This window comes from Monodelphis domestica, chromosome 5, assembly GCF_027887165.1.
Source record: "Monodelphis domestica isolate mMonDom1 chromosome 5, mMonDom1.pri, whole genome shotgun sequence".
Taxonomy (NCBI): Eukaryota; Metazoa; Chordata; class Mammalia; order Didelphimorphia; family Didelphidae; genus Monodelphis; species Monodelphis domestica.
Window position 1 is genome coordinate 113,223,038 of NC_077231.1, and position 58,618 is coordinate 113,281,655.

General features: G+C 40.3%; 2 protein-coding genes across 2 annotated transcripts; one reads left to right on the top strand and one right to left on the bottom strand.

The window, feature by feature from the left end:
• The first annotated feature begins 1,367 nt into the window (after window positions 1–1,367).
• On the top strand, window positions 1,368–30,919 carry ITFG2 (integrin alpha FG-GAP repeat containing 2). The gene is made up of 12 exons (XM_001372914.4): window positions 1,368–2,949; window positions 23,844–23,939; window positions 24,594–24,635; window positions 24,781–24,952; window positions 25,456–25,595; window positions 25,937–26,070; window positions 26,461–26,558; window positions 26,760–26,813; window positions 26,907–26,998; window positions 27,589–27,706; window positions 28,644–28,817; window positions 28,909–30,919. The coding sequence occupies exons 1-12, from the start codon at window positions 2,668–2,670 to the stop codon at window positions 29,010–29,012; spliced, it is 1,506 nt and encodes a 501-aa protein (XP_001372951.4). The 5' UTR covers window positions 1,368–2,667; the 3' UTR covers window positions 29,013–30,919.
• On the bottom strand, window positions 27,833–44,868 carry NRIP2 (nuclear receptor interacting protein 2). The gene is made up of 6 exons (XM_001372898.4): window positions 44,014–44,868; window positions 40,746–40,898; window positions 33,327–33,409; window positions 33,043–33,161; window positions 32,748–32,800; window positions 27,833–32,383 (listed from the first exon to the last, which is right to left on the bottom strand). The coding sequence occupies exons 1-6, from the start codon at window positions 44,353–44,355 to the stop codon at window positions 32,291–32,293; spliced, it is 843 nt and encodes a 280-aa protein (XP_001372935.1). The 5' UTR covers window positions 44,356–44,868; the 3' UTR covers window positions 27,833–32,290.
• Window positions 44,869–58,618: the final 13,750 nt, after the last annotated feature.

Below are 58,618 nucleotides of genomic sequence, written 5' to 3' on the forward strand. Positions count from 1 at the left end.
CAACATTATGATTTAGTTTTTCCATTATTTTATCTAGTCCTTGAACTTTAGTCAAGGATTTCACATTTCAGAATGCCAAGAGTTAATATTTATAGGCAGTATAAAAATGGTTTGATTCAGAGCAGTCTCTACTCCAGAGGAATTATTAAGCACTTAATGAACTATGCTAGGTATTCCAAGTTGAGAGGCAAAGTAAAAAAGAAGAAATTGTAATTGCTCAAATGGAAAAACAAGAGCTCTCTGTCAAATAATAGGACTAGGAGATCCTCCTGCATATCATCTTGTCCACCTATCAGCCTTCAGAGAGAACATAACCTATCTCAGAAGTATGTCTAACATATTCTTCAAAATCCTCACAAGAGGCTCTCCATCAAACAGTCATTAGTCTGATAATTAAGTTTTCAATGTTTGGACAATTTATAAACTAGTTTTTGCTAGACTAAGGACCTCTTACCAGAATAATATTTTTGAGTGTATAAAATACATACAAAGAAATATAAAGGAAACCAATTATATTGAAATACATTAAAATTTTTTTTTAAGTTCAGAAACATCAGGTTAAGAACTCCTGCTTTATAGTATCAGTATCTCAAAAACAGATTCAAATTATTTGGGGCCTAAAAGCCCCAACCGTACTAAGGTACTTGATTTTAATATTTGTTGAGCAATTTAGGCTGAATCTTAGGGAAAACAACTGTGAGAACTGGAATCAAAGAAAGCATCTTCCTCATCTATGCAGCAGAAACAAAGTAGAGACAGAAATGTTACAGAAAAGGTCTTAGTCCTTCCCAATGCTAGTGTTTCCTCTGGGATTACCTCCAATGTATACTGTGTATGTCTCATGGCTGTTATTGCTCTTATTAGAATATATGCTCCTTGAAGGTAGGAACCAAGTCTTTGGCTTTTCTTTGAATCCTCATTGCTTAGCAAAGTGCCTAACAATCCATAGCAGTTATTATGTCCCTATGATATGCCACACACTGTATTAGGCAGTGGAGATATAAAAAAAGTTAAAGGCAGTCTAAGCTCTCAAGGAATGATTTATTTAAAACGTGACATTTATTCCAAAAACTGAAATGAGTTAGCCGCATAGCACTGAGGGGAAAACCAAACAAAAACATTCTTCACTATACAAGAATGTAAAATGAAGTTACAGATTAATAAAAAGAGTCCTTAATATACAAACTTACATAATGACATATTCTTGATGCAGCCCTTGGTAGGAAATGCTTAATCAGAACATAAAATGACAAGTTTATTCTATTCTTGCAGTTTTTTATGTAGCCTCATTTGTTTCCGATTAGATTGAATTTAAACACAAGAAGAGTAGCTCAATTTATCAATGAGTATTTTATTTAAAAATTTTTTTTATTTTTAAAATATTTTTTCCATGGTACTTATTTCATCTTTCCTTCCCCTCCCCACTCCCAGATCTAAAAATCATTTCCACTGGGTTATACAAATGTTTTCAAATGCCTATTTCCATATTCATTTTTGCAATAGAGCAAAATTTTAAAACCAAAACCCCCAATCATATATACATATAAACGTGTTAAGTCATTTGTTTTTCTTCTGTGTTTCTACTCCCCCAGTTTTTTCTCTCTGTGTGGATAGCATTCTTTCTCATAAATTGCTTGGGATTGTCTTGTATTAGCAAAGTCCATTACATTGTATTGTTCCACAGTGTTTCACTTTCTGTGTATAATGTTCTCCTGGGTCTGCTCATTTTACTCTGCATAAGTTCCTGTAGGTTCTTCCAATTCATATAGAAATCCTCCAGTTCATCATTCCTTACAGCACAATAGTATTCCATCACCATCATATGCCACAATTTTTTCAGCCATTCCCCAATCTGGGGACGCACCCTCATTTTCCAATTTTTTGCCACCACAAAGAGTTAATGAGCAATTTAAACACCCTGGACCAGCATTAAATAATGTGTGACCTCTTCTCCTCTTAATGCAGCTCTTGGTTGGAGGGGGCAGTAAGTGTAAAACATTTGAGCGGTAAAGTTAAAAATGATTTTGAGGTGAGGAAAAGGAGGAGTGGTATTAAAAGAGCAACAGGCAAGCTCAAACAGTTTGAATCCTTTCAACATGAAAAAATCTAGCTCACATTTGTCAAAGGGAAGGATTCTGAGAACTTTCTACCATCCCTAACTACCCCATCCCCACCCCAGATTACCAAAGGAAATGTCACAGAGGATTTCCACATAGAAATGTGAAACTGAAGTCTAATGGGAGAGACAACATGCAAACAACGTTGTAGAGACAAGGTATATCCAGGACGAGGAGAGGGAGGGTACTTTGGAGAGCTGGGAGAGGAAAAGAGAAGGGGGAGAAATTAAAGACTTCCAAAAGTCAGTTTTGGACAGTTTTTGCGTTTAAGGTATCTATAGGACTTCCAGTTCCGAGGAATGATAAATGTTAAATTAATGCTGGTGGATGATGCACATTAAAAACTTTGAAAACCTTTAAGCGCTATACAAATGTCAATATTGGTTGTTGTTATGGACAAAGAAACCGGCCCAAAGCGGCGAAGTGATTTATTCAGAGTTCCGCCGGCAATGAACCGGGAGAGCTTGGGATCAGACCAGAGTCGTGACTCCCAGCCCACAAGACAGATAGACCTGCCCCTGCAGCAGCCATAGAGCTGGGAGGGACCCGAATGCCTAGAGCTCTCTATTCTCTATGGTTAAAAAGGTGGCGAACGGAGACCAAGGAGATGACGCCACCCGTCCTATGCTCCACCCCCGCCCCGCCCCCCCGGACGACTTCCGCTCGACTGGAAGGTGGAAGGAGAGTAGGAGAACAGAGAGGAGGGCACCTCGCGCTCTTGGCTGCAGAGAGCGTGATGCGATCGGTCAGCTACGTGCAGCGAGTAACCTTGGAGTTTAGCGGAAGCCTTTTCCCACACGCGATTTGCCTCGGCGACGTCGACAACGATGGGGTACATTGCAGCGCATGCGCGCACTGAAGGAAGTGGACGGACGGATGACGTGTGCAGCGAGGAGGCGGGAGGGGGAAGGGAAGTATGGGGCTTGGGAAGCGAAGTATGGAGCTTGGGAGGCATGCTAGGGAGGTTGTGCGCATGCACCGTCTACTCACGTTGTATCGCGGGCCGGAAGTGACTGAATTGTGATACCTAGTCACTCATCCCCCACCTCTCGACCCCTCGGGTTCTTTGTGAGGGACTTTAGTTTCTGCCTTCAGTAGGTTCTTAATAGTGTTCGTTGGAAGTTCTCTCGATGAGATAGAAGCTTCTTTATCTTGTATTTCTATATCTTTTTATCTTATATCTGCTCCCACGCAGGAGAGTAGTAAAATCATAGGTAATAATATAACTAATACGTTAATACGGAATATGTAGTTTTACGTAGTATATAATACGTAAATATAAAACGTTATATATCGCGTATGTATATTGTATAAATCCGTAAGTATATAATTATGATACGTAAACATAAAATGCAAGATATTACGTAAATTTTTAATAAACAAATAGTAATAAGCAGTAGTGCATACTAAGTGTGCTGAATGCACAAGACTGAAGGAGGAGGTGGCATTTAATTTGACTTTAAAAGATAGACAATACCTAGACCCAGAAGGGGATGAAGGCCTGATACTGGAAGACCGGAGTTCAAATTAAGTTAAAGTTACTTCCAAACTTTATGACCCAGGGCAAGTCACTTCACTTCTCCTGTTTCCTCATTTGCAAAATAAGGCTAATGATAGTATCCACCTGACTAGGTTGTTGAAGGATTTCAATTCAATAAACTTTTATTAACTGCCTATTATGTATCCCCAGGTCCTGGGCTAAGTGGTAAGAGGAAACCCTCAAGGAACTTAGTCTTATGAGAGAATATTTATGAAGTTTGCAAACTTTAAAGTTATTTTATGTGTATGTTGTATGCATATATATATACATATATACATACATATATATATATAACCTATGAAGCTATGAATAATGAGAGCTAGTATATATATACTATATATATACATAGGTTTGGGGAGACATGTTATAGTGGAAAAGTCCTAGGTTCAAATTCTAAGTCAGCTTATCTGTATGACTATAGGCAAGTCACTTCCTTCTGACCTCCAGTTTTTTGTTTCTAAAATGAGGGAATTGGACCCTAAAGACCCATCTGATCCTTTCATTTTATAGATGAAGTGAAATTACTTTCCCAGAGTAACTCATCTAGTAAATAGAAGAATCAGGATACAAACCTAGCTTCTCAGACTCCAAATCTATCACTCTGTGTTTCTATTTCACTATGCTATAGTGAATTATCCCTCTTCCTTTCCTTCAGTCTATTGGCTCCCCTGGCTTACTTCAAGACTCAGATGAATTCTTTCCAGTTCCCACTCCCACTTTACTAGTGCCTTACCTTTGAGATTGCATCTACTTTACATTAAATTAAATTAATATATGTATTTTTAATTTTTAAAATTTTAATTATTTTAATTTTATTTCATCAATTTAGAAAGTTATTCCTTAGTTACAAGAATCCTATCTTTCACTTCCTCCCCACACCCCACCTTTCCCGTAGCCCACAAATGCAATTCCATTGCGTATGTATTTTTTAATATATAATGGTTTGCATGTTGTTTTCCCCCATTAGAAAATGAGCTTCTTTTGGGAGGAACCATGTTGTTTTTTTCTTTGTAGTCCTCACTTTAGAACACGCCCTGGCATATAGTGAGCGCTGAATAGATATTTGTTGACTGAGCAAAGAGGTATGAGCAGTTTATTTGGGGGAGAATCACCCAATTTGAGCTGGATCATTGAATGTGCTGCTAGGTGTTCCCATTCAGAAAGCCAAGATTCAGTCTTATACCCTCTAGCAGATTGCCCTCAAAAACCACAAAACATAGGAGAAGGGGAGAGCTTTGAAAATTGGGGGCAAATCCTATAAGGACTTCTTTAGTGTTGCCAGTTTGTTTTCCTTTTGAGGTTATTTATTTATTTTTAAACCCTTACCTTCCATCTTGGAATCAATACTATGTATTAGTTCCAAGGCAGAAGAGTGGCAAGGGCTAGGCAATGGGGGACAAGTGACTTGCCCAGGGTTACACAGCTGGGAAGTGACTGAGGTTAGATTTGAAACCAGGACCATCCATCTCTAGGCCTGGCTCTCAATCCACTGAGCTACCCAGCTGCTCCCTCCATTTGAGGTTATTTAAAGTGCCATAGATTTTTAAAAAATAATTCTTAATAAACCACAGCTTATGAGTTTTGTACTTTTTTGTACTTTTATATTGATAAATTATACTTAGTTTATATGTTTTATAATATAATTTATGGTAAATTATATTAATATTAGAGAAACTTATTGGTGATTATGTTGGCCACCTTTGTATTTGGGGCAAATAATGAAGGCATTCTTCTGAAGGAATCAGAGAAGACTTTGAAACCATTTTCATCTCTTGTCATCTCTAGCACAAGAGACCAATGGAAAGGTGCTTCTGAGATCCACTGTGAATTTGGCCATGACACAGTAGGGAAGACCTGTAGACACTGAACCTCCCCATTTGGGAGCCTGTTCACCACTTGAGGGTGCCAGACACACAACTCATGGAATTAGAACACAAAACATACCTTTTCCCTTGTATCCCTTTATCCACTGTTCTTCCCTTCCCCCATGATGATCTTGGCAAAGAGGATTAGCCTTTGAAAGCTATACTGTAGGTAGGTTTTATTTTTTATTTTGAACTAAACAAACTCCAAATAAAATGAGCATTCTCATATATATGTTGCGTAGCAATAAATGATTGCAAATAAAACTGTGGATTTACTCTAGAGCTTGTTTTTCTTTAAAAGTTAATAATAAATTCAATATGTAACTTTAAAACTTGTCCTACTTGTATATGATTCTCCCTGGCCTTTCTTGTGTTCCAATTTGAGGAGGGAAGCCTAAGTATATGTCTCTCTGTGACCTTCCCTCCTCCCCACAGTTGAAAAGAAAAATCCTTGTAAGCAAACAAAACCAATTCCCACATTGTTCATGTCCAAAAATGTTATCTCATTCTGCTTTGTTCTTATATCTCTCAAAGGTGTATATCTTTTTTTTTTAAAACCCTTACCTTCCATCTTGGAATCAATACTATGTATTGGTTCCAAGGCAGAAGAGTGGTAAGGACTAGGCAATGGGGGTCAAGTGACTTGCCCAGGGTCACACAGTAGGAAGTGTCTGAGGCCAGATTTGAACCTAGGACTTCCCATCTCTAGGCCTGCCTCTCAATCCACTGAGATACCCAGCTGCCCCCTAAAGGTGGTATATCTTAAAATTGTTGTAATTGTATGAATTCTTCTGGTTCTGCTCACTTTGCATCAGTTCCTTAAAATCTTTTCCCCAAATTTCTCTAAAACTTTGTTTCTTGCAGCACAGTAATAATATTTTATCATTTTCATATGTTATAATTTGTTCTTACAGTTCCCAGTTTATGGATACCTCTTTGGTTTCTCATTCGTTGCTATCACAGAACATCTTTAATCATCTAGATCTTTTTCCTTTTTGTTTGATCACTTTAGCATATAGACCTAGTAGTGGTATCACTATGTCTAAGGGTATATACACAGTTTAATAACTTTTTGTACATAGTTGGAAAATGTTTTTCAGAAGAGCTCGAGCAAATCACAACTTGAATATCCACATGTCTGTTTTTCCGTCGCTCTGCCAACATTTCTAATTTTCCTTTTTTGTCATCTTTACCAGTCTGATAGATGTGATATAGAACTTTTAAGTTGCTTTAATTTGCATTTCTATGAATTACTAGTTATTTGCAAAAATTTTTATGCAGTTTTTAGATAACTGATGATTCTCTTATCTGTTTTATCCAGTTAATCCAGCACAAACTTCCAGACTCACAAGACATTTCAAACTGGATATCCCACAATCATTTTACACTTAACATGACCAAAACTGAACTAATTTTATTTCTTCTTGAGCCCTCCCCCTTTCTGTCTTTCCTCTTACTATGGAGGGCACCAGCATCCTTTCCATTTCCTGGGTTCACAACCTACGTTTACTTTCCACTCATTCCTCCTCCACATGTCCAAGCTGTGGCCAAGTCCTGTCCATTTGAACTTTTGTAACATCTCTGATATATGTATGGTTCCCCCACCACCACCTCCAATTTCTCCTCTCTTTGTACTGCATCCACACACACTTGCACTATTGCAACAACTTGCCGGTCCATTTCTGCTTTGAGTTTCTACCCATTCTCAGTCTGTCTTCCATCCAGCTGTCAGTTTTTTTCCTAAAGCACAGATCCAACTATGTCATTTCATATTTAGTAAACTCCAATGGCTTTTTATCATCCCTAGGATCAAATAGAACATCTTCTCTTTGGCGTTCAAAGCCAAATCTTCTCACCATAAAGTTCTCTGTAATCCAGTGACACTGGCTTCTTCTCAAACAAGATAACCTTGTCCTAATTTAGAGTTTTTACTCGTCGTCCCCCATGTCTGGAATATGCTCAATTTTCATCTTTGCCTCTCTACCTTCCCCACTTCCTTCAAGTCTCAGATAAAAATCACTTCTCCAAGAAGCCTTTCCCATCCCCTCTTAATGCTAGTTCTTTCCCTTTATCTTCACCTCATCCTCTCTCTCTCTATTTTTTGTTCTCCGTATATATGTATATATTTATATGTCCATTTTGTTCTGCATATATATTTACATGTATATTATTTTGTTCTACATATGTATATTTTTTAGGTTATCTATACACATTTTACCTGTGAACTCCTTGAGAATAAAAATTATTTGGCTTTGGGGGGTATTTTTTGTTTGGTTTTGTTTTTATCCCCAGGGTATAGCATAATGCCTCACACTAGTAGCACTTAATAAATTCAGATTGCTTTGACTTTCAGGTTGTTTTTTTTTATACTTCTCAAATTTCTAATAGTATCTCTTCCTTTTTCTATCCCAGAGATACATTTGATGTGAATTTTTATGTTTAATTCATGTATCCATTGGGAGCATATTGCATTATATGGTGTAATGTGTTGTTCTGAAATTAATTTCTGGTTGACTGCTTTCTAGTTTTCCCAACAGTTTTTCTTAAGACTATGAAGTATTGAATCCAGTAGCTGCGGTTTTTAGTTTAAAGCACTAGTATACTAATTTTATTTGCTTCTGTCTATAGTGTACCTCATCTGTTCCACTGACTTCTCTATTTTAACCAGTACTTAAATCCTTTTGTTGATTACTGCTTGAGATCTGGTACAGCTAATCCTCCTTTATTCCTGCTTTTTTCATTATTCTCCTTAAGATTCTTTACCTTTTGTCCTGCCAGATAAATTTTGCTATTACTTTTTTCTACTTTAATAAGATAATCCATTAGTGATTTGGTCAGAATGGCATTGAATAGGTAATATTGTCATTTTTATTATATTGGCTCAACAAGCAATGGATATTTCTCCAGTTATTTAGCTCTGTATTTCTGTAAAGTATATTTTGTAATCTCCCAAATATTTCATACATTCTGTAATTATTTGGAATAAAATATCTCCTTCCATTTATTCCTGGGGTTTTGTTGGAAGTATAGAGAAATGTTAATGATAAGTGTGAGTTTATTTATAGATTTGCTGAATGTCTTTATATATCTATATGTTTTCTAAAGTTATTTAATTTAATTTTCAGTTGATTCTGTAGGGTTCTCGAAGTTAATCATTATATCATCTATTTCCTCTTTTTCTATGCTTATTGCTCCAATTTTTTTTCTTTTCTCATTACTGTGTAGCATTTCTTGTACTATATCAAATAATATTGGTAATACACATTTATTCCTATCCTTTTCAGTATTATGTAATAGAAACAGGTGTTGAATTTTGTCAAAAGGTTTTTCCACACTTATTGATAAATGATTTTTATTGTTTTTGTTATTCATATATTGGTGAGTTTCTTAATATTGAACCATCTCTGCATTCTAAGTATAAATCCACCCAGTAATAGTGTACAATCTTTTTGATGTATTGTTGCAGTATTTTTGTTAATATTTTTATTTAAAATTTGTGAGTCAGTATTCATTAGGGTCTGTAGTAAGGGTCTACCATGATTTCATAGATTTAAGGGCATCTGTGAATTTAATTTGGAAACTATTAAATATTTATTTTTACTAACCTCTAACTGAAATTTAGGATTGTTTGCAATTATGTATGTAGACAACAAATGTTATTTTGAGAAGGGGTCCATAGGCTTCATCAGAGGGCCAAAAAAGAACCATGACAAAAAAAGTTGTTTCCTTATGATTGTTTTCTTTCTCTGTTTTGTTTCTCCTTGGCTTAAGTATCAAGACCATATTTCTGTCATAGAAGGAATTTGATAGGATTGCCTCTGTTCCTATCATTGCAATAAAAATATATAATATTAGAATTAATTGCTTTTTGAAAATATGATAAAATTCACTTGTAAATCCATCTGATCCTGGGGTCTTTTTCTTTGACATGTAATATATTCTTGCTCAGTTTCTTTTCATTTCTTTCCTTTTTGAAATTAGGCTATTTAAGATCTCTATTTTCTTGTTCTTTTAATCTACGAATTTTATATTTTTTGTATATACTCATCCATTTAAACTAACTTGTTAGTTTTATTAAAATAGAGTTCAGTAGAACACTTTCTTATAATTAAAAAATTCTTTATTTGTTGTGAACTTGTTTTCATTTTTGATGCTGGAAACTTGTTTTTCCTCTTTATTCTTTTTAATGTTTGTTAATTTTTCCTGACTAGAATATAAATACTTCATTCTTGTATAGGCCCTTTCAGTTGCACAAATGTATTTACCTTTTAATATTTCTCTGACTCATATCTTTGTATTTCAAAGTTATTACTCATCTCTGGTCTTTTTTTTATCCACAAATTCTTGAAAGTCCTTCTATTTCATTAAAATCCATTTTTCCCTCTATAGAATTAAAATCAATTTTGCTGGATGTTATTCTTATTCATTGTATGCCTATATTTTTTACTTTTTGGAATATTGTATTTCAAATTTTCTTCTCCTTTTTAGAGATAACTGCCAGATCTCATGTAATCTTGCCTCTATCTCCTTAGTTTGAACTCTTTCTTTCTGTATGCTTCAAAATTTTTTCTTTGACCTCTTGAAAGCTTGAGTTACAACTATGTGTTACTGGGATTTTTGTTTAGGATTTTCTTTCAGTTGGTAACCTTAGGATTAATTTTAAAAATATTTTTTTACCAATTCCATAAAAAATAGTTTTTAACATGTTTTCCAAAATTATAAGATCCCAATTGTCTCTTTTCCTTCCATTCTCCCTCCCTGAGATGATAAGCAATTTGATCTGGGTTTTATATGTTTGATCATGTAAAAGATATTTTCATATCGATCATGTTGTGAGAGAATACTTATAAAACCAAAACCCCAAATAGAATGAAAAATAGCATACTTTGATCCGCATTCTGTGAATCTTAAAATTTCTCAGACTTGTGAATCTTAAAAATTCTCAGACTTTATTTCAGAAGATTTTATTAAGCTAAACCCATTTTAAACAATGAAGGTACTTGATCAGGAATATGAGAACTCTAACATTACTCCACCCATACTTAAGCATACTTTAGGGGAAGATAAAGTTGTAAAACTCCTTACTGAACAATGGAAAGATACCCAGCCCATACTTAAAGTAAAGCTAAAACCCTTAAGCTGGGTCTATTTTTTGGTCTAATACAAAAAGGTGCTAAGTACCTATGAAGGTCAAATTAATCACTAAAAGGTCAAGCAAGTTTAGCAAGAGGTGTGAGGTTTTAGTCTACCCAGAGAAGGTGATATAACAAGATGTGAATTAAGTAGGGTCAGTCCTTTGGAAGACGTCTACTGTGATTGGTAGATGTGAAAATTTAGGGGAGGTGACAAGAGAAAATTTTCTTTAAAAGGAAGGAGTTAAGGGAGTTAGAGGTAGTTCAGCTTCCTGAGCTAAACTGGAGGGTCTCTCTGAACACTAAAGTTTTGCTTGGAAAGATCTTGTGGTGAGTGATTAAAGACTGACTTAGTTTTCTCTCCTAAAGAGGAAGGCCTAGGCCCTAACCTTCCTATTATTTCCTCTTTCTCTGTCTCTCCCTTTCTTTAATTCCTTCATTTGTATTAATTAAAATCTCCATAAAATCCAGCTGAATTGGGTATTTTCATATTTGGGAATTTTTCCCATGGTGACCACTTATTTTTTTATTTAAACCCACATTTTCGCAGTCTCAATTCAGACTCTTTCTCTAGAGATGAATAGCATTTTTCATCATAAGTGTTTCAGACTTGTCTTTGATCATTGTATCTCTGAGCATAGTTAAGTCTTTCACAGCTGGTCATTGTACAATATTGCCGTTGCTGTATATAATGGTTTCCTAGTTCTTCTCACTTTACTGTGCATTAATTTATGTAGACTTTTCCAGGTTTTTCTGAGGTCATCCTGCCCACTATTTCTTAAAGCAAAATAGTATTCCATCATAATCAGTTTTTTTCAGTCATTTCCCATTGATTCTAATCACCTTAGTTTTTAATTCTTTGCCACTAGAAAAAGAGCTGTTTTAAGTATTTTAGTACAAATGAGACCTTTTCCTTTCCTTTTCTTTTCTTTCTTTTTTTTTTTGGTGGGGAGGGTGAGGAGATAATGGTTTTACTGAATCAAAGGGTATGCACAATTCTAGATGACCAGAGGATTCTGACCATTTTACTAGGGCTGGACATTCATAATTTATTGAAATATATGTAGGCCTTTTTTTTTGTTTTTGCTTAGAGATATAGGTTTCCTTGACCTGTTTCTCAAGTCAGTTCTTTTCTTTTTTTTTTTAATTTTATAGTATTTTATTTGATCATTTCCATGCATTTTTCATTAAAGACAAAGATCATTTTCTTTTCCTCCCTCCCACCCCCCCCCCCCCCCCCGTGGCCGACGCGTGATTCCACTGGTATCATCTGTGTTCTTGACTTGAACCCATTGCCATGTTGTTAGTATTTGCATCAGAGTGTTCGCTCCGAGTCTTTCCTCTGTCATGTCCCCTCAGCCATTGTAGTCAGGCAGTTGCTTTTCCTTGGTGTTTCTATTCCCTCAGTTTGTCCTCTGCTTTTGGATAGTGTTTTTTTCTCCTTGATCCCTGCAGATTGTGCAGGGACATTACACCACCACTAATGGAGAAGTCCATTATATTCGATTATACCACAGTGTGTTTGTCTCTGTGTACAATGTTCTCCTGGTTCTGCTCCTCTCGCTCTGCATCACTTCCTGGAGGTTGTTCCAGTTCACATGGAAATCCTCCACTTTATTATTCCTTTGAGCACAATAGTATTCCATCACCAACATATACCACAATTTGTTCAGCCATTCCCCAATTGATGGGCATCCCCTCATCAAGTCAGTTCTTTTCAATATAAGGTACCATATATTTTCATTTTTTAAATAACTCTTTAAAATATTTTTATTTTCAGGTACAAATTCTCTCCCTCCTCCCATCTATACCATATGTTTTCTTATATTTTTAATGAATTATGGCTTTTTTTCAGTAGAATCATTAACTTATGTTTGGCACATTCTGATTTTCAGAATCTGTTACTGAGATAAAGTTTTGCATCTATTATATTAAGCTGTTAATTCTTCTTCCAAGTCTTTACTACTCTCATTTCAGCATAGATGGATAGCTAGTCATGAAATCAGAAAGATCTGAGTTAAAATCTATCCATAGACACTTAATATCTTTGTCTTTAACAAGTTACTCTCTGCCTTATTTTCCTCAACTATAAAATGTGCATAATAATAACACCTACCTTTCAGGGTTGTTGTGAGATCACATGAAATAATATTTATAAAGCACTTAGCAAGTGCTATACAAATCCTAGCTCTCATTATCATTATTATTTACTTTTTCAATTCTTCTAGAATTTTTGTTTAATTGATAATGTGATTTTTAAAAAAATTAATTTCTTTAGTCAATTTAGAACATTATTCCTTGTCACAGTTATAAGAATCATATTATTTCCCTCCCTCCCTTCCCTCCCCCCATCCTTCCTGTAGCTGACGCGGTTTCACTGGGTATTACATGTGTCCTTGATCAAAACCCATTTCCATGTTGTTGATGTTTGCATTAGGATTTTCATTTAGAGTCTACATCCCTAAACATATCTCATCGACCTATGTAATCAAGCAGTTGTTTTTCTTCTATGTTTCTACTCCTACAGTTTTTCCTCTGAATGTGGATAGTGTTCCTTCTCGTAGAACCCTCCAAGTTGTTCAGGATCACTGCATTGCCACTAATGAAGTCCATTACATTCAATTGTACCACAGTGTATTGGTCTCTGTGTACAATGTTCTCCTGGTTCTGCTCCTTTCATTCTGCATCAGTTCCTGGAGGTTGTTCCAGTCTCCATGGAATTCCTCCAGTTTATTATTCCTTTGAGCACAATAATATTCCATCACCAACATATACCACAATTTGTTCAGTCATTCCCCAATTGAAGGGCATCCCCTCATTTTCCATATTTTTTTGCTACCACAAAATGCGCAGCTATGAATATTCTTGTACAAGTCAATTTTTCCTTATCATCTCTTTGGGGTACAAACCCAGCAGTGCTATGGCTGGATCAAAGGGCAGACAGTCTTTTAGTGCCCTTTGGGCATAGTTCCAAATTGCCCTCCAGAATGGCTGGATCAATTCACAACTCTAGCAGCAATGCATTAATGTCCTGACTTTGCCACATCCCCTCCAGCATTCATTATTTTTCATTGCTGTAGTGTTAGCCAATCTGCTAGGTGCAAGGTGATACCTCAGAGTTGTTTTGATTTGCATCTCTCTGATTATAAGAGATTTAGAATACTTTTCCATATGCTTATTAATAGTTTTGATTTCATTAACTGAAAATTACCTTTTCATGTCCCTTGCCCATATATCAATTGGAGAATGGGTTGGTTTTTTATACAATTGATTTAGCTCTTTATAAATTTGAGTAATTAAACCTTTGTCAGAGGTTTTTGTTATGAAGATTGTTTCCCAGTTTGTTGCTTCCCTTCTAATTTTGGTTGCATTGGGTTTGTTTATACAAAACCTTTTTAATTTGATGTAATCAAAATTATTTATTTTACATTTTGTGATTTTTTTTTCTAGATCTTACTTGGTTTTAAAGTCTTTCCTTTCCCAAAGATCTGACATGTATACTATTCTGTGTTCACCTAATTTACTTATAGTTTCCTTCTTTATATTCAAGTCATTCACCCATTCTGAGTTTATCTTGGTGTAGGGTGTGAGATGTTGATCCAAACCTAATCTCTCCCATACTTAGTCTTCCAGTTTTCCCAGCAGTTTTAATCAAATAGTGGGTTTTGGTCCCAAAAGCTGAGATCTTTGGACTTATCATAGACTGTCCTGCTGAGGTCACTTGCCCCAAGTCTATTCCACTGATCCTCCTTTCTGTCTCTTAGCCAGTACCAAATTGTTTTGATGACCACTGCTTTATAGTATAGTTTGAGATCTGGGACTGCAAGGCCTCCTTCCTTCACAATTTTTTCATGATTTCTTTGGATATCCTTGATCTTTTGTTCTTCCAAATGAACTTTGTTGTGGTTTTTTCTAATTCAGTAAAAAAGTTTTTTGGTAGTTCAATGGGTATAGCACTAAATAAGTAAATTAATTTGGGTAGGATTGTCATTTTTATTATGTTAGCTCATCCTACCCATGAGCAATCAATATCTTCCAATTGTTTAGATCTAGTTTTAATTGTGTGGAGAGTGTTTTGTAGGTGTGTTCATATAGTTCCTGTGTTTGTCTTGGCAGATAGGTTCCTAAGTATTTTATATTATCTAGGGTGATTTTAAATGGAATTTCTCTTTCTAGTTCTTGCTGCTGAGATGTGTTGGAAATGTATAGAAATGTTGATGACTTACGTGGGTTTATTTTGTATCCTGCAACTTTGCTAAAGTTGTTGATTATTTCAACTAGCTTTTTGGTTGATTCTCTGGGGTTCTTTAAGTAGACCATCATATCATCTGCAAAGAGTGATAGCTTGGTCTCCTCATTGACAATTTTAGTACCTTCAATTTCTTTTTCTTCTCTAATTGCTACTGTTAGTGTTTCTAGTGCAATGTTAAATAGTAGAGGGGTAATGCGCATCCTTGTTTCACTCCTGATCTTATTGGGAAGGCTTCTAGTTTATTCCCATTGCAGATGATGTTTGCTGAGGATTTTATATACATACTGTTTATTATTTTTAGGAAAGGCCCTTCTATTCCTGTGCTTTCTAGTGTTTTCAATAGGAATGAGTGTTGTATTTTGTCAAAGGCTTTTTCTGCATTTATTGAGATAATCATGTGATTTTTTTTGGTTTGATTGTTAATGTGGTCAATTATGTGGATGGTTTTCCTAATATTGAACCATCCTTGCATTCCTGGCATGAATCCTACCTGGTCATAGTGAATAACCCTCATGATCACTCGCTGGAGTCTTTTTGCTAGTATCCTATTTAAGATTTTTGCATCTATATTCATTAAGGAGATTGGTCTGTAGTTTTCTTTCTATGTTTTTGGCCTACCTGGCTTTGGGATCAGTACCATATTTGTGTCATAAAAGGAATTTGGTAGAATTCCTTCCTTCCTTATTCTGTCATATAATTTGTATAATATTGGGATTAAATGTTCTTTGAATGTTTGATAGAATTCATTTGTGAATCCATCAATACCTGGGGATTTTTTCTTAGGGAGTTTTTAGATGGCTTGTTCAATTTCTTTTTCTGATATGGGGTTGTTTAGGTAGTCTATTTCTTCCTCTGTTAATCTAGGCAATTTATATTTTTGTAAATATTCATCCATATCACCTAGATTATTTATATTTATTGCCATATAATTGGGCATAATAATTTTAATGATTGCCTTAATTTCCTCTTCATTAGAAGTGAGGTCTCCCTTTTCATCTTGGATACTGTCAATTTGGTTTTCTTCTTTCCTTTTTTTAATTAGATTGACCAGTACTTTGTCTATTTTATTTGTTTTTTTCAAAGTACCAGCTTCTATTCTTATTTATTAAATCAATAGTTCTTTGACTTTCAATTTTATTAATTTCTTTGATTTTCTAATTTAGTCTTCATCTGAGGATTTTTAATTTGTTCACTTTCTAGTTTTTTTAATTTGCATGCCCAATTCATTGACCTATGCCCTCTCTAATTTGTTAATATATGAACTCAAGGATATAAATTTCCCCCTGAGAACTGCTTTGGCTGCATCCCAAAGATTTTGAAAGGATGTCTCATCATTGTCATTTTCTTCAATGAAATTATTAATTGTTTCTATGATTTGTTTTTTAACTAACCAATTTTGGAGAATCGTATTCTTTAATTTCCAATTAATTTTTGATTTGCCTTTTCATGTACCCTTACTAAATTATTATTTTCATTGCATTGTGATCTGAGAAGATTGCATTTATTATTCCTGCTCTTTTGCTCTTTTTTGCAATGTTTTTATGCCCTAGTACATGGTCAGTCTTTGTGAATGTACCATGTGCTGCTGAAAATAAGGTGTATTCCTTTTTTTCCCTATTTATTTTTCTCCATATGTCTATTAACTCTAATTTTTCTAAGATTTCATTCACTTCTCATACCTCTTTCTTATTTATTTTTTGGTTTGATTCATCTAGTTCTGATAGAGGAAGATTCAGATCTCCCACTAGTATATTTTTTCTATCTATTTCATCCTTGAGCTCCACTAATTTCTCCTTTAAAAATTTGGATGCTAGGCCATTTGGTGCATACATGTTGAGTATTGCTATTTCCTCATTGTCTATACTGCCTTTTATCAGGATGTAGTTACCTTCTCTGTCTCTTTTAACTAGATCTATTTTTACTTTGGCTCTGTCAGATATCATGATTGGGACTCCTGCCTTCTTTTTATCAGTTTATGCCCAATAGATTTGGCTCTATCCTCTTACTTTTACCCTATGCATGTCTACCTTACTCATGTGTGTTTCTTTTAGACAGCTTATGGTAGGGTTTTGGTTTCTAATCCACTCTGCTATTTGGTTGCATTTTATGGGTGAGTTCATTCCATTCACATTCAGAGTTATGATAACCAGCTGTGTATTTCCCAGCATTTTTATTTCCACTCCTAGCCTTTTCTTCTTTCACTATTTCCTTCTATACCAATGTTTTGTTTTAAATCAGTCCCCTTAATTCCCACCTTTATTTTACTTCCCTTTCTACCCACCTCCCTTCTCATTATTCCCCTTTTATTTTATTTACAGTCTTTTTAAATTACACCCCCCCTTCCTTGTACTGCTTCCCTCACCACCAGTCCATTTGTTACCCTTCTACTTCCCTATAGGGCGCAAATCAGTTCTCTTCCCCAATGTATTTGATTGTTCTTCCCTCTTTGAGTAAATTTCAATGCATGTGAGAATTGAGTATTTCCGATCTCCAACCTCTTTACCCTTCCAGTGTTTTGATGTTCACCCCCCCACCATGTGCTTCTTTGTGACATATAAATTTACCCCACATTGTTTCTTTTCCCATTTATTTTAGTATTAGCCTCTTTTTTTAGCTCTAGTTGTATGTGTATATATATATGATACACACATGCACACACACACACCCTTATGTATTTATGCTTACATATATCTATATACATATTTATGTCTTGGCATTTTATCCTATACAGTTTGTCACTGTTCCTTCTATGTGTAATTCTTCTAGATGCCCAGGTGATAATAACAATTTTGAAGAGTTGTCAATGACCTTTTTTCTTATAGGGATACATATCATTTTAACTTATTGGGTCTCTTAACAAAAAAGTTTTTTGTTTTTTGTTTCTTTTGTTTTTGTTTTTCTTTTTTCCCTCTTTCTTAATTACCTTTTGATGATTCTCTTGAGTTGTGTGCTTGGGCATCAGATTTTCTGTTCAGGTCTGGTCTTTCTTTACAAACACTTGGAATTCTTCTATTTTGTTGAATGACCATACTTTCCTCTGTAAGAATATGGTCAGTTTTGCTGGGTGGTTGATTCTTGGTTGTCGACCTAGTTCCCTTGCTTTCCGGAATATCATATTCTGGTCCTTCAGCATAGATGCAGCTAGATCCTGTGTTATCCTCACTGTGGTTTCATGATATCTGAATGACTTCTTCTTAGCAGCTTGTAATATTTTTTTCCTTGGTCTGATAGTCCTTGAATTTGGCTATAACATTCCTGGGTGTTGTCAGTTGGGGATTAAGTACAGGAGGTGATCTGTGGGTTCTTTCAATCTCCACTTTTCTCTCTTGTTCTAGAATATCAGGGCAGTTTTCTTGGATAATTTCCTGTAGTATGATGTCCAGGCTTTTTCTTTTGTCATGGTCTTCTGGTAGACCAATGATTCTTAAGTTTTCTCTCCTGGAACGATTTTCTAAATCTTCTATTTTGTGAATGAGGTGTTTCATATTTTCCTCAATATTTTCATTCTTTTGATTTTGTTTTATCGTGTCCTGCTGCCTTGTGAAGTCGCCTGCTTCTAGTTGTATTCTGGTTTTCAAAGACTGGCTTTTTGGTCATTCTTCTCCTTCTGGTCTGATTTTCTTTGGAGGTCATCTTTCATCTTCTCTGCCTCATCTTTCATTTTCTTTGCCTCATCTTTCATTTCCTTTGCCTCATTTTCAAGCTGATTAATTTTGGCTTTCAAGACACTGTTTTGTATTTCCAGATGGCTTATTTTGCTTTTTAAGTTCTTTTTCCAGTTGTCTTCAGCCTCTCTTAATTGTGTTTTGAATTGTATTTTGAGTTCTTCCAAAGCCTGTATCCAATTCACTGGTATTTCTATTTTTTTGCTTGCTGTTCCCTCATCCTTCCCAGTTCCATTTGCTCTTTGTTCATTGCCTGTATAGCAGCTGTCGATTGTAATTTCTTTTTCTGTTGTTTGCTCATTTTTACCCCTTCTTTACTCTCTGCAGTTGCCTGTACTTTTGCTCCTCTCAATTTTTTTGTTGGATCTATGGTTTTGGGCTTTTCTGTCAGCCTTCACCATTGGAGCTTAGTCAGCAAATCTCTCAGTGCAATCTATGGGGGAGGGGTGTTGGAGCTTGAGCTTCCCTGCCCTCTGAAGGCTTTGATGGGATTAAGTCCAGCTGGGTTGAGCTGGATGTGCCCTTAGGCCAAAACCTCGATAAGGGGGGCTGCAATATGGAGTGTCTCCGCTGTTGCAGCTAGGCTGCCGGCTTTACGCTTCTTCTCCAGCTGCTTCCCCACCGCCTGTGTTCGATGCTCTGAGCCTGGCACAGCTTTGCCTGCATGGTACTCCCTCCAGACCAGCATCCTTGCCTGCCCAGAAGTTCCAGCTAATGCTGGAGGCTTAGCACTCTAGGTGGTGGAGGGGTCCTGGGACCTTCCTTCTTCCTTCCCTTTAAATCCGAATGTTCTTGAATTCAGGCTTTTGGGGGGCGTGCCTTTTAAGTTTAGTCCAGCAGGAGGGTTCCTTGGCTCTTCCTTGTTGTTAGGCTTGATTTTCCGTCCCCTAGGAGCATTTAGTTTGTAATCAGTAAGGAAGGGCTTTCACAGGTCTGAATTTTCGCTGCTTCTAGGCTGCTGTCTTGACTCTGCCTCCGATGATGTGATTTAAAAAACTCTTGTTCATAATTTCTTCTAAGAATTCTATTTGACCTTATGGTCAAAACCTTATGGTTTTCTTTGACACTGTAGATGTTGTAGAATTATTCCCTTTTTCTTACTTGATGTCTTTGTTATCCCCCAATGCATATTTTTATTTGTTTATTGTTCTCTCATTCTTGCAGCCTTATTTCCCAAGTCATAGCTTTGTGTTAGGGCTGGGCTCTGCACAATTTAGGAGAGAATCTCAGATCTTTTTGATTCTAGATTTAAGAACTCTGCTGTCCTGCAACTGCTTTTTTCCAGCTATTGAGTATTTTTTTTCCCCCAGAAACTTGGGCCAGAGAGCTGTAAACTTTCAGCATTCCCTAAATGGTTAGATTAGAATGAAGACTGATTTTAGCCCTCCTAGACTGAGCTTTGCCAGTTCCCAACCCTATTTTGGGTCTGGGTGAAACAGATGCAGATTTGCCCATGGTCAGGTCTTCAGTAAACAGGTGCTAGCCAAAAACCCAGTCAGTTAGTTAGAAGTCTGTACAGGCTCAGAGCTGCAGAAGTTATTTAGCCATTGGCCCCAGCCTGGCTCTGTGCTCTGAATTCAAGATGCTGCCTTGAGGTCAGAGTGACAGAACTGCTGGCAGATACACAGCTTCTGGCTGGAGTAGTACTTCCCATACACAGTTTCAGGCTCTCTTTGGGAGCAGTAATCTCATTTTGGGGATCAGAGTAGGACAGTTACTTCTTGCTTCTGTTCCTGTTCTACCCGGTGTGAGCTGTAGACGCTGTTGTCCATGGTGGATGCACATCTGCTTCTTGTCCCAGCAAGCAGCACCCTCTCCACCCCAGGCTCCACTCTTCAAGCATCTGGGGCAGCCTTCCTTGTTCATCTCCTCCTAACCTTCTACAGTCTTTCTTTAGTAACCTGAGTTGGAAAATTAACCCACTGTGGTTTTTCCCTGGATTTCCTGATGACTAATAGGTCTGGTTGCTCTTTAATCTTTGTTTTGGAGTAGTTGTGCCCTCCTTCCTTCTATTGATCATCCTTGCTGTTCCCTACACATTTGCTTCTGTTCTCTATTCCCCTGATTTGATGTGAATTCTGGTGCTGATCTCTCCAAAGCTCAGTATCTAGAACTGAGATTGAAAACACATTCCTTTTTTAGATTGGGGTAATTGGAAAGAATTGAGGATAAAGCTAGGTGATAAATGAGGGGGAGGGACATTAAGGAATGACCTCATTGAATTCTAGAATTGAGAAAGTCATAGATTCTTTCCCCATTCCTGACATCCAGCCATCCAACATATACTTTAGGGAAAGTAAAGAAGGCTCTGGGAGATTCATGTAGTTCTACTTCTTTAATGAACATTATATTCAGATAGGTGTGTAGCAGTTCTTTTTTTTTTTTTTGCATGCATGCATGCATGCATGACACACTTTAAAAATATTTTTCCCAATTATATGTAGATACAGTTATAATAATTGTTTTTTGACATTTTATGAACCACATTCTCTCCTCACCACTTCTCCTTCCCCAAGATGCCAAGTAATTAGATATAATTTATACATGTGCTATCATGCAATGCATATTTCTATGTTTCTCAATATTGTGAAAAAAGACACATATCACTTATACTAGAGAAACATTCATAGAAGAAATAAAGTAAAGAGCAACATGCTTCAATCTGCATTCAGACTTCATCATTTCCTTCTATGGCAGTGGATAGCCTTTCTTTGCATAAGTGCATAGCCCTCAGAATTGCCCTGGATCCTTGCATTATGGATCATACTAGTATTTATTCACAGTTGGTCATCATATTTTGTTGCAGTTATTGTGCACAATACTCTCCTGGTTCTTCTCATTTTATTTTGCATCACTTTGTAGAAGTCCAGGTTTTGGGGGGATTATCCTGTTCATCCTTTCTTATGGTACTATTTCATTATAGTCATGTACCATAATTTGTGTGATTTCCCCAATTGATGGGTATCCCTTCAGTTTCCAATTCTTTGCCACCACAAAAAGAGCTGCTATAAATATTTTTGTATAGCTAGGTCCTTTTCCTCTATATATCTTTAATTTCTTTGGGGTACAGACCTAGTAGGTCAAAGAGTACGCATAATTTGATGGCCCTTTGGGCATGGTTCCAAATTGCTTTCCAGAATGTTTGTGTAAGTTTATATTAGCTCTCGTGGAAACAGCAAGGAATCTGTTCCAACTGAAATATACAATACATGAGGGGAAAGTAGTCTGTGATCAGTCTAGAAAGCTAGAGTGGAGTCAGATTACTAAGAACATTTAAAGACACACCAGATCCTTTCTCTGAAATATATTCCCAGGTCACCTCTGCCTCTTAGAACTCTTAGGTTCCTTCAAATACACCAAGTATCCTAATTTTCCTATATCCCCTCCAACATTTATAATTTTCTTTTTTTTTTTTTTGTTATATTAGGTAGTCTGATAGGTGTGGGGTGGTACTTCAGAGTTGTCTTAATTTGCATTTCTCTAATTAATAGTGATTTGGAGCATTTTTCACATGACTAATAAGATAGTTTTAATTTCTTCATCTGAGAATTACCTTGTTTGTATACTTTTAACCATTTATCAATTGGGAAATGACTTGTAGTTTTTATCAATTTGATTTTGTTCTCTATATATTTGAGAAATGAAGTTCTTGTCAGAGATAACTTGCTATAAAACTCCCCCCTCCCAGTTTTTTTGTTTTCCCTTTAATATTGGTTGCATTATCTTTGTTGGTAGTACTTTAAAAATAATGATTGTGATCATTCAGGTAGTCAGCATGGATTAAAATACTATTATGTGCCAGACACTGTGCTAAGAGATAGGATACAAAAAGAAGCAAAAGACAGTTCCTGACCTAAGGACCTCACAGTCTAATGCAGGAGGCAACTTGTAAACAAATATATATACAAAGTAAGCTATAAGATAAATAGAAAGTAATTAACAAAGGGAAAGCACTAAAATCAATAGAAGTTTGGAAAGGTTTCCTGTAGAAGATAGAAGTTTAGTCAAGTACTTAAAGACAGAAAAGTCAGCAAGCAGAATTAAGGATATAGAGCATTCCAGGCACAAGGAAACTGCCAGGGAAAATGCCTGGAGCAGAGAGATGGAGTGTCTTTATTTATGATATAGCTAGAAGGTCAGTATCACTGAAGTGAAGATATAATTGGGAGAATAAGGTATAAGAAGACCAGAAAGGTAGAGACTAGTGTGAATTTCAAAACTACTCAACCCTGTTCAAACCATTCTTTAGAGGATGGGATTTGGCTATTTCCTGATCAGTAACAATGGAGATACTTGGAATGACAGAATCAGGTCTTGGAAACTACAATCTCCACCCTACTCAGGGTAACAGGATTTAGGAAGGGCTGCAGCAAAGCTCAAGATTTAATTATTTGAGAATATGACCTTCAACAGACATGTGCAAAGGGGACAGACCTCTGGGCGGTCCTGGGTTAAGCTAGAGCCACCATTGGCAAAGGGGAGACACAGGAAGTGAGGTAGAGGACAGCTGAGGAGTCTGGGGACTTCCTGTGTGGAGGAAAGGAGGTTGTGGGAGCCTGGGTGCTTGGAGTGGAGGCCCTGAGACTGTTTCTCCATTTGGTCACGTGAGTGATAGGGACTGATCTCTTTTCTTTGCCTCGGCGATCCAAGGCCTTGGGCCTTTGGCCCAGCTTAAGCAGAGGGGGTATTTAAGCCCTATTCCCTTCTCTCCCCTTTCTCTTCCCCCCCCCCTCTCTCTCTCTCTCTCTTTCTCTCTCTCTCTCTCTCTCTCTCTCTCTCTCTCTCTCTCTCTCTCTCTCTCTCTCTCATACCGTTCTTCCTCCTGTTAGTAATTAAAAACTCCATAAAAGGTTGACTGCTGACTTGAGTTTTCATTTAGGAATTACATAGCTGAATTCCTTGGCGACCTTAAATTAATATAAGTCTTTTAATGTGATTTCCATGTCACACTAGGTCATAAAGGACTTCGAATGCCAAACAGAACATTTTGTATTTGAACCTGAAGGCAATAGGGAGCCCTAGAATACATTGAGTCGGGGCAAGGGGACATGGTTGAATTTGCACTTTTGAAAAATCACTTTGATAAATGAATGGAGGATGGATTAGAGTGGGCAGATCTACCAATAAGCTATAATAATAATTAAAAAGTGATGCTTAATAACTGCATTTGGTAAGAGTCCTGGGATTTCCTTGGGACAGAGTACAGAAGGTAAAACATTTGTGGTGATAATTGTTCTCTGTCCTCAGTGACATTTCTCCTCTCTCTTTGAAGCTGAATGAGCTGGTGGTAGGAGACACTGGTGGGAAGCTGTCAGTCTACAAGAATGATGACACCCGGCCATGGATCACCTGTTCCTGCCAAGGAATGGTCAGTATTTTCCTTTAAAAGGGGTATACTGTCACCTTTATCTTTGACTTTTATAAAAGTTCTTATGGAAACAGCGAGAAAGCTCTTCTAAGTGGAACATGAGGGAGTATAGTGTGTGATCAGTCTAGAAAGTCAGCATGGAGCCAGATAGCTAAGGGCATTTAAAGACACACCACTCTTTTGTCTGAAATATATTCCCAGGTTGCCTCTGCCTCTTAGTATTCTTGACCTCCTTTGAAGCACAGCTCAGGTCTTCCCACACCCATGTATGGACTGACTCTGCCTCTTGAAATTCCTTTGTGCATCTTTGCCTCCATAGCTGTTGTACTGGGCCCCCATTAGAATGTAAGCTCTTTTAGGGCAAGGACCGTTTCCTTTTTGTCAGACTGCTACTGAGCTTGGGGCCCTTCATGTAGGTAACATTCGATGTAGGGAGTGCTTAGTGACTTTGAATTGAGGAAAATGAGCTCTTGCAGCCTGTAGCACAATAGCAGACACAATCTGCAAACACAGAATACACCCATGGACAAGTTCTAAGTGAATGATAAATATGAAGGCTTTTCTTCCTCCCTGATACATCCCAAGAGGATCAGGAAAATGGATTCTTCTTTAGCACCTTATGGCTTTCTGGACATGCTCTCCTTTATCTTGCAGCTTACCTGTGTTGGGGTAGGAGACATATGTAACAAGGGAAAGGTAAGCCTTTGGATTTACCTCTGACAACTGAAGAAATGTGGTTCTCATTGTCCCACCCCACTGAAAACCCTGGCCCTCCTTACATCATGACACCCCTAGCCCCCTCTCACCTCCCTGCTCTTCTCCTTATCCTTGTTTCTCTCAGAACCTGGTTGTGTCGGTAAGTGCCGAGGGCTGGTTTCACCTGTTTGACCTGATGCCAGCCAAGGCTCCAGAGGCCTCTGGGCACCATGATGCACCGGCAGGCGAGGACCATCGACCAGTCTTCAAGCAGCATATCCCTGCCAACACCAAAGTCATGCTGATCAGCGATATTGGTGGGCTTGGGTGGCTTTTCAAGCACCCAGTAGACAGATCAGGAGTCGGGTCCCGTGGTAGAAGCAGGAGGGCAGGATGATCAGGGGGAAGCGAGCCCAGGCCTTTTTCCTCAGACCAGATCTCTAGCACTGTGAAGACGGTGCAAGTCCCAGATGGGCCATAGTAGGCAGCTAGCCAGAACTCATACCCGATGCAGGGAGTAGGGTAGAGAAGAGGCACGAGGGGGGGATGTAGGCTGGGAAAGAAGAAAAAAGGCGCCATAATGAAGTTGGATGACTAGGGTGCTTTGGGTTACAGGAGAAGAAGCACTAGACCAGATTGTTTGAGATTGGCATTATCAGGGGTTGGGGTAGAGTCAGTAGATAAGCTGGTGAGAGGTGTGAAGCTAGAAGTGCCATGCGATGGTTGTGAGGTGTATGGAATGGGAATGAGGCTGCTGGGGAAGGCGAGGACCCTCGGGTGTGATCCGAGCTCCAGAGCAGCCTTCTTCTCACATCCACAGACGGGGACGGCCGTTGTGAACTCGTGGTGGGCTACACGGACCGCGTGGTGAGGGCCTTCCGATGGGAGGATGCTGGGGACGCTGGGGAGCATGTGACTGGACAACTGGTTGCCCTTAAGAAATGGCTTCTGGAGGGACAGGTGAGCAGGTGGCAAGGAGCCCAGGAGGCAAGGCAGAGAGGCAAAGGGCAGTGTAGATAGGACTTAAGGAATCGAGAAGCTAAAGGATGAAATGAAGGAGGGTTCTTGATAGGGAACATCAGAAAGGCCATTTAGGGATCGAGGACTTGGAATAATTGTGATAAATTACTATCAGAGACACTTGGGAAAAGGCAGCCTAGAGAGGACAATCTATGTGGTTACTTTGGAAATGCTAGGATGCTTTCTAGGCTCTCTGCCCTTCGACATGCAGAAAACCATTTCTTTCCTTCCCAAACCTTTTGCCTCCTCCGTCCTCCCTTGAGCCACCTCTCCTCTCATAGGTAGACAATCTGTCGGTGACTCTGGGGCCACAGGGAAACCCTGAACTGATGGTATCCCAGCCGGGCTGTGCTTACGCCATTCTGCTGTGTACCTGGAATAAGGGACCCCTGCCTGTCCCTGAGGAGAGTAAGAGGTGTGATGCGGGGAGCAGGAGTCCACCGAGGAAGGGAGGTGGGCCTGGGGACACACAGGGGTGAGAAGTGGTCCCCAGGGCAGGGTCTCTCGGGGAAGGGCTCAGCACAAGCTGAGCAGTGTCCTCAAAGACTCCTCCTCTGGGCCCCAGCTCTGAACCTTTTGCGGGACAGAATTTATTCAGGGAGTCGGGGAACTTTGGTTTCCATTTCTGCGGGAGAGAAACCAAGATGCCCCATTTCCCTCATCCCCAATTACTCCTTTGACCAATAAGTCAGGAAGGGGATGACTAGATAGAATGTCCTATAATCTCATAACCTTAAATCTAGTTTTTTTCCACTCCACCAGGCCACCTCTCCACTAAGCTATCTATCTACCCCTCCACCCACAGAGAGACCACTGCTCTCCGGGATGTCATCCTGCACCAGACATCTGGCCGGATCCACAATAAAAATGTCTCTACCCACCTCATTGGCAACATCAGACATGGTAAGGAAGGAAGAGAGGAAGGGAGGGAGGGAACTGCTCTTGGGATAGGAGAGAGAAGAAAATCCTTTCCTCTGGACTTTTGGCTGTGCTGCCTCTACTGTCTCTACTTCCCCTTCCAGGTCTCAGCCATCCACTGTTAGCTTTGTGGCTGCTCTCATCTTCCTTATGTTCCTCAGTGATTCCTTGCTTTATTGTTCCCAGGTCGAAGCAATGACAGTAGTGGCTCGAGTCTCTTTGCCCTCTGCACCCTTGATGGTGAGTGCCCACACTGCCTTTCTCTGTGGTGGAGCAGGAGGAGAAAGTGTGTATCCATTGGCCTCAGAGGGTATTTTCCCCTCTTCTCTGCAGGAACTCTAAAGCTTATGGAGGGAGCAGATAAACTGCTATGGTCAGTACAGGTGGACCACCAACTTTTTGCCCTAGAAAAACTGGATGTTACAGTGAGTAGAAGAATGGGTAGGGAAATAACATTTTTTTCCTTTCCCATGGGCCAGTAGGAAATGGAATTTTTTCATATTATAGCCTAATTTCTACCATCTTCACCAAAGCCAAATTTACATAGAAAGGAAATAGCATCATATACTTAGAGTTAAGCCATGGTATTTGGGAAGTGAACTTAAAACTCCCCTGCCATCCCAGCAGTCTATATTTTTCTGAAATTTGTGTCACTTTGATATTTTTTAGAATTAATAATGATGCTATAGATGATGAGGCAAACATGTGACAGTAAGGACCTACTGAGTGTACCTATATTTAGTGTAGGCCTGGCTCCAGGATATACTGGATTCCCCCCCCCCCCCCATCTATTACTTTTCTCTAGTTAGAAATATTTCCCCTTAAGTTTAGAGGACTGTGGGGTGTGGGGAGCCTTGATTGCCCTCTGGGTATTTTTGTTTTCTATCTCTTGCAATGTTTATTTTTTTTTTAAATGTCCAAGACCCACTTCATTTTTTCTAGTTCTCATTGAGCTTCTTCTTTATAACAGCTCCTTCCCATTCTCATATTCTTATCATTCCCTGATTGCTTTTAGGGGAATGGAAGTGAGGAGGTAGTGGCGTGTGCCTGGGATGGACAGACATACATCATTGATCACAACCGAACTGTGGCTCGATTCCAGGTTGATGAGAATGTCCGTGCCTTTTGTGCAGGTAACCTTCACTACCTTTCCTTTCATCGTCTAACATTCCATAAGTTTCCCTTCTTGCCTCCAGACAGGGAAGCAAGCTATTATTTATAAAATGTAATTAAGATATAATAGAAAACTGGATTTATGGTATTGTGTCACAGATAGTTTTATTCAAGAATGGTCTTCATTTTCCATTTCCATTGAAGGATTAGAATTAGAAGCTACAGTCTGAAGATTAGACAGCAAACATCCAGAAAAGCTTCATTACAGAGAAGGTCGTAAGACATAGAATGATTGACCGAGAAGGATCTTAGAAATCTTCCCTGGATAGCTTTAATCATGGGATAGAATCTTATCTCTCTGGGATGGTTTAAGATACTGTCCTGTCTAGAACTAGGGGTTAGAAATGAATTGAGTCATCTGAATGATAAATTGTTCTACTTATTTCTAAGTTAAACATATTGGGAATCAACAGGCCAGTTAAAGACTAATTAGTGAACTGAAGCAGCAACTTAAAATAATATATCCTCAGCACATATTCAAGACCTACAAGACTATCATTCCAGGAAGGAGCTAATGCCATAGAAGAACCTGGTGATTTAAGTGCAGACTGGGAGTTTCTGATTATATCTTCCAAGTCTGATCCCTTAGTCTACTCAAGTGCTATCATTTAAGTGAGAAAAGTCTTCAAAAAGCATTTTTTTTTCAGCTGATCTGTTTGTTGCTGTCCAATCCAGGCAGGGAGATATTTGCAAATTGGGTTCAAATGCTTCATAATAATGTTTTTAGTAGTAGCTTAGGAGTAACAGAAAGAAAATAGAGAGCCAACTGCCTCTCTTTGCTCAGTATCTGAGAGAGGATGTAAAACTGTCCATTTGAATCCCAAGATCTTGTTCCCTACCTTCTCATTTGTGGGCAGGAAGCATTAAACTTTTTTTTCCTTTACCCTCTACCCTCAGGCCTATATGCCTGCAAAGGAGGTCAGAACAGCCCCTGCTTAGTATATGTGACCTTCAACCAGAAGATTTACATATACTGGGATGTACTGCTTGAGCGAATGGAGTCCACCAATCTGGTGAAGGTGCTGGAGGCTGAGCCCGAGTACCGGGGCCTGCTACAGGAGCTGGGTGTGGGTGAGTCCTTAAGCAAGCAAAGATGGGAAGTCTGGCTCTCTGGGTGCCCCAGTGTCAACCGGCTTCCTGTTGGTCCTTCTTTTGCCCCCAGATCCTGATGACCTCCCTGCAGTCCAAGCACTGATCCATCAGACACTTTACTATCCGGATGAATCCCACCCAGATAATCCTTCAAGCAACCCAGAGCCTTCCTAACCAGAGATGCCTTCCCAGGGTATGAGGGACTTCCTTCTCCAACATGGAGATGATCAGAATAGAGTGATGCAGAGACTTGGCACCACCATGACAGCAGTTCAACTGTGGCCTTCCCTGGCTTCCTCACCATCAATTCATTGACTGGAAATCCTATCCTGAATGATACTTTTTATGTAGTGACTCTTGGCACAGTATCATTAATGATAATTAGCGGAAATGCATCTTCTTTCTTCTAACACTTTTGCAAAGAGTGAGATGTATCTTATTTATGTTCATCTTTAGAGCATCTCTGATACTTTTCTTCCCACATAACCAAGACAGAGACTTGGAGCAGAGAGGGAAAGAGACAGCATATTTGTGGCAGAAAGTTTAGCTGAAAATAGAAAAAATAATTTGACCTGACTCCTTACCAGAGCCATGTTCATAGGATCATAGAAGTGGAAGGGACCTCAGCGACCATCTAGTTCTGTCCTCTCATTCTACAGATGAGAGAACTGACACCCAGGGAGTTGTAAATGATTTGCCCTCGGTCACATGTATTGTTAAGGTTTTTGTCAAGGTTATAGACTTTGCCACTCTTCCTTTCTCCTCCTTCCAAATTCTGTGAGGGGCCATTCACCTGGAAAATCACCACTTAAAACCTGAAGGTGGCTTTTAGAAATTGAGCAGCACCTCATCGTAGGAGTCTATTAGAGTAACTTCTTAGGCCTGATTGGGCCTGTCTGCTTTCTTCATTTTCCTTTTGGATTATACTGTTCCCATTAATCAGCCCTAATTATACTATATATATCAACCAGATGGAATCAAAGTTCCATTCTCTCTCCAGTTCCCTGAGGAGAGAGAAATAATAATAATAACAACATGTGGCATTTATGTAGTACTTTAAGGTTTGCACAGTGTTTCATGAGCATTGCCTTAATTATTGGGCTTCTTCTAGCAAAGATAGGGCTAATGGTAAGAGGCAGCCAGAAAAGACTGCATTAGAGAAACAGGGTTTATTCCAATGAAGAGACTTTTGGACTAGGACCTGACAAAGAGCAGCAAGAAGCAGACAGAGGAAAAGGAACAGGGAGAGACTATGGAAGTAGAAGGCACTGGAAAATTAGATTGAAGGGAATATTCGAGACTTGAGACCAAGAATAAGACAAGATTGTCATTTAATGAGCTCTTGTCTGTTGTTTTGGAGGGTTTGGAAAGGGAGTTCTAATCCACCTCAATCGTGGCAAGAGAATGGGGGGGCAGGGGAATGATCCCAAGAACCAAGGAGATCCAGTTCCTACCTAACCTAGCCTGTAAGCTGGTGTCGCATCTTTCCCTACCCTATGAGTCATGTTTTAGGAGAAGAAAAACAACCATCCAGAAAGGCACTCTGGGGCCTGACTTTTTTTCAGCAGAGAAAGTGAAAGCAAGGGAGATTCTTTTCCCAGCCAGGGAAACATATTAGGATTCTGGGCAGGTGAACTCTAGGTTTAAGGAGGTCAAAATGGAGGATAGAAGGGATAGAGTCCTGCCACAATTAGATGGAACCCCAAGGTTAAAGCTAGGGACTTCCACTCCCATCTCTTGTGCTTAAGGAGAGAAATATTCCCCAGAGTAAGACCGGGCAGTCAGTCACTGAACTGTTCAAACCCTTTGCTCCAGTGTCCCCACTATTAAGCATAGACCCTAAGGAAGTTAATGACAGAAAGAAAGCTCTCATATTAACATACAAAATAATCACATTAGCATTCTGTGGTGGCAAAAAAAAACACCAGCAAAAAAATTGGAAATAAAATGGTTGCCAATCAATTGGAATTGAAAAGACTGAATAAGTTGTAGAATTTGAATATAATTGAATATTGTTTGTACTATGTGAAACAGCCAATGTGAAACATTTGAATAAAGAAGATTTGTGCGAACTGACAAAACACAGAACCAAAAGAACCACATACACAGTGACTATAACAATGCAAGAGAAGTCACAGAAAAATGCTGCCAAATAGATTAGTTATAGTAATGAGTTTTGGTGATAAAGAAACATTCTTCCCAAATTTCCATAGAGGGGTAAAATATAGGGCATAGGGTCAAAGCTATTAGATGGCCAATTTATTGGGTGGATTTTACCTAAAGGCTTTCTTTGTTAAAAGGGGAAGTCCATGGTGGGCATTTAGGGGAGAGAGTATATTAAGAAATGGCTATAGTGTAAAGAACAAGTCATTAATAAAAAACCAATAACAATTATGTCTAACCCCAAAACTCTTACTGGGCACAAAAACAGTTGAGGGGTGAAAAGGTAAAACTACAAGTGAGTTTATACTTCAGGAAAATCTAGGGGTTCACATAAGGTCAATGACAGGCATGAGAGAGGGCAGGGGGGGGTTGGCACACTAGAAAAAACAATTATTAAAGAGCTGATATACAAGGAGTTGGAAGGGTAAGTATCAGAGGGATTGGAGACCCCCAGAGTGTCAGAGCAGGCCCAGGTGAAGAAACTAAGAGGTATATATAGCAGTTGGGTCATAGACATTAGGCACAAGAAGACTGTGGTGGCAGATACTGAGGCATTATGAATTGGTGATGGGGACCTAGCAGTCTTTACACAAGTCAATTCAGTCACTACTTCAAATATCAAGCCCTGTGCCCCATGTTGCCTTACTATTCTTTCCAGGACATCCTTGTCCTAAGGCTCTCTCCTTTGTAAAAAGATAGAGAAAGCCATTTGAGGATTAAAGGTAGATATAGGAAAAAAGACTGATTCTGTGAACTGTCTTCTGGAAAAGGGAGGGCATTTCTCCAATTATTATTGATTAGCTATGGCTATTGAAAGCTTGAATTACTTCCTTGGAGAATTTCCAGTTCATAGCTTTGAGAATGGTTTTTGATCTTATTTTTATGTTTGAATGAGATCTTTAGGTAGGTTGTAATCAGACTTTTATTAGAGAAACTTGCCAAAAAGGTTTTTTTCTCTGTTCATTTTTTCCCCTTTTAATTTTATTTGTATAAAAACTTTTCAGCTTTTATAATCAGGACTGTCCATTTTATCTTCTGTAATTCTCTCTAGCCTTTGTATGGTCATGAATTCTTTCCCAATCCATAGTTGCTAAAGGTTTTATTTCCTTGCTCCTCCAATCTATTTAGGGTGCGACCCTTCTCATATAAGTTGGTGAAAGAACAAAGAAGAATACACAAGGACAGATGGGACATGTGAACAAGGGTCTGGGTGGTAGGCAGCACTCCCACTGCCCATGACTCTTCCCAAAGGCATTGCATTTTCTCCCAGGGATAGACTGTGGTTGTTGTCACTGGCCAGGCTCCTGATGGAATGGCAGGAATGGTAGTTCTGGGCATGGGGATTTCAGCCGTAGGACACCATGCTCCAGGTCAATACAGCACTATTAGGAAAGAGAAAGGGGTGGAAGTTGAGGCAGCACATGGAGAAGTTACAGGAAACAAGATAACTACACCCCCCCACAGCTTCTTTCCAATCTCTGTTTTAAAAGTATCATCTGTCTCTGTCTTCTTACTCTGAATTCTGATCAAGAAGGGATCCAGGCTCCCCTATCTATTTTACTCAGGAGAAAGCAGGACAGGAAACACTATCATATCTGAGGAAAGTAAAGCTTAACTTTGAAACTAGAAATTCTGATTCCTAATTGGGACTTTTCTCACCAGCACCTCCCGTATCCCTATTTCTTCTCCCAGGGCATAAACTCAAGCACCAGGAGCTATGGAACAGATGGTCCTCTTGTGTCTTACCTTAAGAGATATCAGTGTCTGTAGTCCCAGGCAAAATTCAGGACTCTCATCATCTGTAGGAATGGAAGGGGCATAGAAAATGCTGGCAGGAACCTCATGAGTATCAATTCTTAACTCATTACCCAGGTCTAGAAATGTCATGAAAGAATGGGGCAGTGGGAGTGCAGAGTGCCCTGCTTGTTCTGCTAGGAAGTGGGAAGCATAATTCCTGGAGTGATATTGGGGAGGGGGGGGCACAGAAAGAGAATGGCAGAAGAGGGGAAAAGGCAGAGAAGCCGATAACATCAAAACTTACCAACCACCTGAGCTGAGCACGCCACAATCTCTTGCCCTAACTGTAGCTCCAGCTGCTCCACATGGGTCAGGGGACCAGGAGTCTTTCCACCTGGGGCTTTTAGGGTCCCCTCCCCTAGCCTGTGGTATAGAAGCAATGGTTATGGCTAACCCCATTATCACTCATCCAGCCCTCCCTCCCTCCAAACATTTGGTCTGCTGTCTACTTCCTGGTGTCCTAAAGTAGCTGAGACTATGGTGTACCTGCTAGGTACCCCCCATACCATCAAGGAATCCCATTCTTACCCAAGGCGACTGAGGCATTTAGCAGAGATTTGGTTGTGTTGGGTTCCTGTATCCACTGCCACTCTTAATACTTGGTCCCGGCACTGGGAAAGAAGAATCCAAATGGACTGAATGAGTTGGAATCAGCCCCAGGTACTTCCCTTTGCCTTCATCCCCTGTCAAATCAGTGCCCTTTTTAGAAGAGGATGGAGGAATTTAATTTAATTATCAATTAAAGGGGGGGGGACTAAAATGGGAAAGCCAGGACTGGTACATATAAAGGGGTGGGATGGGGACAAGGGACAGAATTAAATGCCATCTCATCACAAATTTAGAAATTTCTGAGACAAAAAAAATGGGAAGAAGGATCTTTAGGAAAATGGAGAAAGGATCTTCATTTGGGAAGAAGAATGAAGTGCTGGGAAAGATTTCATATTGGGAAGTTCTAAGGTCAGGGAGATACATTTGCAGATATGAAAGAGTTCAATCTCTTACATATATGGGTATCACACACATACATAGTTCCTCATTTGCCACAGATACTTCCTGATTTACCCACCATCAGTCACTTCTCTCTGCCAGCCCCACTTAGCAACCTCTCCTCCTTTGACAATTTTCCATCCACATTTATAACTCATTATCAATCTTGGTGGCTGTTACTTCCAGGCCATCATCATTGCTCATCTTCCTTTCCTCTCCAATTCCTGGACATATATGGTATTGATGTTCCATTAAATACCCAAACAATAAATACCAAAACTTCCTTCCTGAATCTCCTCAATTCCCCTGACTACTCCTCTACTTTATCTAGCTCTACACAGGATGCCATCACCCACAACAACACTAACTGGGCCCTCGGTGTAGAAGGGCAATCCTTTGACTCCTCCCCAGTGGATTTCCTATCCTACTCTCCAGAGAAGCTGTTCCAAACCTTCTCTCCTTAAGCCTCCTACACTACCCTTTCCCCGACCCTCACAAACCTTGCCTGACTGGTGCTTTATTGAGAAAATGGCCATTGATCTTCTACATCTCACAGCCCTTTAATACCATCCCTACATTCTCCTTTACTTCAGCCTCTGATGAAGAGGTGGCTCTTCTCAACAAGACCATCTCACTAAGTGACTCAATGGATAAGTCACTAGACCTGGAATCAGAAACACCAGTTAAACTTCACCCCCCCATTGTTATCACTGATTGGGTGATTGCCATGGTGGATGGCATTTCCTTTCCTTTCCTTTCCTTTTTTTTAAACCCTTACCTTCTGTCTTAGAATCAATACTATATACTATGTATTGGTTCTAAGACAGAAGGGGAGTAAAGGCTAGGCAAGTGACTTGTTGAGTGCATTTTCTAAATCCACATCCTTCTTGACCTCTGTAGCATTTCATACCATTGAACACCCTTTCCTCCTAAAAACTATCTCCTTTATGGGTTTTAGTGATGGGGCTCTGATTTGATTCTCCCACCTTTCTGAGCATTCTTTATCAGTCTTCCTTCCTGGTTCATCATACACATCTTGTCTTTTAGACAAGGTTTTGTCCTCTGTTCCTCTTCTCTTGCTACATTCTTTCTTGGTGACATCCTCTCATACGGTTTTATAACTGTTATAGTTACAAAATTTTCTTCCAATGACATGTAAAAATGATGTTTAACAATCTTTTCTTTTTAATTTTGAGTTCCAAATTCTGTCTCCTTTCATTCCCCCCTCCAATCTGATATAGATTATACATGTACAGTCATGCAAAACATTTCCCCATGAGGCATGTTGTGAAAGAAAACATGGCCCCAAAGAGTACACATCCATCTACATTCAGACTCCATTAGTTCTTCCTCTAGAGGTGAATCGCACTCTTTATCACAAAGCCTTCCAAGTTGTCTTATATTGCTGAAAATAGCCAAGTCATTCACAGTTGCATACAATGCTGCTGCTGTTCCTGTGTACAGTCTGCTTACTCCCCTTTGCATCACTTCATTTAAGTGCTTCCAAGTTTTTCTCAGAGCAACCCGCTCACCACTTCCTGGGCCACGAGTGCCAGTTCCACATCGCTAACGAGACATTTCCAACCAGACGTCCTATGGATATCTCAAAGTCAATCTGTCCAGCACGGAACTTCTCTTTCCCCCACAGCCTCACTTTTTCCAAATGTCTCCATTTCTGTTGGGAACACAAGCGTCCTTCCAGTCACCCAAGTTTGTCACCTTAGTGTCCGCTTCCACCTCCTCACTCTCACTCCACGTCACCAATCGCCCCCCCCTTCCTCCCTTTTCGTCTCCTATCCATCCACAAGCCGTCCCCCATCATGTCCTCTCTCACATGGACTACTGCAATAACTTAGCTGGTCGGCCTGCCTTACTTCTCTCTTCAGCCCAATCCATGCCGGAGTCAACACAGCTTTTCCTAATGAGCAGCTCTAATGAACCATATTCTCCTCTCCTCTACAAACTTGAGTGGCTCCCTATTATTTGTAGGATTCAATGTAAGCTCCCCTGTTTAACATCAAAAGCCCTTCCCCGTCCTTAATGCTGACATGTTGCTGAAGTCTTTTCATTTAGAAAGAACAGACCTTAAATGGCAGGCAACTGTGAGGCTGGATTGTCTTCTGGTAAGGACATTAACTCTAGTGTCTGACTTGCAAAGGCCATGGGTAATAGATCATGAGTAATAGATCATGAGTAATAGATCATGCCACGTGCATTTCAGGACTTAAGTGTAGACAGCAGCAAAAGAAACTGGAGGAGAAATCCAAGTCAACTTGTGAAAACCTTGTTTGACAGCTCTTCATTTCAAAGCAGGGCAGGTTTGGAGGAATGGGCATGCAGAGCTGAATCCAACAGCTGCCAACAGAGAGCGTTCAAACACTGGTGATTCTGCCAGGAGGTACAGGGTGTCCTTAAAGGTACCCTTCCACGTAGAGGAAACACCACCTGAGTTGTCCTGCCATTGGGTAGAGACATTTCATTTATTATTTTTTTTAATTTATTTTTAAACCCTTAGACTCAATACTGGGTATTGGCTCCAAGGCAGAAGAGTGGTCAGGGCTAGGCAATGGGGGGTCAAGTGACTTGCCCAGGGTCACACAGCTGGGAAGTGTCTGAGGCCAGATTTGAACCTAGGACCTCCCATCTCTGGGTCTGCTTCTCCATCCATTGAGCCACTCAGCTGCCCCCTGAGTAGAGACATTTAGAGCCAGCCTTGTAGAAGGCTCTGCATGTAGTGTAGCTAATGATGTTGACATGATGTCTGAACATCTCAAAGCCATTCTCCTGTGGTGCTCTGAGTGACTGTTTGAAGCCCAGGTTCAATGTGTGCTCCATCCAGATAATACTGCCCAGCCTCTCTGGCCTCCAGGCAGGTACAGGAGAGTATATAGTACAGGAAGAGCTCCGCCTCTTAGCAAAGGGGTTCTTAACCTGTCTTAGGTCATGCCCTCCCTTCCCTCCAGCCCCCCAACCTTTGGCAGTCTGGCAAAGCCGATGAATGCCTCAGAATAGTGTTCTTACGTGAATAAAAAGACATAGAATTACTAATGAAACTGGTTGTGTTGAAACACAATTATCAAAAAGCTACGGAAAAAAATAGTTGTGGACCACCTGCAATCTCTCCACAGATTCCAGCTTAGGAACTCATGCCAGCAAATTAGCGCTGCTTTTTTTTAAGCCCTGGAAGGGGTTAAATTTAGGGTTCATGCCAGTTGTTTCTCTTGCATGAATCCTCAAAGAGTGCCCATTAAACTTCACGCCCAAGCTTGCTAATTGATAACCTGTTAGTGCAGCCTTTTCCTGACCCAATTCACTCTCAATCTTTATCAAGAGAGCCAGAGCTTTCTGTGTGGGGAGCCTTTGGAGTAATTCCGGCTGGGATGCTGGCTCCACCGCCCCAGTATGGCGCTTCCTTTTCCTCTAGTTGTATGAACCCTAGTTATCATTTACCCCACTCCTCCGCAACCCACTCTGGCACCTACAACCATCAGCTCCTGACCAGCAGCAGGCTGGCAGCTTTAGCTCCTGCCAGGACGCCATCCTGAAAGAGCATCTACTGGGCTTGGCACCCACCTGGGCAAATTCCCATCATCACCTCCTGGGCCACTGAAGATGTGCAAGTGCTTTCCCCTGGTATCTGCTTTGAACCGGGATGCTTTTATGCATGCCTCTCTGGGTCAAATGGTAAACCGCCAGAGGGCAGGGACTGTTTTACAGCTACCTTTTTTAATTTGAGCCTACCACATTTCCCAAAACAAGATTAATAAATAGCGACAGGAACTTTGAATTATTTTTCAGTAAAAAAAAAAGTCAATATTTACATAGTGCTTTGGTCTATGCACACACACACATATATCATCTCATTTGATTGGCACCATAACTCTGGTAAGTAGATGCTATTATTAATCCCATTTGATAGAAGTTGTGACTTGTCCACGATTGCACAGCTAATAAGTGAAACAAGATTCAAACTCAGATATTTCTGACTCCAGCTGTCCATCCTCTCTACCACCACTAGTAGTGAAGACTTTGTAATATTTATCTATCAAAGAAATCTTGCTAATATCTAGTTCTGAATTCCTTTGATCAAAAATCTCTAGGGACAAAGGGCGATAAAGGACTGCCTGCCCTTTGATCCAGCCATAGCACTGCTGGGTCTGTGCCCCAAAGAGATAATGGACAAAAAGACTTGTACAAGAATATTCATAGCTGCACTCTTTGTGGTGGCCAAAAATTGGAAAACGAGGGGATGCCCTTCAATTGGGGAATGGCTGAACATATTGTGGTATATGTTGGTGATGGAATACTATTGTGCTCAAAGGAATAAGAAAGTGGAGGAGTTCCATGGAGACTGGAACAACCTCCAGGAAGTGATGCAGAGCGAGAGGAGCAGAACCAGGAAAACATTGTACACAGAGACTGATACACTGTGGTATAATCGAACGTAATGGACTTCTCCATTAGTGTCAATGCAACGTCCCTGAACAATCTGCAGAGACCAAGGAGAAAAAACCACTATCCACAAGCAGAGGACAAACTGGGAGTAAAAACACCGAGGAAAAGCAACTGCTTGACTTCAGCGGTTGAGGGGATATGACTGAGGAGAGACTAAATGAACACTCTAATGCAAATACCAACAACATGGAAATGGGTTCGAATCAAGAACACTTGTGATATCCAGTGTAATCGCGCATCAGCTGATCTTTGTCTCCAATGAAAAATGCTTGGAAATGACCAAATAAAATAATGTTAAAAAAAATCTCTAGTGACTCTCCAGTGTTTACAGGATAAAATATCATTCTTTGCTCTCGCACTCAAAATAGGCCACAACCTGGTTTCAGACTATCTTTCCAGGCTGACTTCACAATATTCTCCTTCATGGATTATATATTCTATATATTTTGTTTATAGGTGTATGAGCCATTCCTTCATTTCATCTCCTATGGCTGTGATGGACGCCTGTTAAGATCCTTCCCTTCCTTCCCAGGTACCACCTCTTCCATGAAGCCTTCCCTGGTCTCTTCAGTTAGAAGAGAGCTGTCCTCCAATTTTTCAAGCCTCTCTTTATTCGTCCCAGTTTACAAAATTTGTACATGTTTACTCTCCTGTTGAATTGTAAGCTCCTTGAAGGCAAAAACTATCTCTCGGTGACGTCATGAGCTCATATGGGGTGAATTCTTGTTCTGCTAATGACTTCCAGACCTGACCCTCATCTCTCTCCTGAGCTCCAGTCCCACATCATCTTTTTCACCTCCGTATGCTCAGAGACTAGGATAGTGCCTTCTACATATCTATTAAGCTCCAACTGTCCACACATCCAATCAACACAACTGATAAAATTGGAAAATAAATGATCCAACACATTACAGCATGTGAATCCTAATAGAATATTATTGTGCTGGAAGAAATGATGAAAACTACTGTTTCAGAAAAAAAACAAAAAAACTGGGAAGTTTATATAAACTGATCCAGAATGCAGTGAGTAGAACCAGGAAAACTATTTAGCAACAACATTCTAAAGACAAACAGCTCTGAAAGACTTAAGAATTGCAGAGGGCTGCTGCCAAAGACTACCTCTCGTCAGGGGAACAATGAACTCAAAGGGCAGAACCAAACCCATTTTTGCAGGGATATTATGGTGGGAATTTGTTTCTGATGATGCATTTGTTACAATTTTTCTTTTTCTCAAAGAAGGGAGATGGGAAGGAGAGCTATTTAAAAAATGTCAAAGGATAAGTCTAAGTATCCCATCCATATCTCTACACTCATACATATTTTTTGTATAGATATATATAACCCTGCCTTCCAAAATGAGGACACACACAGTCCTGTATCCACATGGGTACACACACATGAAAACAATTCACAAATGAAAACCAGACTATTCGTGCAATAACATTATATGTGTATATAATATTCACTTATACATGCATAGGTGGACTGTCGCAAGGGAATGCAGAAGTTGCAAGAATGATTGACAGGTCTTAAGACAGAATCTTTCATGAGCTGGTTGGGTCAGAGTTCCAAGGAGCAGTTTCCAACTGACTCAGTCTGGAGCTGAAAGGGAAGAAGGAAGGTGTGTAGCCGAGACTCCCTGAACAAACCACCTATCAAGCAACTCGCCTTTGAGGATCAATTGGCTGAGGGAGAGAGGAAAATCTCCAGTCTTCCTGGTGGACCGATTGACTGGGGAAAAGACCTCTACTTTGCTGGGACCATCTGAGGACACCACAACTGGGATTCCTGATACCTGACCAACCACTGACTCTGTGTGTGAGATTCTGGGTTTACTGTGGGATTTATTCTTAATAGTCTTTAGTTAAGATAGTTAGACCATGTAAGCTTAGATAATCAAATATGGTGGGTAAAAAGTCAGAGGCTACCCTTCCCTTTATTTCTTCCCCAACATCTTCCCCTTCTCTGTTAATAAACTCAAGTTATTTAAATGTGATTTTCCCTTGTGTATAAATCCTTTCCCCTTTCCTAAAATCCCCCTAACAGTATATATACATATGTGTTCCCCAATTCAGTTGTTTTCAGTCATGTCTGACTCTTTGTGACCCCATTTTGGATTTACTTGGCAAGGGTACTGGAAGGGTTTGCCATTTCCTTCTCCAGTTCATTTTACAAATGAGGAAACTGAGGCACACTGTGTTAAGTGACTTGCCCAGGGTCACATAGTTAAGGCCAGATTTGATCCCAGGCTTTCCTGATGCCAGGCCCAACACTCCATCCATAGGGCCACTTAGCTGTCTCTATGGGTTTGATTAGGGCAAAAGGGGAAGCATCAGGAATGGTGGTGTCAGGAGAGGCAGAGGCAGAGAAGAAAGAAAAGCCTTCCATCTCCTGAGTCTAGGCTAAGAGAAAAATCTGAGGAGTTTCTAAACCTCCTGGAGGTCCAGAAGAAAAGAGGGGTGAGCCACTTCTAGTTTCCATGATGATAGTCAAGGTACCCCTCACCTTGCAGTGAACAAGAAGAGCTGGGGTCTCCTTTCTGTTGGTCTTCTTCCCACTATCTGCTTCCTGCACTGGGCCCCACGCCAAGGGGGACTTCCCCAGCAACTGGTTCAGGTTCCCCTCCATCAAGCGATGCTGGATCACGCTGTGTGGCTGCTGGCTCCGCCATGAGGCAATTGGACAAAAGTTAATGCAGGGTCTGGGACTTCCCATACCCAACCGTACCCCATTCCCAAGGCTAGATGTGAAAAGGGATGATGAGGAGAGAATAAGGAATGGAGATCGCCAGATAGGAAAGGGATGGAGCTTCCTGGGATGCACAATAAACTAAAACCTGGCCATTGAGGCCAGTGAATCCAAGGACCAAAACGCACTCCCTCTTCAGGCCTTACTGAGACAAAACCAAGTAAAGCGGGACTGGGAGAGAATGCAGTGAAAAAGGGGTGAAGAAGAATCTTCTGTCATCTCAATGGCCCAACTGGCTAACGAGATAAGAAGGTTTTTAGTTGAGGGATCATCTCTGGAGGCTTTGTAGGGTTTCTGCAAGAAGGAGGTTCCCCTAAACTAGAAAGATTCTCCTTCCCCCCATCTCCCCTTCGCCTTCCCTTTGAGTTCTTAAAGCTATTGGGGAACAATATGAAAGCAGAAGAGACTGGTGGGTCCCTTCTCCCACCTCTCGCTCTTCCTCTCCTTCACCTGCTCTCCTTGCCCAGCTCTTCGAGAGACTATCTTTCCCAAGGTTTCATGAGGCCCCTGAGGCTGCTCCCTGACAGCCCAACTAGCTCTGGGAAAAGGGCAAAGAGCTTTTGGGGGCTGGCAGCAGAGTTGTTTCTTTCTAGCTCCCAGACTTTCTCCTCCCACCTTTCCCACAGAGGCTGGGGCCCTTTTCCCATGGCTGACTACAGTTCAGGTCATCCCAGGCTATCTAGAGAGGAGAGGCTGTCTTTTTCTTCTTCCCAACTTTCTCTGCAAAAGAATGTCCTGAGGCTAAGAGAACTTCTGGGAGTGAGGGGCTGCTCCAGGCCCAGAGCTTCATCAGCTGGCCAGTTCCCCTTTGGTTGTAATTACTTACTGTCTGAAAGCTGTTAGCAGGATGGCTGGATTCTATGATTTACAGGAATTTGCCTATCCTAGTGGCCAGTCTACAAGGGTAGAAGAAGATCCCTGCTTTTATGAAGTCTCAGAACCAGACTGAACCCCCCCAACAAAATAAGCCTTCCCCAGGCTAAGAGAACAGGATCATTTCTGATAGGATAAATGGGCATCCTACCCCTTCTCTGGGGGAAAAACGAGTCAGTCTAAGCAGCTTCATCCCTTCCTTCTGGCTCCAACTTAAACCACCCAACAACCAGCAATTTCTGTTTCTATAAAGAATGGCCGTACTGGTTTGAAATCTGAATCCTCTCACCTTTTTTTGAGGCGACTTTTGGTGGCTAAAAGAGATTGGGGGGGGGGGTGGAGGGAGAAAGTCCACGACAGGAGTGGTTCACAATCAGGGTTTGGGACTTGGCAGCAGTTCTGGGCTAAGGTTCTTGGCTTACATCCCAGAAGCAGGAAGCCGGAGCCTTTTGCTGGCAAAGACGGGGTTAGAGTTTGAAGGGCCATGAGAAACATTTATTTTCTTAGACTCCTTTAGGAGGAAACTGCCATGAGATGACCCTCATCCACCAGAACCTTTTAGGCAAGGCTTCTTAACATGGAATCTGGCAACAGAGGCTTTTTTTTTCTTCTTCACATTTTACTAAATGTATATTTCAATACATTTGGCTTCCTTTGTAATGGTATGAATTTCATTTTTGCCTTCAACCACACTGTTGAGAAGGGGTCAGTTGGATCACCAGGCTGATACAGAACACACAGGATCCCTGCTCTTAATTGTTCTGACAGTTTTTCCAGGTATTTGGTGACATCTCCAGGGCAATTGCATAGAGATATAGATAGGAGCAGAGGGAGCAGTGTGCCTTTTTTCTTTTCTGCTTTCCCATCGAGGGGGCTGGCCCTCCCATACATGTGATTCCATCATCCTCATCCTTGCCCTCTTCTTGTGCTGTCTCTCTCTCTGCCTCTCTCCCTGTCTCTCTCTCTCTTCCTTTCTCTTTCTCTTTCTCTCCTTTCTCTCTCTCTCTCTCTCTCTCTCTCTCTCTCTCTCTCTCTCTCTCTCTCTCTCTCTCTCTCTCTCCCACCTTAGAATTGATAATGTGTATTAATTCCAAGGCAGAAGAGTGGTGAGGGCTAGGCCATTGGGGTTAAGTGACTTGCCCGGGGTCACACAGGTAGGAAGTACCTGAGGCCAAATTTGAACCCAGGACCTCTTGTGTCTCTAGGCCTGGCTCTCCATCCACTGAGTCATTCAGCTGCCCCCTCTAGCTCTTTTGGTATGATTTTTCCTTCTAATCCCCATGACATAGTCATGGTTCAGTCATGGTTCATGACTAGACATAGTCATAAGTCAGGGTTCAGTCCTTCGATCCTTAGCATCCTGTCCACATAGACTTCTCACAGCTTCCAAAGCTAACTTCTTCCTGGTTTATAAAAAGAGCAGAGAAACCCCTTCCCCACCCCCTTTCAGCTGCCTCCCCACTAAAATCTGCAGCTTCCAAGATGTCTCTTCTGGGAGATGAATGTAAGCAGAGAATAATACCTCTGAGCCTGGGAAGAAACGATGAGGACTAACCAAGAAAGGAAAAGCCAGGAAGCCAATTAGTTCAGCAAATGACAGAAACCCAAACTCTGATATCCAGGAGGGAGGGGATGAAAAAGGCGGCTTGCTGCCTAGCCAGACAGGTCATTAGGGAACTCAGGAGAGAGCAGAAATGGCCTCCCTGAACTGGCCAGTCCCCCACCTTCTCCTTGGTATTCCTCCCTCCCCTCTGCTGATCCCAAGCTTCCAGGCATCCCCAGGGGCATTCCATCTTAGAAGGCATCTCCCCCTCCTTCAAGGCTCTACACCTCCTAGTGCCCCTCCACTTGACTGGGTTCTCCTTTCTCTAGCCTGAAATTATTAGGGTCAAAGGCGAGATGCCGGATAATGAATCAGACCCTACCCTGCTCCCTAATACAGGGCACATCCCGATGGACTCCTGATAAATAGGCAAAGCGCATGCCCCAAAGTCGGCGGGATTGCCCCATCCCTACTTTAAGTAAGGGGAGAATCCCAGAGAGCAGGTCCGGCGGTCCCCTCTCCTTTGGAGATGCTCCCTGGCCTCTTCCTGGACCCGAGAAGCAAAGGACCCATGGCGCAGGGGCACGGTAGGGGCATGGGATGTCTCACCAGATCCTTGGAGGTGCCAAGCCTCTTGAGACTATCCAGGGGGAGGAGGTCAGCCGAGTCTTTGTGGACGAACTGGGTAGCCTGTTTGAGCCGCCGCTCCTGGCTCAGCTTGGCTCTGTCCCGGAGCTCAGTTTCCTGCTCCCTCCGGTTTATGTTGCCGTCACTCCTTCCAGCCTTCTGTCTAGTGGCGCTCATGGCTCGGGGAGGGGGTGGCTCCGGCTGCGAAGCCAGGGGACGGAGGGGATGCGTGGAGGTTTCTCGGGGGCTCTCCACTGCCTCCAGTTCCCCTCCAGCTCTGGGATTCTCCTGCCTCTTCACGCACAATCTCTGTCTCTCACCCATCCATCCCCCGCCCCTACTGCAGGCTCCTCTCTAGGTCCCTCTCCCGGACTGCAGCGCTTCTTTCTCTGGCCAGAGGGGGTCCGCGGGGACAGGAACAGAGGAAAGAAATGAGCAAAGAAATAAATAAATAAAGTGCAGGAGCAGCCGCGGTCGACAGCGGTGGCTTCCAGTGATTGCAGTAGAGGGAGGGAGGCTCCAACTGGAAAAACCCAGCCTCAGAGAGAGGGAGGGCTGGGGCGCCCCGCAGCCGGCGGCGGCAGCAGCGGCAGCAGCAGTCCGTCCAGAGCCTCTGTTTCCTGGGCACCGGCCAGGTGGGCTGGCTTGGAAGAGAGGTGGGAGGAGGGGCCGGAGGGCCAGGGGGGACTCCAAAAACCTGTTGGGATGCTCTTGCCCGGCTATTCGCAAGTGACCTCCCCTGTCGGGGCTGGGTACCAGTGCGTGCGTGTCTCCAGCGCGGCCCTTTGCAGGGACCGGGTGAGGGGAACTTGAGCTCTTCCCGAGATGCTTTTTAGTAACTCTAGGAAGGAAAGAGTTAGGGGAGGGTCTTCCTGTTCCCCACCCCCACTCCTCATTCCACCCCTAGGGATGTGTCTGAAGAAGACAGATGACGCCTCCATTCTTTCCTTTTTTCATCTAAGCAGATGTCAACTCCATTCACCAAGTCTATATTAGGTAGCCCCTGGCTCCTAAGGTGCTGTGCTATGCCTTGGGGGAGACAAAGAGAGATGGGAGGGGGCGGTCTCTGCCTTCAAAGATCCAGGCACTGTGCTAAGTGCTTTATAACTATTATCTCATTTGATCCTGATAACAACCCTGGGAGGTAAGTCCTTTTTTAACCTCCATTTGACAGTTGAGAAAACTGAGGCAAAGGTTAGGCGACTTGCCCAGGGTCACACAGCTAGCAAATGTCTGAGACCAGATTTGAATTTAGATATCTGAACTGGAGGGCAAAGTGGGGTGGGAAGAGCGTTTACACACATTGGGGACAACTTTTGCTAAGACATAGAAGATAAAATATTTTGCAAAGTTGGCTAGTTGGAAACATAGTGTGAATAATGTGAAATCATTCTAGAAAGAAAGATGGAGTAACATTGTTAAGAGCTTTCAGTGACAGAAGAGTTTGCATTTTATCCTAGAGATAACAGAAACCCTTTAGCTCTTCTAAATCAGGGAGGGGAGTGGCATAGTTAAGGTTGAGGATATTAATTTGACAGCTCTGTACAGGCACTGGAGACTATTTCAGTTATTGCAGTAGTCTAAGCAATAGGTGAGGAAGACTTGAATTAAGTATACTGGTTGTAGTGTTAGCAGCTAGGGGGCACAGTTTAGAGAGCACTGGAAGACTCGTTTTCCTGAGTTCAAATCCATCCTCAGACACTTATGAGCTGTGTGGTCCTGGGCAAATCACTTCACCCTATTTGTCTCAGTTTTATCATCTGTAAAATGCACTGGAGAAGGAAATGGCAAACCACTCCAGTATTTCTGCCTAGAAAACTCCAGATGGGGTCAAGATGTTTTAGACACAACCAAAACGACTGGAAAACAACAAATGTTGGTGAAGAGGATAAACCTAAGGGACATTATGGGGAGAGAAACTACAGGACTTGACAACTGATTTGTTTGACTGGATGAGGGAAATTAAGGAGCTGAAGATGGCTCTAAATCTGAATGACTAAAAGGATATTGGTACCCTTGAAAGAAAATGGGAAGCCAGAGATAAAATGAGTTGTTTTAGAAGAGTTGAATTTTCAGTGTCTCCAGTATTTTTGCAGATGAATTTCTAGGCATCCACAACTTTTACTTGTGAGGTTGATTTCTTGAACCCAACTGTGAAATGTTTATTCTGGGATATGGTGGAGCCAATTGTCAAAATTTCCCTGTGAATTGGAATTGGGTAAATCAAATAAATGAGGATTTGATTTATTATTTCCTTGATTTTCTAGATTTGAGGATGGAAAAATGTCAATTCAGATTATACTTTAAAATGTCCCCTACTTACAATTATTATCATTGGAAATCTAGTTGTTAAACATTTACGAGCACACCCCTGCATTTATCCTTTCTTCATCCTATTTAGTTTTGTCCAGTCTCCTAATGTGTCATTGTCTTTTGGAATCATGACTCAATTATCCATTGTTTTAGCTTTTTTTCCTAATTCTATGTCATTTGACGTTTCCCACAACATTAAAAAGATGTCAGACAGTACAGGGAAAGGCACAGGTCACACATCACTGAAAATCTCCTTCCAAGTTGACCTTGAACCAGTAATGACTTCTTTCTGGGTCAGGCTTTTGACTCATTTCCAAATCCTTCTGATTGTTCTATCAACTAACCCACCTCTCAATCTTTTCCACAAGAATGGCATGAGAGATTTTATCAGATGTTTTACTAAAGTGGAAGTAAACTATGTAGCATTAGTGACTATGAAAAGCAGCAGAAATCAGTCAGTCCAAGATGGCCCATTCTTACTCTTTGTAACTACCACTTCCTTTTTCTAAATGCTGACTATCCCTATAACAATACCTCCTAGAATTTGCCAGGAATTAAAATGATCTTCATTAGCCTATAGTTTGTGAACTCCATTGACTTCTTTCTGTGAAAAAGTAGGATAACATTTGCCCTTCTCCAATCTTTTTACTTTGATCCTATGATCCTGATCTTCAAAACTTCTTCTTTTTTGTATAAAAATGACCAAATAAAATAATGTTTTTTAAAAAAAAAACCTCTTCTTTTTTTTAACCTTTACCTTCTGTCTTAGTATCAATTCTTTTTTTTTTTAATATTATTTAGTCAATTTAGAACATTTTTCCTTGGTTACAAGAATCATATTCTTTACCCTCCTCCCCCTATCCCTTCCCATAGCGGATCACAATTCCACTGGGTATTACTTGTGTCCTTGATCAGAACCTATTTCCATGTTGTTGATGTTTGCACTTAGTATCAATTCTAAGACAGAAGAGTGAGAATGACTAGGTAAATGGTGTTAAGTGATTTGAGCAGGGTCACATAGCTAGGCAGTGATTTGAATCCAGGACCTCCTGTTTTTGAAGCCTGGCATTCTATCCACTGTCCTACCTAGCTACCCCTCTTCATGACCTTTTAAAAGTCAATGATGTGATATGATAATACATGTATAGCCCAGATCAGATTGCCCACATCTCTGAGTTGGGGGAGGGAAGGAAAGGAGGGAGATGGTTTGGATCTTATAATTTTGAAAAACTTATTTTGAAAATTATTATTATATGTATTTGGGGAAATAACATATCTTTGAATTAAACAAAAAAAAAGTCAATGATGGGGGAGGAGGCAGCTAGGTAGTATGGTAGATAGAGTGCCAGGTTTGGAATTGTGAGGACTTGGGCTTAAATCTGGCCTCAGACACTTCCTAGCTGTGTGACTTTACTTTTGGGTTTAAAGTTTTTTATTTATTTTTAAAATATTTTTCCATGTTTTCGTGATTTAGTTTTCCCCTCCCCTCTTTCCTCCCCCCTCCCAGAGCTGATAAGCAATTCTTCTGGGCTGTACAAATGTTATCAGTTGATACCTATTTCCATATTATTCATTTTTACCATAGAACCAAAATCCCAAATCATATATCCATATAAACAAGGGATAAATGATAAGTCATGTGTTTTTCTTCTGTGTTTCTACTCCCACATTAAGCCTTAATGTAGACACCTGGAAAACGTTCCTCTTCATCTAAGAGGAAAGTAGATTTTTCTTTAAATCCTTACCTTCTCTCTTACAATCAATACCAAGTATTGGTTCCAAGGCAGAAGATCAGTAAGGGATAGGCAATGGGGGTCAAGTGACTTGTCCAGGGTCTCATAACTGGGAAGCGTCTAAGGACATATTTGAACTCAGGACCTCCCATCTCCAGGAAAGTAACTTTTTGAACCCAAAAACAACAACAACATGGCCCTAGACCTGAAATGTTATTATTGAACATTGAATACATTGAATATTGAACATATTATTGGGGATAGAAAGATATAATTTTAATCTGGTCCTCTTTCATAGGAGAATACCTCATAGCCCCTTTCATCGGCTCCCCTCAAAACAGGAATCAAAAAATGACCAAATAAAATGATGTTTAAAAGGGGGGAAAAAACAGGAATCAAAGCCTCCCTTAGGAGAGGTTAAGTACTATCCTAGAAATATCAATGCTTCTCCCAAAACTGCTAGTTTATGTGTTTAGAGAGCTCATGTAGATATACACAACTTATGTGAGCAGAACACACCTTTATGCTTTCTCAAAGCGCTATATGTTAGAGTTTAGCATTTCACATACAATTCTCTTCTATTGTTCTTCCTCTAGAAGTGGTGTAGGATGAAGCGGAGGAGGGCTGGTCACCCTTTTCCTGGCCCTCCCCTGCAGGAGTAGCACTACCTCTTTAAAAAATAATTTTTTTGTCTTTCTGAATTACATAAATAATATATTTCTATACATGAAGAATAAAAATGGAACCATTACATACAGATTATGCTTTTTAAAGTATAGAATAAATTAAATATTTTTCAAAACTATTCCCTCATCTAACTACCTATCATTGAACATATTAGTGTTTTTTCCTGTACATTTTTTGTTTTTGTTTTTTTTCGGGGGGACTAGGTCTCATATTGCTTGGGTTGGAAGTGAGTGGTTGGCTGCAGGGAAGTCTGTCCTGCATCTTCCCTTCTTTTTTTATACTCTTTGTCTTGGTGATCTCATCAGCTCTCATGGATTTAATTACCAACCATCCCCATGCTGATGATTCTCAAATATATTTATCCTGCCCTCAGTTCTCTGCTGACCTCATCAGGGCAATATCATCCTTTCAGACCTTCAGCCTCACCCCCTAGCTGTTATCCCTTGACTCCTCTCTATCTCTCACCCTCATATAATCAATCTACTGTCAAGACCTATCTATTTCATCTTTGCTGCCTCTCCTGAGTATGCCTCCTTCTTTCCTCTGATATTGCCACTGCACTGGTACAGGCACTCATCACCTCAAGTCTGGACTATTGCATTGGCTTGCTAAAAGGTCTTTCTTCCTCCACTTTTTTCCCACTCTTATCTATTCCCCATTTAGTCACCAAAGTGATTTCCCTAAAGTGTAGGTCCAAACATGTCATGCTTTATTTAGTAAACTACAGTAGCTCCCTATTGCCTCCGAGATTAAATACAAAAGGATCTGTTTGACATTTGAAGCCTTTCATAACCTACCCTTCTACCATTACAGTCATCCTTCACCTTTCTCCCTGTCAGGTACCCTTCAATCCAGCAAGGTTCCTTACTGTTCCACAATCAGGACATTTGAACACTCAATTTCAGGCATTTTTCTTCCTCCACTTTTTTCCCACTCTTATCTATTCCCCATTTAGTCACCAAAGTGATTTCCCTAAAGTGTAGGTCCAAACATGTCATGCTTTATTTAGTAAACTACAGTAGCTCCCTATTGCCTCCGAGATTAAATACAAAAGGATCTGTTTGACATTTGAAGCCTTTCATAACCTACCCTTCTACCATTACAGTCATCCTTCACCTTTCTCCCTGTCAGGTACCCTTCAATCCAGCAAGGTTCCTTACTGTTCCACAATCAGGACATTTGAACACTCAATTTCAGGCATTTTTTCTAGCTGTTCCCGATGCCTAGAATGCTCTCCTTTCTCATCACTACTCCATGTCTTCTTTGGTTTCCTTCCAATCCCAACTAAAATCCCATCATCGACAGAAGCCATCCAGGACCCTCTTAATCCTACTGGCTTTCCTCTCTTAATGATTTCCTGTTTACACTGTGTATAGCTTGTTTGTACATATTTGTTAGTTTATCTGCCCCACTAGACTGTGAGCTCCTTGAGGACAGGGATATCTTTTGCCTATTTTTGTATCATTTGTTTCATTCTGTATATCTAGTCCATCATCTCTACATAAGGAGACAAGAAACAAACCATCAGTCTTCTGTAGCCTTCATTGGTTATTACACTGATAATTTCTAAAGTTGTTTGAATGTTTTACTTAATAACTATTTAGTCTGTGCAATTATTCTCTTGATTTTTCTGAGTTCATATTATTCTTTCCAAATTTCTGTGAATCCATCCCTCTGGGCATCTCTTATTGTGCAATAACCCTCCATTACATTAATTTATTGTTTAATAATTTTTCATTTTTTTTTACCAATTACATGGAACAATTAATTTCCACACAAATGTTCCCAAGTCACTTGATTAAACTTATTTCCCTTCCTCTCTTTCCTTCCCCCTTCCAGTGTTGGCAGGCGATTCAATTGGAGTTATATATTCCATTCCATTTATATTATACAAATTCCCTAATTTCTAGGCACCCCCTTAGTTTCCAGAGATGTGTTGTCACAAAAAGTATACTGCTGTCAAGATTTTAGACCCATCGGCCCTTGTGGGGATGTTAGGAGTGTTTCTGACTCGGTCTTATAACCTGTTAGTTCAGGCTGAACATTGGAATAAAAATAGGCACTCTCAAACGTCATTCAACAATTAACAGAAGGTTAAATTAACCATAGAATAGAAAAGATGATTAATATGGACATTTCAGCATTTAGACTGAGTAGACACAGCCTATCTCATCGCTAGGTAAAAACTAGTCTGGTCAAGCAGGGCAGGCTGAGGGGTCTGACCTAGCCTTGGTCCATCCCTGACTCCCAGAGGTGGGCAAAATCAGGAGAATAATTACACCCTATATTACTACCTTGGCGTCTATGTACTATGTACCTTTCTGCGCCGCTGATCAATTTTTAGTATTGCTTTTCTACTGAATAGATGTAATGATAGCTGCTTTGTTGTATATACTGACAACTAACTGATCCTTCCTTCAACATGTTTTTTCATTATTTCCCTTGAGAATCTTAACCACTTATTTTTTCAGATGAATTTTATTGCTGTTTTCTAGTTCACAGCCCTTGGCACTCTTCCCCTTCTCTCTTTCTAGACCTAAACTTCTAAGAAAATCCTGCCCAGCCCCCTAAATGCATAGTATTTCCTCATCTTCTCTTGGACTAAGTAGAGGGAAGAGGAGGGGAAAAGGGGAGACTAATGCTCCCAAGAAGTTTCACAACATTTGCTTTTGAAATTTCAGCACCAACCCCACATCCAAGAAACATGTTTGAATCTATATAATTATTATTGAATTATTAATTATTATTGCTCTAATCTATATCGTTTGCTATTGTTGTTCAGTTGTTTCAGTCATGTCTGATTCTTTGTGACCTCAATGGGGTTTTCTTGGCAGATACTGAAGTGGTTTGCTATTTCCTTCCCCAGCTCATCTTATAGACGAAGAAACTGAGGCAAACAGCGTTAAATGACTTGCCCAGAATTATGCAGCTGGTAAATGGTCAAAGCTAGATTTGAACTTGGGGAGATAAGTCCTCCTTACGCTAGACAAAGTACTCTATCCACTGCACCATGTCACTGCTCCATTTTTGACTCTGGTTCACACAAAAATTGAGAAAAAGATAAACATTTTATTGTGATAGGGACAAGTAAGACAAGTAATCCAGCTTTAATAAATTAATGAACTATCATAGAATGATTTTTATATATTAAACCCTAGGTCTAGTCTAGATCTGGAATATAAGCAAGCACTGGGAGTCTGGGAATGCTAACCAACTCATGCTTACCTCCTAGGTAAGGAGGTAGCTAGTGGGTAAAAAATGAAGTCTGGATACAGAAGAAAGAGAGAAAGAAAGAAGAAAGAAAGAAAGAAAGAAAGAAAGAAAGAAAGAAAGAAAGAAAGAAAGAAAGAAAGAAAGAAAGAAAGAAAGAAAGAAAGAAAGAAAGAAAGAAAGAAAGAAAGAAAGAAAGAGAGAAAGAGAGAAAGAGAGAAAGAAAGAGAGAGAGAGAGAAAGAAAGAGAGAGAGAAAGAAAGAAAGAAAGAAAGAGAGAAAGAAAGAAAGAAAGAGAGAGAGAGAAAGAAGGAAAGAGAGAAAGAGAGAAAGAAAGAAAGAAAGAGAGAGAGAAAGAAAGAGAGAAAGAAGGAGAGAAAGAAAGAGAGAAGGAAAGAGAAAGAGAGAAAGAAAGAGAGAAAGAGAGAAAGAAAGAAAGAAAGAAAGAAAGAAAGAAAGAAAGAGAGAGAGAGAAAGAAAGAAAGAAAGAAAGAAAGAAAGAAAGAAAGAAAGAAAGAAAGAAAGAAAGAAAGAAAGAAAGAAAGAAAGAAAGAAAGAAAGAAAGAAAGAAAGAAAGAAAGAAAGAAAGAAAGAAAGAAAGAAAGAAAGAAAGAAAGAAAGAAAGAAAGAAAGAAAGAAAATCTTTGCAAAATCAACTATTTTCACTTGTGAATAGCCTGGTCTGGTGATTTGGTATAGGAGTACCACCTGGTGGTAGAGATAATGATTGCATGCTGAGTGGCTATTCCAGGCCACATCTATGGAGGTATGGATACACTGCCCACCCACTAATCTCTACCCATCTTGTGCCCAGGTAAGGGACAAGCATTTTCATAGAATACAAAACTACCTTACCTAGAACCATTTGTCTTTCTTCTATAGCACTCATTTCTTATCCCATTTTTTTTCTCTACCACTCTAGTCTTTGAAAACATTTTTTTAATCTCTTTTTTTTATATGCTTGCTTTTACTCTTCTAGGCATTCTGGTTGGAGTTATATCCAAGTGGAATATATAACTCTGAGGCTTTGCTTATATTTTTGAGTCATTTTCTTTTTTTGGATTTGTCTTAAACCAGTGATAGCAAACCTTGGAGTGCTGGACCCTGCCCCAACCCCAAACTCCAGACTGAGTGCTGTGCCCACCTCCACAGAGACTATGTGCTATGCCCCTCTCCCACCCCCCACATACTGGGTATGCCCTGTTATCCCCTTACCCCATACAGGGGAGAGAGAAAGCACTACCATTTTGGGCTGTTGGGTAGAGTAGTGGGTAAAGTGAGGAATGTCCTCAACAAGTACAGAGAGAGGGAGGTATGTGGACTGAGCACTCTGCTCCCCTCCAGCTCTGCCACCTATGAGCCGCTCACCTCTCAACCTCTGTGAGCTCCCATTGGGCTGCTGGGCCAAAGGGTGAGGGATGTGAAAAATTGTCATCAGGCACAGTGGAGAGGGGGAGGGGAGCAGCTCTGCTTGAATCCCTCTGCCTTTCTAGTAACAAACTGAGGGTGAGGGGTGGGGAAGGACAGGGACTAAGTACCCACAGAGAGTGCTATTTGTGTCATCTTTGGCACCCTTGCCATAAGTTTGCCATCACTGTCTTAAACTTTTCTGTCACCATAGTAGCTCTTTTTGGTCAAGTTTTTTTTTCTTTTTTTTTTTAATTTGTTCATTCTTCTAGGCAACTTTTTGACCTTACATTAGAACTAATCTCTGCACATTTTTCAGGGGAACATCTCTCTTGAGCTTCTTTAATCTTACATCCTTCTGCTGCTTTCACAACTTTGGAGAGGTGCAGGCTTTCAGTAGGCTCAAAGTCAAATGATTTCCCATCCAACTGTCCTCCTGGATTTCATAATCTCCAGGAACTCATCATTCTGTGAGATGAATTCAACTTTAAAACTCACATCTCCTCCATACCTCCTGCTCTTGGGACCCATCCATCTCTCTGATTGGAGAAGATAAAGTCTGGACTTTAAAAGAAGGCATTCAGGAAATTCACCCTCATCATTTCCTATCTTGCTGACCTCCTAGATTTCCTAATCTCCAGAAACTCATCAATTTTTTAGATGAAATCAACTCTGAAACTTATACTTCCTCAGATCATTTTCTACCCCAGCTACCAGGGCTTCTTCATCTTCTTCCTGTCCCCCATCATCCCCTCTTCATCCTATGTTTTTCAGTTTTTTTATTTGCTGTTTCCTCTCATTAGATTATGAGTTCTTTGAGGGAAGGAATTGTCTTATATCTTTCTTTTTAACCCCAGCACTTAGCACAGTGCCTGGCACATAGCAGTCACTTAATAAATGTTTACTGATTGTCTATTGATTCCAGGAAAATTCTGATTACTGTCCTCCTACTCTGAGCTCTAAAAATTCCTAACTCAGGATTGGTTCTGTAGGTTTGTTCCTGGTTGGGAGTTTCAGTAGACTAATGTTGGTCTCAGCCACTAGTAGCTCCCTGGAAGGCTTTACAGGTTCAAAGGGATTGATCTTCCACTTCCCCTTTGGTCTGTGATGCCTGCCCTGGTTATCTGTAATATAGGGCTTAAAGGGGAATAAGGATGATGGAGAGAGAAAGGGAATTGGGGTTGAGAGGGAGAAGATTGTTCTTCCTTTCTCTTCCTTTTGGGGGGAGATAGCCAAGTCCTGTCTCCTTGAAAGAGGGAGTATGTCTCCTGTGAAGATTGGATTTGGCTCTCCCCTGATTGTAACAATGAAGATACTTAGCTCTTCCCTGATTGTGAAGATTTAAATTGTAACTCATGTCTATTTTTAGATTTTAATCCCCATAAGCGTAAACACCCTACTTAAAAGTTAAGAATGGAGACCAGCCTATTTTTAGATTCAATCAAAAAAATGCAAACAGGGTACTTAAAAGTGAAGTATGAAGATCTGCCCATTTAGATCAGATCACCAAAAGTACAAATATCCCACTTAATCATGAAGTTTGTGGGTCTGTGACCCACGTGTGCAATAGTGGATAATGAATCAGAATCAACTAACTGCCTTCTGAGCAGTCCTAGAGCAGAGCGTCAGCTGTGATTGGTAGATGTGGAATTAGAGGAAGAGATGCAAGAGAAAATGTCTTTAAAAGTGGAGTTTGACTTGGAACTGAAATACTTAGAGTGGAACCTCCTGTGAGAGAGGATAGTTCATTTTTTGGAAGTGGAAACTGGAGGGAATTCTTCATGCTTTCAAGTTGAGGCTGGTGAAGAGGGGCAGAAGAATCTGCTGACTGGACTGACACATGGTGAGTGAAAAAGATGACTCTTAACTGCTGGTTTTCCTCTGAAGAGACCAGCTGCAGAAAAGACCTATCCTCTTGAGAAACTTCACTGGTCCTAGACTTTGCCGAGGCCATCTGAAATGAATTCTCCCTACCTGGAGGGGCTAGGACTAAATTACTTAGTGCTCAGGCTAGATATCTTACCTTATCCTCTTTCTGATTTCTTGCTTCACTCTTTCTACATTTTGTAAATAAAATCTCTTTGGAATTAATTAAATTCCTGGTGACCATACTCTTAAATAATCAAATCCAACCCTTTAAAAATTAATCCCATTTCCCCCTTACAGTCCTCAGAGAATGTTTCTGAGATATGGAGGGCAAGAGAGTAGAGGGGGGAGCCTTAGTAAGATGAAACAATGCCCCCCTTGAGGTCCAATCTATTCTTGAGAGGCAAGATGAACTCTTATGCCTCTGTTTTCCTTAGGGACATCAACTGTTAGTCCCCTTCAGGGTCTTAGGGCTACTCCACTGCCAAGGCAAGAAGTCTATTCTTAGTGTCTGGCAGTTTAGATCACTGGGATCCAGCAGTCAACCCCCCCTTTTGGGGAGAGGTGTGACCCTTCCCAAATCTCCAATCCCCTTTACTATTGTTAGAAACTGGCCCAGACCTAAATCTAGAGTAACAAGTGATTTATCCTTGAAAGGGATCTCTGTGGATGCCTCTCTTCGAAGTCCCAGTCCACAAAATCCACTGATGACTTTGATTGCTGTTATCGAGAGTTGAGTGAGAGGTATCCAGGGGTTCAGAAAGAGACAGTTGATCTCCCAAGAGGCAGGCTTCTTCCCAGCCTAGGAGATCTACCTCCTTCCTCAGGCTCCCAGCTGGAAGTGAGTGGCCAGTTGGACCTCCAAGCTTCTGATTCTCTCCTGGAATTTTCAATTTTTTCTTCTAGTTCTTCTAGTCCCTCCCCCACTCTCTTCAGCTAGTCTGTCAGAGACTGTTCTCTGCACAAAGTTATCTCTCCTCCTATCTTACATATCCCACCACCAGCTTTTAAGTTATGCAAGAGACTAGAACCAAGTCCTTGCTTTGCTGTTGGCATTGGAATCACAACTACTGTTTGTTTCTGAACTTGTTCCTTGCCCAGTACACAACTAGGACCCACTAGCAACTGTTCATCTCTCCAACCTCTGTGCAGATCCCAAATCCCAAGTTGGATCTGGAACTATCCCCTATTCCTGCAGCCTTGATTAGTTCAGGGATGTTCAGGGATCTCTTTTCCTGCTCCAGCACTTCCTTCCCTGATGCCCAGTTTTAGCTCTCTTTCAGTCCCTGGGCACTGTGATGCCCAGTGTTCATAGTTCTATCTCCCTAAGTGACTCTGAGCTAGAAAAATGACTCACTGTGACTTTTTCTTGGATTTCCTGATCAGAATTCAATCTGGTGCATTTTCTAGATCTTTGTGGAGAAGGTCTGGTAGGGGAGCTAGGTTGTACTTCTTCCTGCTGGTCTACCATTTTGATTCAGCCTCTCCCTACCTATCTTTCTCCACCAGGCTGATTAGTCCTCCTCTCACACTATGCTCTAGCCAAACTGGCTTACTTACTATTTCCCTGTATATGACATGCCATCTCTTGGCTTTTTTTCCCTTTGAGTAGGCTGTCTACCCTGCCTGGAATGCTCTTCCTTCTCATTTTAGCCTCTTCAAATTTTCAACTCTGGCTCCCTTCAAGGACCAAACGCCATCTCCTATATATTTATTTTGTATATATCTTATATTTACTCATTGTAAACATGCTGTGCCACCCCCCCAGCACATTAGAAGCTCCTTGAGGGCCAAGCTCCATGCTTGGCACCTAATTGGTGCTTAATAAATACTTCTTTAACTGACTGACTGGTCTTAATGACTCTCCAGAGTTTAAGGAATAAAAAGAAGGGATGAGTTGAAAGAATCCACTTCAACACATCTGGACTTTTTTGAAAGCAATTACAGAAATGTAACTAAATGTAAAATGTAATTCTGAAATAGAGGACCTCGAAAACATTTAGTCATTGGCATCATCTCGGAGCCCTGTAACCCGTGTGTCTCATCTATAGTGATGATCAGGCAAGATCAGCGAGAGATCAGAACTGTGAAGCTTGTTGGACACTTGAACAAGCGAACCAAATGAGACTGGTTTTATGCCCCAAGTTTGAGATGCTCTTGATTATTTGCTAGGCTGCCAAAATTTTCAGTATTGTATTTGTACTCTAATAATAATAGTTAACATTTATATGGTGCTTTAAGGTTTGCAAAGAACTTTCCAAATATTTTCTCATTTTATCCTCACAACCACCTTGAGAGTTAAGTGCAATTATTATCCCCATTTTACAGATGAGGAAATTGAGTCAGACAGAGATTTTTAGTGACTTGCCCAGAGTCATATAGTTAGTAAGAGTCTGAGGCCAGATACAAACTAGGGTCTTTCTGACTCCAGATCTTGGATCCTACCAACTAGACACCAACTACAAGCCTTTAGACTAGATATACTGAATGCTATCCGATTTCAATGGCAGTGGAAGACAAGAGGAAGATAACCTTCATCTGACCAGCAGGATTCTACTAGGGTGAGTGTATATCACAAGGACACTTAGGGATACCAGATATTTTTCTACATTAGAGGAAAAGGTGATTAAAGACATATATTACCTAGAATTGTTGTAGCTGGACGATCTCCTCTGGGAGAGGGATTGTGTGCCAATGTGGTACATGAATAATGATAGCTTTGGATTTTAGATGAGTATGGTTGATTATATTAAAAAGAGATACTTCCATGCCTGTTCTTTTTATGGTCTTTTTTCAGAAGTGAATCTCGTATTTTATTTAATGCCTTTTCTGATTATATTAACACAATTTCATATTATTTATAAAGTTAATTGTGCTAATTATTTTCCTAGTGTTGAATCCTCCTTGTACCCCTATTATAAAATCAAATTGGTGATAGTAAATAATTTTTTTGAAATATTATAATCTCTTTGCTAACCTTGTATTTTAAAATTCTGAATAAAAATTCATTAGTGAATTCATATTGTGCTGACCTAAGGTGTTCTTTCTTTGATTTATCCCTTGGTTTGAATATTAGGACTATATTTGTATCATAAAAGGTATTTTGTATGGTGCTTCCTTTCTCTATTATCTGTTTTCTCTATTATTGAGAATAATTTTCAGCACAGGGATTAATTTCTCAAAAGAATTCACCTTTATTTTTTTTAGTTCTTAAAATTTATTTATTTAATTAATTTAGAATATTTTTTCATGGTTCCATGATTCATGTTCTTTCTCTCCCCTCCTCCCACCTCCCTCCCATAGCCGACACGCAATTCCACTGGATTTTACATGTGTCATGGATCAAGACCTATTTCTGTATTATTATTTTT

Excerpts from the sequence above, each read along its gene's own strand:
- ITFG2 (XM_001372914.4), top strand. The coding sequence starts at position 2,668 with ATGCCTAGAGCTCTCTATTCTCTATGGTTAAAAAGGTGGCGAACGGAG. Across the intron at positions 23,940-24,593 it reads CCTGTTCCTGCCAAGGAATG|CTTACCTGTGTTGGGGTAGG; the intron begins GTCAGTATTTTC and ends TTTATCTTGCAG. Across the intron at positions 26,071-26,460 it reads GTCCCTGAGGAGAGTAAGAG|AGAGACCACTGCTCTCCGGG; the intron begins GTGTGATGCGGG and ends CTCCACCCACAG.
- NRIP2 (XM_001372898.4), bottom strand. The coding sequence starts at position 44,355 with ATGGGTGAGAGACAGAGATTGTGCGTGAAGAGGCAGGAGAATCCCAGA. Across the intron at positions 33,410-40,745 it reads CTCTTCTTGTTCACTGCAAG|TGCCGGGACCAAGTATTAAG; the intron begins GTGAGGGGTACC and ends CTTCTTTCCCAG. Across the intron at positions 32,801-33,042 it reads GTGCTCAGCTCAGGTGGTTG|ATGATGAGAGTCCTGAATTT; the intron begins GTAAGTTTTGAT and ends CCATTCCTACAG.